Source organism: Sinohyriopsis cumingii, chromosome 6 (assembly GCF_028554795.1).
Source record: "Sinohyriopsis cumingii isolate HCF-2022 chromosome 6, ASM2855479v2, whole genome shotgun sequence".
Lineage (NCBI taxonomy): Eukaryota > Metazoa > Mollusca > Bivalvia > Unionida > Unionidae > Sinohyriopsis > Sinohyriopsis cumingii.
The window spans coordinates 52,763,487-52,824,797 of record NC_142966.1 but is presented as its reverse complement, the minus strand read 5'-3'; the positions used below and the strand labels follow the sequence as shown (position 1 = coordinate 52,824,797).

Sequence of the window (61,311 nt, the reverse complement as noted above, 5' to 3'; positions counted from 1 at the left end):
TAACAAGAGTTTCAGCTTGATTTAATGTAGAGGTCAAAAGACATTAAAAAGCCTTTTATAGCTAATTTGAACCATATATGTTTAGATGGTCCACTAATCATATATTAAGACGGAATGTAACCAAATAGACAAGATTCATTAAAGCTAACCAATAATAGCTTTGACAGGATTCGCTGTATAATACGAACTGATCAAATCACCGCCTTTTTTCTTCAATTTCAATAATTCACCATGAAATCAAGCAGGGTCAGATATGCCGATTTATTTGTCGATCTCTCTAATAAAAAAGAACCTTTATAAAGTAATCTTGGTCACAAAATTTGTGACATTCATTCGTTGACAAAGTACAGTTTAATTAATAGCCATTAGCTGATGACAATACAATTTTAATAACATTCAGAATAACCCCAGACTCTAATTTTGTCATAACATCTCTTTTTTTACATTAAATTTCAATCTAATAAGTATACGCGAACGCTTGATGTCTTTTATCTGAACTGTTTGTATTAAAACGTCTCTCCAGTTAATGGTTTCTCTGGAAGTTTAATTTCCGTGTTGAAACAATTCAACATCAATTTAAGCTCTGCAAAATCCACAACAAATGTTGATTGGCTCCACAAAGAATGAAAAGATAATTCAAGCTCTTCAATTTTATCGATACAAAGTTATTCAATATATCCTAGCTTCATAACTAACAAGATGCAAATGTTGTTGTATAACCTTTATTTCCCATGCACATCTAAGTGAGCATGAATTTTCATGCCGTTTAAGGAGCAAGGAAGATGCAAAGATTATTGTAGACTGTTCACAGTATTGATGTTCGTTTAATATTTTTAAACAATATTGACCAAGCTTCAATTAGTTCAATAGCACGCCAAAAAGCACGATAAAAAGTTATTTTACTGTACAAGCTTATGACAAAAAAAACCAATATATATATATATATATATATATATATATATATATATATATATATATATATATATATATATATATATATATATATATATATATAATGGCATTCCTTCCAAAGACTTCTTAGTAGATGCATCGCGTTATCATATTATCAAAATAGCAGTGCACGAACTTTTGAATATATGTTTTAAACTTTGTTTTTCTAAATAAAAATAGTCAAGGATTGAGTTTATTTTTGCCGCCTCCGGGATTAGCAATAGTGCCATAGTTTAATGATACCAATAAGAGGTACAGTAAAACTTCGCACTATATAGATTGAGAGAATAACACACTCTACGACACCAATACACTATGCTGATTGATTATACACGTTACTAGATCACGCACAATTTTACACTTAAAGTACAACTGACTTGTCTAGCCAACACTAAAGATAGATATCACTTACATTACAAGCATCTTAAATCACTGAGCATTTCCACCAATAACTAACCGAAACCTAACTATTCGACAACGTTTAAGTTTCAATTACATTTTTAGCGTAAGCTTGTATATAAATCAGATTTTTGTTCTTTTCCCATCCAGTACCAGACAAATAAATATGTTAGATCATTTGATCGAGATGGAAAAGTTGGTGTAATCTTAAAGGTCAGTTGATGTCCTTAATCATTTCAGTTCTATCGCAACTGTGATGGATCAAGGGTTAGTTTGCCAGATTCACAGGCCAAAGATTACTAGTTTGAATCTTTCCCAGATCGACTTGGATAGACCGATCCAGTATTGCTCAAAAGACACATCACTCGCATTGCATCCTCGGTTCTCTAGCTTTTGTGTAATGATGCGACATTAAAAGCCAAGATAAATGAAATCCCATATATTCTTTATTCGACAGATTTATTTTTATGTATCTCTTAAATCTATCTTGGTAATCATTATTCTTTGTTCGGAATTAATATCTTCTTTTATTCCAAATTTTACGACCCTGTGCTCTTTAAGTAATTGACATAAAAGAGTCAAAACCAGCAAGTTTTGTCAAATTGTATCAAATATTTATTTCACTAGAATACAAAGTGAGACATTAAAAGTCACTTCAGTATGGTGAATAAAATCCTAAATAGTCCCTAAAGTTATATCACAGGCTCACAAGTAAGGTATCGAGGATTCCAAATGATATCTACTGGTGTGCCAAATGAAGTCCAGTATATTGTGCTGATGTGCCAATAGTCTGAAATAGCTTCATGTGCTAACAGGTAACAATTAGCATTTCAACCTAAAAAACACATTACATAATAGAAAATAACATGTTCGAATGATTCAGATGTTTACAAATTAATAGAATGGATCATGTATAATTTACTTAGGAAATTACAAACCTTTGACCCAAATAAACATATTTCCTACTTGTATTAATAATAATACTGATTTTAAACCCATACACATAGAGAATAATTTAGTTTATATATTAGTTGTTTATAATGAATAAAATAAAAACGTAGATTTAGGTAAACCAGAAATTAACTCAATTTTGGACAAGGTTAAGTCCAACACACAATGTGGCATTACAATAGCATATAATGAAATAAAATAAAATAAAACTAACTAACAAACAAAGCTCATAAGACTAGTAATAACCCATATCACAGGTGTGCAAACGTTCACACTGTCTATGACGTCACAATAACCATGATCTCTTAGATGACTGTAATATTTCTTACGATTTTAATATTGAAAATACTTATTTTGCCTACACACACACAACCATACACACACACACTCATACACACACACACACACACACACACACACACACACATATATATATATATATATATATATATATATATATATATATATATATATATATATATATATATATATATATATATATATATATATATATATATAAGGAAACAAGTTACTAAGTCGACCTGACATAATCTAACTTAACTGAATAAAAAAATGTGATAAGGCATTCTCAACTGGAATATGCAGTCATAGAACAAGTTATGTACCCTACGTTTGAGACAAAAAAAGAACGTTCGTCATGTAAAATAAAAATCAAACTCAATGATTTCTTGATCAATTTGCACTAGCTACATTTTGTCTGTTTAGACTATTCATTTGAAGCGTATTTATATCACCATCGTCTCATATGCGAGAGACGACAGAACTTGTTTGCTTTTAGTATACCGACAGCGAAAAAATATTGAATGTGGATGCATCCAGCCTCTACTGTAGCCTAGGCTACGGAACACGCATAATCATAGCGGTGAAGGTTCCATCAATATCAACAGTCGAGCTGCTAGTGAATCAGTAAGGCCCAAACTCTCGCGGGGTTCACTTGCTTGCGGAAGAAACGATCAGCGCCAGGAAGCAACACTCATATATCGGAGAGCCGTACACAAGTCGATTTCCTTCTGTCGTGCAAGGATTTATTGACAAGATGTGGCACTTTATATGGATATATCTGTTTTACAACCGCTTTATGTATCTCTGCTGAGTGTGATTGTTAGTATTTCTCTATTGCTCAGGACTGATTATATCAAATACAGCAGCCGGTTGGATTTAAAATAGCAAGAAACGAGAATTTAAGGTCAGTAAACGAAAAGCAGTTTCATTTACAATACCGATATTTTGATATTAAAAAGTCAGAATCAAGAAAGGACTCGAAACAGTAAACGTGTCCGTCATATTTGCATGAAAACACTTCTAAAGAACTAAATCATCTAGTCTTATTTTTAAACGGTGTCTAGATAATTAGAAACAATCACTGTTTTGAGTCGGAATGTCATAAGCTTTACAAATTCATATGAAATAAATCAAGATCGACAACAATATACACCATTAAGCATTAATTCAACTGAATCAAACCCGGAAGTTTAACGCGCTACTGCCACATTTAATGTCGGTTGTTAATGACACCAATATCAATAAAAATGTCTGAGAATACCTGCACTGCCGAATTTCCAGAAATCGTGGAACTTAACGTTGGTGGAGTTTTCTACACGACAGCATTGTCAACCTTAACGAAGGAACCAGAGTCACTTTTGGGGCAAATGTTTAAGGGAACGGGTCATGTAAAGATACACAGAGACTCTAAGGGTAAAGTTTTTGTTGACCGGGATGGTGTTCTGTTCCGATATATTTTGGATTATTTAAGAAATATGAAACTTGTGCTACCAGAAAACTTTCACGAAAAAGAAAGACTGCGCCACGAGGCCGAATATTTTCAGATTCCAGGATTGGTAAATGCTTTAAGTGTCATTTCAGGTAAACTGAATCCCATCTCTAATCCAAGACTGTTAACCCCTCTTAACAGTAACTGTGTATCCCCAACCACCGAGGGAAAACAACCTGGATATATTGTCATTGGATACCGGGGCACGTTCGCTTTTGGCAGAGATGGATTAGCCGATGTGAAATTCAGAAAACTTAGCAGGATCATTGTGTGTGGAAGAGTGTCGCTGTGCCGGGAGGTATTCAAGGATACGCTGAACGAAAGTCGAGATCCTGACAGAGGCTGTACTGACCGATACACGAGCCGCTTTTTCCTGAAGCACAGTTTCCTCGAGCAAGCATTTGACATGCTTGCGGAAGAATCTTTCCGACTGGTCGGATCATGCGCATCAGGTACAAATAGCGCGGGAGAAATAAAAGTTGGGATGGACACTGAAGAGGCCAAATGGCAACACTACAACGAGTTTGTATTCGAGAGGCGGTGAAGGAAGATAAGGCTAAATATGCGTCCAACAATGCTGACCGTAAATAATTGGATTTTATTATTTTATTATAATACATTTTATTATGCTAACGTCTAAACTGCGTCATTTCTGTGATCTGATTGTTTGCTAATTTAGTTAATCAAGGATATTTTGGATGACAATGTTCATTAAATAGGCTTATGGGTATAATGCTGTCACTTAAATGATCATATCTGAAATGTATTTAGAAATGGAATGTGTCTAGTTTAGAAATGATGTATATATCATGCTTATTTTAACATATTTCGACTATTTGCACGGAGAGATAAATTGCAGAGAATTATATATATATATATATATATATATATATATATATATATATATATATATATATATATATATATCCTTTTCGTTGTTAATGCTTCTTGGAAGAGGGGACAGCTATAGTGGGTTCTCTTTCTCCATTCAACTCTATTCACCAGTGTTTTTATAGTAGGTCCAAAATTTTACCATTATTAACAAATTTATGTATTACTATGTATATAATAACCAATAAATTCATAGGTGCAGGAAGTAAGAATGTACTTTTTGCTGTGTGGAAATTTTGTTAAAATTTGTGATTGTCGCCTGTCATGGTGGTATGCACATATTTATAACATCAAAACACCAAAAATCGCATTTATCATGAAATATCGTAATAGTTATTATCACATGGTAGGTTATGATATATAATAGTGTACATAATCTTTTTCTTACATAAGTTAGATCCTTTCAAGTCTATTTTATTTCAAGATAACCGGTTTCATGTTTATCTATTGCATGCACATGACATGTAGCAATTTCTTTACAAGCCCTAACTGGGGCAGCTTTAAATTTGTAAGTGATATATGTGCCATGTCGAAAACTGAGGAATCGCTCATGTAATACGTTTTACATTTGCTAACGATATTTGTATGGCTTATGTAACTAGCCACAATTATCGTGGTGAATTGCTACAGCAGCTGTAAGATTTTGCTGTAAGATTTTGCTTTCGTTTTTAATTTTGAAATGTCAGTAAGGATTTAGTTCTCCAAACGGTAATGTTTCGGAACCCATCATTGTCAATATAATGTAAATACAGCATGTTGCACCGGTGCTTCACAAACAAATTTAATTCCTTCGAGTTCGTTAATCTGATTTACCGTAGTACAAACGCCTTAGTGTATCGTAATGGCACAGTCTCCACACACACAAATGCATGCACGCACGCACACACAAAACGCCAAGCGAACGCTTAAGAATAAAATGACACATAAGTAAATCGCATACAGATTATATCAATACAATTAAGAAATAATTGAATATGTTTTGTATTACATTCTGATTTCATGACATACTCATATATCAATTCCTTCTTATCTTAGTCCTGAGTACACGACAGTTTATCTCATTAGTGTTAACATGGGAATTTAGTATATACATATATATAATTTTCCAGCTAGGATTATTAGGTTTAAATATTACATCCTTCGCTGCACAAGATTGAAATAAATAACTTATTAGGATACAATTAAGGATTTATTTTCAGTTGACAACTTCATAATGAATTTTAAAAATTGATTTGTGGAAAAATAAGACAATTAATGAAAGCATCATTATTAGTTTAATGATATCATAAATCCACAAAATCGTTTGCAGTTACTGTTGTATACCGGTTCTACATCCACAACTCGGAGTATGCAGCTAGTCGATATTCTGTAATAAAGTAAATTCATGTCAATCGCATGGATTCTTAGAAACAATTTTAAATCTAAAATATTCACTTTTAGAATTTATTCGGAAACTTTTCTTACGTGTTGAATTTTCACTGTTCAAATTAGCGAGTTCATTTCTTGCATGTCAATAAAGATTTATAGCGTTTTGTGCACCGTGTGATCTGTGAAACAGTTTTTGTTTCAGTTTTTACCAAATTCTTCCAGATCTTTCTAAAGTGTACAAACTTGAAGATCCATGTTTATATTTTGCTTGTGCTAACATCTTTTATTTAATTTATTTTAATTAAGAGAAAACGATTAAATAATCATTAGTAAATTGCTGGTTGTCTGAAAACTAGTATTTTTTATATGCGTTTATCTATTTGTGAATGTGTTTACTTTGTATCTTGTTAGCTTGTTTTTAATTTGTATTTATCTTTCTATCTATCTATCTATCTATCTATCTATCTATCAGTCTGTCTGTATGTCAGTCCGTCTGTCCGTCCGCACATCCATCTATATATCGGTCCGTCCGTCCGACCGTCCATCAGTCTATCTATCTTTATATCTATCTATCTATATATCTATATATCTATCTAATCTATCTATATATGTATATCTATCTATCCATCTAAATATCTATCTATATGTCTGTCTCTATCTATATATCTATCTTTCTATCTATCTATCTATCTATCTATCTATCTATCTATCTATCACCTTTCTCTCTAATGTAATGTAAATAACACATACATAGATACAAAATACTAACGATTAATCTGTCCCAGTGTTGGAAAGATCCGTAGGTAATCTACATGTAGCCTTGCCCTGCCAGGGACAGTTAAGTTATCACTACAAGAACTGGGACACAAAGTTGTTATTGCTTCCTATTGTACTCCCTGGGATAATCAGTTGTTATTGCTTCATGTTTTACTCCCTATGAAAATCACAAACCTTTTCCTCTGAGATTTTCCAAGAGATTTGCTGACCATTGAAAATACCAACTGCACTAAACAAAACAATTGCATTAATATCCAAACAGAAAATAAACTATTCGTTGAATTAAACCTCTTTACGTTCGAGTAATGTATCAAAACAAACAATATATATTCGGCCTCTTTTATGACGGTCATTTGCACTAAAATGTCCCAGCATTTCATTCAAAACCAATCCTTTTATCAACTGCAGCATACCGTGTATATTCGCGTATTAGACGTGTCCATATGCAAACTGTACAGACCCAGATCTGAGCCGGCATATCTAAGCATCAGCAGTTTCGAGGATCAATCAGATGAAAAACAACACAGACCCTGATCGACAGATGTATTATGCTACTGTAGATCAGAATCTATCATGTTTACAGTTTCGCTGATTTATAAACAATTATATACTGTAACTTATGTTGATATGTTGATATGTTTTGTCTATTGTTAGTGGATGTCATAATTAAAGTGGTCGTGGTGTATCCAAACGTATATATAATGTAATGGTTTTGATAAAAATGTGGTAAAATGAATATATTGAATTAACCTAATTAGTTAAGTAATACCTTCATATTAATTTTAATAAAGACTTTATCTGCATCTGACTGCCTATTTATTTTCCTACCTTTCAAGTATGCTCTATAATCTGTTCTGGAATATGTCATTATCCTGTCACAATAACAAAACTATGACCATATGTATTTCTCTTGTCAGCCTAATTTGGTTTCACGTCATGGGCTTTTATACTCAAACAACGGAGGTACGCGCACTTCTTGATTTCTTTGATTTATTTTTAGTTCTCCTTTTTGTCGGTATTTAGGATATAATTCATATTAACTGGTCATGTAAGAATATCTACCCTAAACTATACGGCTTCACTCTTGTGCTCCAATTCTTCCTTGTGCTCTGGGAAACGGTAGCCATCACCAAAAGAAGCATTACTGTATCATATCATATCATATCATATCATATCATATCATATCATATCATGCATGACTGACGTCACAATCCACAAATGACATAGAAAGGGCCATGATTTTCGGAACATGGTTGGAGTGACATTTTACCGTGTGTTTAAGATACAAATTAATAGGATACTACTGAAGTTAAAGCATTATAATACACACAAGTCCACACAAAACAAGATATTGAAGTCATGTGGTACAAGGCAATAATCACGTGACGAAAGAAATATGTTATGCGCCAGTGTTCTACACTGTTCCATACATGAACGTGAGAAGTATAAGTAACTACGTCCGTACAGGAAAATAGCGGGGATTTGTCTTTCTGAATGATAGTGCACGACCCTATGAGTCATAATTTCTTATTTAAATGTCGTAACGTACTTGTTAGGCCTATATATTCCTTTTTCATTATATATTCTAAAATGTACCCTTTGTTCAGCCTGTGCTTATCTCCAACGTCATCACAGAGGCACTGGGACATAATCTGACATTATAACAATGAAAGCAAAATGTATTTCTAGATACATATGTCATTCGGTATGAAGTAGTGCACAATAGGGAAATGCTACACGATTAGGATGATAAATTATTGGATAGGAATACTACGGTATCTAATAAAGTGTAGTTATCAGTGCTACAGTGTCCCAGGGAGAGTTATTATCCAACAAAAGTTCTTCAAAGCTTCTAACAGTATATCGTAGACTGTCTGTCAGCCTCTATCCTAGTCCGACAAATCATACCCTAAATCTGTGCTAACGCTGAAGGTCAGTAGCGTTTTGGGGCTGATTTATCACTCTAAAAAAACACATACACGTAATGATTTATGACTGGCAGGTGTCTGAAGAACAATGCCATGAATAACTAATAATTGCGTCATTCGGTTTGATGAAAAAGTGTTCCATTTAGACTGATTAGCTGGGCAATGATGAATATTTTCGCCGATGGCCACGCTTCTTACTTTACCGATTTGACTAATAGGCTCGTTATTCTATATTTAAAAACCTAATTCTGTTCATTGCGTATCGTGCGATTGTTAATAGTAATATCTGAACGGTCTGAGAATTGTAAGTGTTATATTCAATTATGTGTGCATTATGGATATAAAGGACAAAAAGCGCCGTTGATTCTTCACCACAAAACCAATTGCACGTGCATTTAGTTTTGAGAAAATCGAGTTTGCCTAGAGGAAAACAACTTATGATTCCATGGTAAGTACTGATGATGTACTCCCTTGAGAACTGGACTTTTTAAACCTGATTATACATGAGCAGGAATATACTTATGTTGTAAACTAAATCATGTCTCCTTTACTTAAGAACCTATCACAAGGCCTTCATCAGAGGAATGGCATCTAGAGTGTAGTCACATGATCAACTAAATTTTGGTCACATGATAACATACTTCTATACTAAGGCGTAAGTTCCAATCCCGAATCAGGGTTCAACACTGGCTCCCCTCCATGATTTAAATAGCTTCCTTTAGTTTTCTCCTTAGGGTATTAATCTCTATCGAGTAATCTGATGAAGAAATTGTGATGAGGTCGAAAGTTAAGCAGCCTTTTCCCAATAACAACATTTCATATAATGTTGTAGTTATAAAAAACGTTTTTAAAAATAGAATTAAGCATTGAAAAGAAACTAAAACTGATATAGACGTGAAGGTTAGTAAATTGTCTAATAAACCTACACCTGATTCCTGCTAGGATAAAATCAGAATATAACATAACCAAGCGAAAAACGGTTCGTGTGGTTCTATCTTATAGCGTAAGGCAGTTAAGTTGTTGCGGATAATAATAATGTCTTGAACTGTTGTGCAGTATATGTCCATACAAAGACAAAAAAGTCCTCGCTTTATCCAGACTTTTAGGGGGCATTCTACAGATAGTATGTACTTCTGAGAGTGACAAGTGTTAAGGTGAAGTCTTTTGCATTTGCAACACGCAGAATGGAGAAAATGTTGACATACCTCTATGTTACGTTTTGTGTACTGCGGCTGAAATGTCTTTGGATATTGTAAATTGTACGTAATCTAATAAAAAGAACTAAGCAAGACAGCTTCTACAATGTGCTCGAGAAATCAGCCAGAATTTGTCTAAAGTCCACTACCTTAAATAACTATTAAAATAGGGAAAACAAATTGTGCTATAACTAGATAATATAAGCTTCCGAAAGTGCAATAAATGCATTGCTAAATACGTAAAACGCAAGCGAGGTTGTCAGCTCTTTTTTTACATTTCACCTTTGAAGTCCAAGAAGTGAAAATGATAACCAGACCTAGCAGTTTTACTATAGGTGCACATCTGAAGTAAGTCCATTTTGTATTTTCTATAATTCAAAATACATAGATGAATCATACACAGAAATAAAGATCATTAAAGGTTTAACGAATACCTTAGAAAGCAATGTTCTTTTAATAGTGAGGATAATCAGTGAGGAAATTCTGTGAAATTCTATTTCTTTGAAATCTAATCCTCTGCAAAATATTGTCCCGTAGAGAACTATTTTAGCATACAGGATTGAACCTTGTTTCCGACAGGGGAAAAAAACTACTTGGATCTAATCTGTATTCCTATATTAAATTCCCAGTATATTTTTACTAATCATTGAAAATAAAACTAAGACAATTGGAGAAAATGCCATTATCGGGCACCGCTGTAACCTACAACAAAGTGAAACTCTTTTTCAGGTGCATACGTTATCGATGAAGTTGAAATATGAGTATTCGTCTTTTCAAACGGCTAAATGTCGATTTCTGATTGGTTGGTTCCAGGTACGATGTCGCTTGTGAAACTACGTAAATACACTTTCTACAAACAAATGGTGATATGTAAAATGACGGCAGATAGAGACTGCGAAATTAACTCGTGTCTGGAAGGACGGGCCAGATGGAGGCACAGGAAGTAATTTAGATAGATCACGTAAAGAATAATTTATAAGTGGGTTTATTCTTGTACGTGAAGACCTATCGCAAGCAAAAGCCAATAATCAGTTAAGTTTCAATCGATGGCGTACTTTGTATCTTCCTCTGCAATCCTAATATTTTCATGTAACATGTCTACTTTGGCATATTGATGTTGGTCCTAAAACGAAAGTTAATATTCTCTTGTGAAATCACTTGATTACTCAGGTTAAGACAATGGTAATATTGGCATTCTCTTGTGAAATCACTTGATTACTCAGGTTAAGACAATGGTAATATTGGCATTCTCTTGTGAAATCACTTGATTACTCAGGTTAAGACAATGGTAATATTGGCATTCTCTTGTGAAATCACTTGATTACTCAGGTTAAGACAATGGTAATATTGGCATTCTCTTGTGAAATCACTCGATTACTCGGGTTAAGACAATGGTAATATTGGTATTCTCTTGTGAAATCACTCGATTACTCGGGTTAAGACAATGGTAATATTGGCATTCTCTTGTGAAATCACTTGATTACTCAGGTTAAGACAATGGTAATATTGGCATTCTCTTGTGAAATCACTTGATTACTCAGGTTAAGACAATGGTAATATTGGCATTCTCTTGTGAAATCACTTGATTACTCAGGTTAAGACAATGGTAATATTGGCATTCTCTTGTGAAATCACTTGATTACTCAGGTTAAGACAATGGTAATATTGGCATTCTCTTGTGAAATCACTTGATTACTCAGGTTAAGACAATGGTAATATTGGCATTCTCTTGTGAAATCACTTGATTACTCGGGTTAAGACAATGGTAATATTGGCATTCTCTTGTGAAATCACTCGATTACTCGGGTTAAGACAATGGTAATATTGGCATTCTCTTGTGAAATCACTCGATTACTCGGGTTAAGACAATGGTAATATTGGCATTCTCTTGTGAAATCACTTGATTACTCAGGTTAAGACAATGGTAATATTGGCATTCTCTTGTGAAATCACTTGATTACTCAGGTTAAGACAATGGTAATATTGGCATTCTCTTGTGAAATCACTTGATTACTCAGATTAAGACAATGGTAATATTGGCATTCTCTTGTGAAATCACTTGATTACTCAGATTAAGACAATGGTAATATTGGCATTCTCTTGTGAAATCACTTGATTACTCAGATTAAGACAATGGTAATATTGGCATTCTCTTGTGAAATCACTCGATTACTCAGGTTAAGACAATGGTAATATTGGCATTCTCTTGTGAAATCACTCGATTACTCAGGTTAAGACAATGGTAATATTGGCATTCTCTTGTGAAATCACTTGATTACTCAGATTAAGACAATGGTAATATTGGCATTCTCTTGTGAAAACACTTGATTACTCAGGTTAAGACAATGGTAATATTGGCATTCTCTTGTGAAATCACTTGATTACTCAGGTTAAGACAATGGTAATATTGGCATTCTCTTGTGAAATCACTTGATTACTCAGGTTAAGACAATGGTAATATTGGCATTCTCTTGTGAAATCACTTGATTACTCAGGTTAAGACAATGGTAATATTGGCATTCTCTTGTGAAATCACTCGATTACTCAGATTAAGACAATGGTAATATTGGCATTCTCTTGTGAAATCACTCGATTACTCAGGTTAAGACAATGGTAATATTGGCATTCTCTTGTGAAATCACTCGATTACTCAGGTTAAGACAATGGTAATATTGGCATTCTCTTGTGAAATCACTTGATTACTCAGGTTAAGACAATGGTAATATTGGCATTCTCTTGTGAAATCACTCGATTACTCAGGTTAAGACAATGGTAATATTGGCATTCTCTTGTGAAATCACTCGATTACTCGGGTTAAGACAATGGTAATATTGGCATTCTCTTGTGAAATCACTTGATTACTCAGGTTAAGACAATGGTAATATTGGCATTCTCTTGTGAAATCACTTGATTACTCAGGTTAAGACAATGGTAATATTGGCATTCTCTTGTGAAATCACTTGATTACTCAGATTAAGACAATGGTAATATTGGCATTCTCTTGTGAAATCACTTGATTACTCAGATTAAGACAATGGTAATATTGGCATTCTCTTGTGAAATCACTCGATTACTCAGGTTAAGACAATGGTAATATTGGCATTCTCTTGTGAAATCACTCGATTACTCAGGTTAAGACAATGGTAATATTGGCATTCTCTTGTGAAATCACTCGATTACTCAGGTTAAGACAATGGTAATATTGGCATTCTCTTGTGAAATCACTCGATTACTCAGATTAAGACAATGGTAATATTGGCATTCTCTTGTGAAAACACTTGATTACTCAGGTTAAGACAATGGTAATATTGGCATTCTCTTGTGAAATCACTTGATTACTCAGGTTAAGACAATGGTAATATTGGCATTCTCTTGTGAAATCACTCGATTACTCAGATTAAGACAATGGTAATATTGGCATTCTCTTGTGAAATCACTCGATTACTCAGGTTAAGACAATGGTAATATTGGCATTCTCTTGTGAAATCACTCGATTACTCAGGTTAAGACAATGGTAATATTGGCATTCTCTTGTGAAATCACTCGATTACTCAGGTTAAGACAATGGTAATATTGGCATTCTCTTGTGAAATCACTCGATTACTCAGGTTAAGACAATGGTAATATTGGCATTCTCTTGTGAAATCACTTGATTACTCAGATTAAGACAATGGTAATATTGGCATTCTCTTGTGAAATCACTTGATTACTCAGGTTAAGACAATGGTAATATTGGCATTCTCTTGTGAAATCACTTGATTACTCAGGTTAAGACAATGGTAATATTGGCATTCTCTTGTGAAATCACTCGATTACTCGGGTTAAGACAATGGTAATATTGGCATTCTCTTGTGAAATCACTTGATTACTCAGGTTAAGACAATGGTAATATTGGCATTCTCTTGTGAAATCACTTGATTACTCAGATTAAGACAATGGTAATATTGGCATTCTCTTGTGAAATCACTTGATTACTCAGATTAAGACAATGGTAATATTGGCATTCTCTTGTGAAATCACTTGATTACTCAGATTAAGACAATGGTAATATTGGCATTCTCTTGTGAAATCACTCGATTACTCAGGTTAAGACAATGGTAATATTGGCATTCTCTTGTGAAATCACTCGATTACTCAGGTTAAGACAATGGTAATATTGGCATTCTCTTGTGAAATCACTTGATTACTCAGATTAAGACAATGGTAATATTGGCATTCTCTTGTGAAAACACTTGATTACTCAGGTTAAGACAATGGTAATATTGGCATTCTCTTGTGAAATCACTTGATTACTCAGATTAAGACAATGGTAATATTGGCATTCTCTTGTGAAATCACTCGATTACTCAGGTTAAGACAATGGTAATATTGGCATTCTCTTGTGAAATCACTTGATTACTCAGGTTAAGACAATGGTAATATTGGCATTCTCTTGTGAAATCACTCGATTACTCAGGTTAAGACAATGGTGAGCTAGTAATTAAATTTGCTTGCAATGATTACGATAATTGTTGATACCAGAGAATGGTTCGACTCTCTAAAGACTGTCATTTTTATTCAAATTTAAGACTAATTTTCTAGGACTGAACTTTTAATACAATCCTAATTATAAACCATCCAAAGACGTATACAAGCATGTCGCATCATCGCTATGGTTCATGTTCACAACATATTTCAGGAAGATGCTATAGCTATCTGTCATTATTATCATCCCCTATTATATAAAGCGTATGCTGTGATTTTTTGTATCGTTTATTATATTTTTCTAAACAAAAACAAAACAAAAAGTGATGAATAACATAAAGACTATGTACCCTTGCATTTTTTTTATACAGTCTGTCATCTTACAGTCAATCGTTGCACGAAGACAATAAAATTCCTCTAAATAAAAATGCAGAAAATGTTAGGTGGTGCACGATACGCTCCAAACCGTATTACGATATATTATGATATAACAAATCAATATTCAATACGTATTGCAATACATTAATACTTAGCAAAAACAAAATAAATCTTTATGACATTTACTACTTGAAAAATACAAGATGTCGAAGTGATATTATCTTGTAAAACTTCAAATGAAAGCAGTATTAGCAAATCAAAATCTCACTGCTAGTTCTTGTCTGTCTGTGTTTTAATGTAGGCTTCAAAGGAGTATTTTTAGCTCATTTGAACATTGGTTTAAATGTTTTTTTAGCAAGACGTTAATATGTCATTGTACATCTTTTGTAAGGTAAATTAACATGTTGACATCGTCTGAACTCAAAGCGGCCTTCTGTGTGGAAGTTGCAGGAATGCATAACCCTTTTCCTGGATACTTGTGCAAGGAATGGAAACTTGTATCGTTGAGCTTTCCACAGTTTCAACGGATCCTCATCCAGGCTTATTAGTGATGCATTCCTGAACAAGTCAACCTCATGCTTTACTCGGTGAAGTCATGACTGAGTACTGTTTATTTAGTGTCAGTGGGAACGGGTCATTCAAAAATATGGGGCACGTTGACGTTCATAAATTATTATTATTATCTGTAAAAAAAATATCATCTGGTCTTTACTTGCCTCCTGCCGCTCCTGCTCCCGGTAAACTTTGCCCGAATACTGAATAATAGTATAGTGCATCGCATTTTACATTCTCTTCCAATCTCGTGGTAAACGTGAATCTAGGAGACAAATAAAATAACGCTCTTTAATTGAATTTTACAAATTATGAGGAATACACGTTTGTTCGATGAAATCAAGACCGTGAAAAAATCGCTGTACCGAAAGTCGCAATGAGGCATGTATTGTCATTATAATAAGCCGCAATACTAGTATATCGTTGCAATACTAATGCTCACACATCTACGTATGCATTGACATGAGCAGACATGAACAGCAAAGCTTGCTCAGATCGGTATATAAATAAATTAGTAAACAGTTTCTACTACTTATTCATTTTGGTCCCGATTTTATGTGGAATAATCAAGAAAATATGTGCACTGTGTTTGGTGTTAGCTATTATTCATATCCTGTCAAAGTTGACGTATCGAATACTAATTAGCAATGTAAAAACAGATGTCTGACGATGAGAATGCATGCTAACTATCTACTTCAGGTATTCGTATCGAAAGTAAACTAAGCAGCACTCTCTTTGTAAACCAGTTAATTCATTTTTGGTGATAGGTTTTAAAGTGTAAATTTAAATGTCCACGCCAGTTGTTGGTTCAGCATTCAGTGGAGGATAATTATCAAACGCTTCGCTGTTAACACGTGATTATCAGACCATTGTTAATTTTCCTTAAATACACTGATTTAGAAATTGCCTCATATAAAACCCAAAGTAACATGACATGGTCATTTATTGTGTAAATTAATTTGCAATAACAAGGTAATTATCGTGACTTTTAAGCAGTAAGCTTTCAATCTGACCATGTACAGATGAATATAAAAGCAATTGTATTTAGGGTATATTTTACTTACACCTGCAATAATAACTTTATCTTATCATAGGTACTTAACATTTGTGGAACCTTGATACTCGTTAACCTGTCTAAACCGGTTTTTACATTGTGATATGTGTATAGTGTTTTAGAGAATATAACTTAACCTATGTGTGTCCGTGTGTGCGTGTGTGATTTGACTTTAACAATTTTATCAAGTTATCTCGCTACGATGTCTGCAGTGTAGCAGTGTATATCGATGTCTAGTACTGGGGAATCATGTGGCAGACATGTAGCACGATGTCACACCCAATCACATTATCCTGACACCAGGCCGACCAGTCCTAACACTGACATCTTAATGCGGAGTGCCTAGCGAAGCACCTGCTAGTACCATTTTATAAGTCTTTGGTATAGCTCGGCAGGAGTTCGAACCCGAGACCTCCCGCATCAGCTCTAGCCACTAGGACACCGGAGCGGTCCACTACATTTCAACTGTATGCCTGTCATAAGACCACCTTCATAGTCTTCGACATCAGAAGCAATATTCATGCATCACCTCTAAATACTCTCGCACTAATGAAAATAATTTGATTTTCTACTTAATGTGAGTTTTGTGTAAAGCCCCTTTTGTAACGCCAGAAGTAAAAGTTTTCATTATCATATTGAATTCATGCGGGAGAATGATATAATACTAATCCACTTCTAATTCCCTTTTTGACTTGGGAACGGACGTATGTTAAATGGGTTCGTCTTTAGATTTATTAGAGACTGAATGAAGCCTACGGGAATACTTACTTATTAAATATCGATCAATCCATGGTAATTCGATATCTTTTAGCTTCATATTCATCGCAACAAGAGTGAAAAACCACTTATATTGCGCATAAACTTGTTTGTAATGTCACATTTCCCGGTATAAATGCAAGAATCATTGCCAGATATTTGTTGTAAACAACAACGTCTTATTCCACCACAAAATCCATTATTTTAAAAGTCAGTTTATAATCGACGTAAAATTAAAAAATGCACTTATGCCAAAACTCTCTACCCTCCTCTTGGAGTGCAGTGATTTTGGAAATTTAAGGTCCTGATTAGATATAATATTTGCATGTTCAAACCATGCCACTGAAAACTGGTATGTAGACCGTGTTGATAAGTATGGTTATTTTATTCATACGCCATGCCCGGTTAATTTTCAACAAGAAAATGGCGGAATGAGAACGAGAGCTGCTTCATTGTTTTTTTTTTTTTTTTTTTAGTTGTTGTTGTTTTTGTTGTTGTTAATGCCGCACAGTATCTAGGCACCTTTGTTGACGATCTGTAGACGCTGTAGACTTGTGACATAATAGCCGGCAGCTTCAAGGTACAAATTATCATCATGTTGTCATTCACTTCCTTTAGGATTTAGCAATAAATCTTTGTGACACGGGAATGAAGAAATAAGACAAATACAGTTAAACACTTGTTTGCCCAATATATTTAGTTAAACCTAATTTAGGTTAAGTTCACGTGCTAGTATTTATAGCAAATCAGGTCATTGCCATATTATTAAAAAGAAATATCTTTACAGCGACGGCATTGCTCATTTGACATACAACTACTGAACTGCGAATGCAAAATTTAAAGACGGTTTGGTAGACAATTATTTCTCTAATAACATCTAGCAAATCCCATTTTAATGCTTCTTTCAAACTATATTATAATGTGACCGTTATTTTATTCTTAAAGAAAATAATAATACCTATTCAAAGTCCACTTTCAAGTGGCATCTTAAATAAGTGACATTCCATGCATCTAGCTATTAAGTGAGTGTATGATGATAGTTTAAATGGGAGTTTTCGTTCTCATAGGAGTTTGTGCTTATCACTGTTAAACCATATAATCTGAAATGAATAGAGTTAAGGTCAAAAATCTGCGAAAACACATCCTCCATTTGCATTGTTACATGATTGTGAGTCATCTGAATACGATTCTCGCTGGTCATTCATATGGGTAACGTAAACATCTCCCTATGGAAATATGCTTTGCTTAATGTGGAGCGTGCAAGTAGACTGCTCGGTTAACCATTCTTTAAAATCAGAATATTTCATTCCTGTTTATTTTCCTTTATTTTAGTTGTTATTATATGTTTGCTATTTCTATTCGCATCTTTTACGCCATCCTTTCGAAATTTTTGAAAAGCTCAATAGCTGTTTAATTATACTGGCGTGGTATTTGTGTTTTTTTTTTTAAACAATCTTGCATGTTCATCATTAAGGTTCGTTTTTGCATCTTTTATGATTCTGATTTTTGGACCTTTGATAATTGAGCGTTTGCCACATTTATTCAAATACCATCTCCTCACAGATGGATAACACTGGCGTCCTATTTTACATATGGCATATTTTCCTTTACCTTTTTTTCAACCGCTCTGGTGGCCTAGTGGTTAGAGCGTCCGCCTCAAATGCGGGAGGTCTCGGGTTCGATCCCCGGCCGATTTATGCCAAAGACGTACAAAAATGGGACTAACAGCTTCCTCGCTTGGCGCTCAGCATTAAGAGGTTAGTGTTAGGACTGGTTGGCCTGGTGTCAGGATAATGTGACTGGGTGGGGTGGGACATCATGCTACATGCCTGCGGCATGATGCCCCAGTGCTAGCAATCACTATAACCTGCCACATTGCAGGCGTCTTAGCGATATGACAGAAAAATTGTTACAGCTACGTTAAAAATCCGAATCACACACACGCCTTTACCTTTTGTCCACAGGTAGTAAATATTAAAAGTTGATGTTCATTTAAAAAAAGTGAAAATTTGTGCATTCATGGTCTGATTGTTCGACGCTGTAATTTTTGTGGAATTTATAATTAAGTTTTAGAACTGCTCTGGTGGCCTAGTGGTTAGAGCGGAAGGAAATGGGTTCGATCCCCGGACGAGTCATACCAAAGACTTACAAAAATGGTACTAATAGATGTCTCGCTTGGCGCTCAGCATTAAGAGGTTAGTGTTAGGACTGGTCGGCCTGGTGTCAGGATAATGTGACTGAGTGGGACATCATGCTACATGTCTGTGGTATGATGCCCCGGGGCTTGACGTCACTATAAACTGCCATACTGCAGACATCGTAGCGATATGACTGAAAAATTGTTAAAGCTACGTTAAAAGTCCGAATCACAGGCACACATACTAAGTTGTAGATATTGAGACCAGTTTAGTTCCTGTTGGTAGCATCATGCGAGCAACTTGACTATATTTTAAAAAATAAAAACGTTCACAGTTGCAATGTACGTATTTGATCTAATTAGTTCGTATTTACTTTTTATTGAATAATAACATCTTCCTCAGCCTTCACGCGCAGGATATCCCCTTATTCATACATGAATGTGCACGCAAGATAATATTTTGATCTCGTAATATGCTGGCGTGTTTGAGGTGAATATTAATTAGGCCCTCAACGAAGAATAAATCCAACTCGAAATAGCGCAATCCAAAATAGCGAAATTCAGGAGAAAACGAAAAGGCTTAGAGTACGAATAAACCCTTACTCCAAAAGAGTATGCATACATTCAGTTTATCAAAACACGTATGCAAAGCAGAAACATCAAACATCAGCGACAATGAATACAAAAAAGAGAAAAACAGAATGTTTTCTATGGAGACTAAGCTAGATTAAGCCATTATTTTTATAGTTAAACTAGTGTTTACAAGACGTGAAGTTGATGAATGACGACGATGAATTTGTAAGGATTATGTTAATAAGAGGTTGGATCAGAAAGTAACAAAGATGGTGGAAAATATCTCTGGCTAAATTAACAGAGGATCTCAAGGAGAAAATATTAAAATAAATGAAGCAGAAACGTCAAAGGATGAGTTGTTTGGTTTTTAATTTGAAAATGAAGAGATAAAGCAAAGATTGGAAGCTTTGCAGAGATGAGTTGGATATAAAATTGCAGAAAATAAACACACACTAACAAGCTGTAATAATAAGCTATGGAGCATTACTCTAAAATTAACAACATTTGCATGGGTTGAATGTAATCTAGGACCGTGTACCAATGTGCTTGTTTGTCATTAGTGAGTGGGCGGGTGAGTGATTGATCGCGGTGCATGATTCCCGTGCTTCACGAGTATTACAATAAATTACCCGCCTGACAAAAGCTTCTGACATTCCTACTTGAGACGGACAACACCTCGAGGAGTACGAGTTGTGAAGATGAAGAGCACTTGTCTTTCACGCAATTGAAAGACCAGGAATTGAATATAATTTGGAAAAATTATATCCTTCGAGTCTGGTTTATTTCCTACCATTTCATCTCGTAATAAATCACACAATCGACAAGCGAGTGTTATCATTTCAAACCGAAATAAGAGATAGCTCACATCTGGCGTCCACTTTGGGACGTGGGATGAAGAGAAGATCGCGTATGACGGGAAAACCAAACCGAAGGGCCGCCACCGACGGGATCCCTAAAAGGAGTCCGCATTGGAAAGTGGCAACATACTGAAGGACGCTAACGTGCTCTCCCAAACGATTGATTGTTCTTTTCTGGGCCCGAACAGGAAACTTGTGTACATACGTTGTACGTTAGTAATGTTTCTCGGGAGATGAAAACCGAACTCTAATTACCGGAGGATGACGTCACACAAAGTCGAGACAATTATCTTCACAGCTGGTGAGCGTATATAGGAGGCAGAGTAATGCATGATTTGTGTTATGTGTTATTTGTTAAGTTATAGTTTGAAAAGAATGACGCTTCGATTTGGAAATGCTGTAAGTGATGTTTTCCGTCATTTTCTGTTAGCTTATTCAATATATCATTTGACCCACTTATTAGATGCGACCTAGAACTGAGGTTAAGGTCAAACTGAGGTTAAGGTCATTGGTCTGAGTTTGGCCTGTTGACATATTGGCTATAAAACACGAATGCATAATCTTTAGCAAGTACAATGACTGGCTTGTTACCAAAATATAATTCTGCGTTAACGAAATGAACATTGCAACGACATTTATAGCAATCGCCATGAACATACATGTTTACATTCTGTTTACATTATTGATAGAAATTGGTTTAGCTTAGTTTATTGCGAAATGTACAGGTTCGTGTGAATTATAATTAGATAATATAACCGCCACGTATAAGATGATTGTATAGATCACTGTGTGAGGTGTTGCTGACTTGACAAGACAGTTCTCTAACCTCCTTATGTAACATACCACTATGCCTTAAACCCCACTCACAAACATTTACAGGGGGTCCCGAGTGGCCGAGTAGTCTAAAGCGTTCTCCGGTACTGATCACTGCCATCTCACCTCTGTCTGCGTGGGTTCGAGTCTAGAATTCGGCCATTGTGGGTATGTGAGAAAGCTTGCCAGTAGCTTCTCGAAGGTTGGTGGTTCTTCCCGGGGTTTTCCCGGGTTCTTCCTCCACCATTAATACTGGCCACCATGCATAGCCTATCGTGTGCTGAAAAATGGCGTTAAACCCCACAACAACAACAACTGTCTGCGTGGGTTCGAGTCTCCGATTCGGCCAATGTGGGTATGTGAGAAAGCTTGCCAGTAGCTTCTCGTGGGTCGGTGGGTTTTTTTTGGTGTTTTCTCGGGTTCTTCTTCCACCGTTAATACTGGTCGCCATGTATAGCCTATCGTGTGCTCAAAAATGGCGTTAAACCCAACAACAACAACAACGACAAACATTTACAGCGCTTCAACGCCCGAGTGAAAGTGACAGAAAGCTAGGTGGTAGTAATGTTTACATTTATGTTTTGGGTTATATATTTATACACCATTATGTGTTTATTATATGTATGAGTCTGCGAGACGGTTGCTAGGGAACAATTAGGAATTGCCAGCATACTTCGATACATAAAGCAATTTTGAAGTGATATTGATATCTACTTTTATAGCGTTGTTAAATAGTTTGAATTTCTTCCTGAATCGTAGTTATAAAACCGATCTCTGTCGTACGATTTGTTGGCAGTGGTTAGATATACGCGCGATTTTTAGGTCTCTCTTCATGATGGCTACAGAAGGGAACTTCATGACAGAAAAGTAAATGATGCAGGCATTGAATGCCAATGGGTATGTGGTAATACCCGCGAGGGCACCACTTAAACCCATTGTAACCCTAACCAAATATGATATACCACGTCTACCCCTTCGTCGCAAAGCAATCCTATTGCAGGAATGAAGCCTAAGGTTCGACTAGGTGCTTCGGCACTATTTGGTGGTTCCCACGGTACTTCGTCCGCAGCCAACGCTACCCCCACCCCAACCACTTCCGCCGTAGTACCTAAGATCCCTTTTTTTCGGGGGATGACCCAACACAGAAAAGTGACGTTACATATTACGAGTGGAGATTCGAGGAAAAATGGCTTATACCAGAACATCCTCCAACGATCATGATTCAAGCTCTCAGATGGTCTCTATGGGGCAGGGCGAGACATACCGTAGGCGAGAAAGCATCCATGCTCATATAGCAGAAGTGTTTACAGAGAACTTGGGAACTCTAAACAGGTTACGGTCTGTCCTAAGGTGATCAGGATTGATCAAAATGGGTAATATTCCAAGGTTCAAGTTAGACATTGCAATATGCCCGCCAAATGTGTGACAATAAGACCCAAATCGGATATATGTCTTATAAGTGAAGTCAAAGTTGTTGACAACTGAGCTTCTGATTTTACCCCCGGCATGTCCAAAGACAGTGGACATTCTCCACTGGAAGATTCAGATAGATATTGAAAATCATACCCCAGAGCAACTGGATAGACTCAGGCAAGTATTGAGCAAATGGGATTGCATATTTTCAAAGGGGCCCACAGACTTGGAAAAGACTGGTTTCATCAAACATAAGGTAGTGCTTGATGACAATAAGCCGGGAAGACAGCCATACAGGAGAATAAACCCGGGTATGTATGAAGAGGTGCGTCAGCATATTAGGGAAATGTTAGATGCAGATGCAATCAGGGAATTTGACAGTCCTTACTCCTCTAATATCATGTTTGTCTGGAAACGTGATAACAGCCTACGTTTCTATATAACATACAGGACACTCAATGCAAAGACTCGGAAGGATGCCTATATACTTCCACGGTTCGATTTCTTGCGAGATGCCAAGTTCTTCTCCAAGCTGGACCTAAGGTCAGGCTATTGGCAAGTTGAGATGGAAGAAGGACACAAGCAATATACAGCCTACTCGGTGGGTTCGCTCGGCTTTTATGAGGCGAACCGCATTCGTTTTAGTCTGAGAAACGATGGGCATACTTTCAGCGTCTTATGGAGAAATGCATGGGAGAAATGCATCTTAAAGCGGGCATCATTTTTATAGATAATATTCTCATTTTCTTCAGTACGTTTGACGAGCACATGGAACGTTAAGAGGCAGAGTTCGCAAGCTTACATCAGGACTTTTTTAAGCTGAAACCCTCTAAATGCGAATTGTTCATGTCCTCAGTCGTTTATCTGGGTAATGTAATATCTGAGGTAATAATACCAACCCGGATAAAACCTCTGCGTTTGGAACTTGGCAAAGACCTAAAAACATTAAGGAGCTACGTCAGTTTTTAGGGTTTTCAGGGTACTATCGCCGCTTTGTCGATAGATTCTCGCAGATAGCACAGCCATTAAAGGTTCTGTTAGAGGGCCATGGCACGATCCAGGTGTCTCGAAAGAGTAATTCCAAAAACAAACAATCAGCTCATTGGACTTGAGGCGCTGCCCAAGAAACCGCCTTTACAACTCGTATACAACTCTAATAGACAAGATGACCTATAACCCCATCTTATCATTTGCCGACCATACTAAACTATTTATCGTGCATACGGATGCTAGTGGCTCTGATTTAGGCGCGATCCTATATCAAGAGCAAGAGGATGTGAAAGAGTAATTGCCTACGCCAGTCGTGGATTGAGACCCAGTAAACGACGTTATCCAGCTTACAAGCTTGAGTTTTCGGCGTTGAAATGCGCCATAACGGATAAATTTCACGACTATCTCTTAGGCTTTTCCTTCGAGGTGGTTACGGACAGCAATCCGTTAACACGGTATAGATGGGTTGCGGATATAGCAACCTACACTTTGTCCATCATGTATAGAGCTGACAATTACAACGCGGTCTCATCCGTTTACCACAAATGTCCCCAGACGTGGTGAAATCATTTGCCATGCAGCCACTGTCTCTGTATCCTTAATTGCTGCAGAGCCTTGCACGTACGCAGAAAAACTGAAAGACCGCCTCCGATTTGCTTTCACGGCCGCGGCGAAGGAGTCGAGCAATAGCCATGCCAAGAACATAAACAGTACGATACAAAGGTCCGAGGGTCCAAAACCTGAAGTAGGAGACCGAGTCTTAGTTCGCAAGGTTGGACTGAAAGGGAAGCATAAATTATCCGACATGTGGTCCAAGGGTGTATATCAGGTGACATAAATCCTCAATTTAGACATACCTGTGTACAAGGTAAGGAGGGTCGAGGGTTTTAAATCCACGCGCACATTGTATCGTAATATGCTTTTGCCCTTTGAATACCTTCCTTGTGATCCATTCCCCACGAAACAGGTTCAGAAGTAACCGGGTGTACCATTGGGTACCGCTTTGGAATCGAGCTCTGAATCTTCGAGTTTTGACTAGGACTCCGACTGGTATCTTATACCACAATGTTGCCCCGGTTGGGCCAGGAAGGATAATGTTCAATTCCATGAACACGCTACACGAACTGCCCCTGATAGTAGATCACCATTCATTATCGATCCCCATATTAGCCAGCCTTTTGAAAGCGTAAACGTTCAAACCAGTAGGTCTAGGTAATATGGCAGTAGTTTAAGTGAACATCTGAGTCATTTTTATACTCCCTCTCACGTCTCACATGAGAGTACTCAGTTCGGTCCCCCAGAGATATCTGCCGAAAGGTCAGTTCGGAGCCCGACTATATTAGCGTGAGACCCGGACCGCCAGTCTGTGAGGTTGGTCCTAAGCCCATCGGCGCAAAAGGTGTCACAGACAGACTCAGGCTAGCAGCCACTGAGGCGTCCAACCAGATATCGAAAACCGCCTGACTGGCTAGGCCAGTGGGTGTGTTCGCAAAATGTTTACTACGTGTGAGTTACTGAGATCTATCGATAGGCTTCAGGCCTGTTTCTTTTTTTTTGGCAGTAGATAGTTGGAGCGATGCAGAAAAGCCCCTTTATTGTAAATTAAATGCAGCACGGGTATTTGAGGAAGCCAATCCAATTATTATTACTTTTGAATGATTAGTCTTAGTTCCATAGTCAGGGTTTTATGTATTGTCTGCAGGGAGGTTAAACTTGTTATGCTCTATATTTGTAATGATTTTACAGGTATGATTTATAGTTTATTTTATTTTTTCAAAAGACTTGAAGGATAGTTCCGAATGGTTATTGTTCTTGTACCTTTACGCGGCAAGCACAAATTTGCTAAGTGTCAGGAGACATTTACGCATGGGGAGGGAGTATGTGACCCAGGACTTGAATCGTGTACCAATGTTCGCGTTTGTCTTGAATGAGTGAGAGAGTTTGTGATCGATCGCGGTACTTGATTCCCGTGCTTCACGAGTATTAAAATCAATTTCCCGCGAAACTAATAAAATCTTCTGGCATTACTACTCTAGTTCTTTAAACGGACAACACCTCGAGCAGTATGAGTAGTGAAAATGAAAAGCACTTGTATTTCAAGCAAGTGAAGTACCAGGGATTGAATATAGTTTGGAAACATTATACCCATCGAGTCTGGTTTATTTAGTACCATTTCATCTCGTAATAAATCCCACAATCAACAAACTATTGTTGTCATTTCAACCCGAAATAAGAGACAGTTCACATGAATAAAGCATTGAAACCAGATAAAACTGAGCGAATACTTAAAGAAAGTGAACATTTATTTCCAAAAAGAAACTAGGGTACCAGTCTTAGTCAAATATAGACTTTGTCCATAGAGTAGGTAGATTTTATGTATTTTTTCAGATAGACCCATTAGTTGTATATGTGACATGATGTGAGTAGTGAAGAAAAAGAAGCTGAATTACTCACCCTATATCATGAAAGAAGGCATTGCCATAATAATCATTCCATTTGCCTTGTTTAGATTTAGTTTAAGCATTTGTAACGTTTTGTCATATTCACTATTGGAAAAAAGTACAGAATCCGAGGATCTGGTAATTTTAAGAAGTCAAGGAAAAAGTGCTAAACAACGCTACATAAGGAAATCAAAGAGAGCGATCCATCTCGACCGTCTCGGCTAATATACTATTTTGTCAAACTGTTATATATAATGTCATTTGTAACCAACATATTACATAGCTAACTTTTTCCACGATGTACATTGATACATTATGATAATATTTGTAAACATGTTTACTTCGATTAGTGTTCGGGAGATTAATTTCTTCCCTGTAAACTGCAAGGTTAACATTCTTTTTTGTACTGTTCGTTGCCAAAATTTAAGTAAACATACCTGAAGTTTTTACTAATTTAATGGAAATTTCCACAGAAAATGACCCACGACCTGGTCTTCTTTTATCGTATCTTACATTTTTATAAAAGGTTGCATATATAAAATAGTTTGTGGAATTAATTTCAGTTGTGGTCAGTTAACATTTGAGAGGTTTTATTTGTATATGCTAGTAATTGGAATTTCAAGTTGCACGTTAATATTTGGTCTGCAACACGTTTTGGATTATTGTGAATTCACTCAAAGATATTTTCTATTATATCGTTATGAAATAGCAACTGTTTCTTACTTTGTCTCATTCAAAACCACTGGTACATCAGAACATTCATGATTGTAAATTTTTTTTCAATTTTTGCTTTGTATGTTAGGGATTGTTTTGTTAAATTTAAATACATTTGATGGTTTCTCTTTCTTCCGTTACTTAGTTTAGGACTATAGAGTCGTAACATTACTTTCTTTAGCTAAACATGCATCGTTTAAATAGTGTGTTTCATTTTATGTAAATGTATGGGTTTAATGTGTACCCTTTCCAGCATCTTGATCACCACAACAATGTTGATATGCGATGGATCGAAGAGCGCCCGGCTTTGCCAAAGGCTTTATTGAAATTTTATTACACATGTTCTTTATTTTGATTGGAATGATTAAAGAGACTGGCCAGGTGAAACGTGCAGTGTGTCAGATTGCAGTTTTAATTGTTTTGAATTTGGTGCAGAGATCTGAGGGTTGATATATTATATATTGACAATTTATGTATAATTTTGTTAGATAGATTATGGCGGGAGATAAAGCTTCTAACATCAAACTGTTGGTATTAGAATGTTGGAAATTGAGTGGTGTTTTGTGGGTTTATATTTTGCAGTATAGATGTTCGTATTATCTGTTTCAATCTTTAACTAATTATTATAATAATTTTATCAGTTATTGTGATAAATTTATAAAATGTGGCACATGGATGGTAAAAAAGTGTAGACTACAATAACGGATTAAAAAACTTGCTTCAAGAAAATAAGTGCCTTCATTCGATACTACACAAATGGATTCACTATAATCCTTTTAGGAAGCTTTTTGATAAAGGGATAGGATACAGACAGTAGTCTGAAGCAGAACTATATTGACTTACTCCAGATTTGCAGCTGAACTCCTTCAGTTAATTTAATCCAGATGCTGGCTCTGTGTTGGAGCTGGCTCGAAGGACGAAAATGAGGGGCCAATGGTTCTGGACCAACGGGCCTGTGTGTTCGAGAAAGATCCTTCAGTAGGCTGGATGAATGGTCTAAACGAGTTCATTTCTCGATATATATATATATATATATATATATATATATATATATATATATATATATATATATATATATATATATTTATATATAATTTCCACCAACATTCACTATTGTCACATATAGGGCACTCTGATGGATCTGTCGGATGAATGTGTTTTTATCATATAAGCTGACACTCTCTACATTGATCATATTCACCCACTCGCGTGACATATCTATACATCAATCACATACGTTGATAGCCCCATTTATCGATCAGATCCGTGGACAAAATATACTAGTGACAGTTATTAATTAATGAACTAGGCTTTGGAGGTATTCGCTAAGCAACCATGCCATCTTGTTACATCCGTTCATGACCTTTGAATTCATGTGTTTTATACGATTTTTAGTTGTTTTAAACAAGTGGGCAAAGTACGGAAGTTAATATATGTGCTATGGTGTCCGAGACTCTATTGGAATCGATTGGCGTTATAAATCAATATATCATGCATTTGCTGATCCAATCCACCCTGTTACGTCTTGTTACAAGCGGCCATTGATTTTATTTTTATTGCATGGGAGTTGTGGCTTTGACTGTAGAAGAATGAGAAATACAAATTAACAGTAGTGAGCCAGGATACATACAGTCTTTAAGACTGTCATGTATTGTGAAGCCAAAGGTAAATAATTATCGAATGCTGAGCACAGTGTGATTTTAAAAACTTAACTCTATCATAAGAATAGTATACTGTTCGTCATGAACGCCTAAACTATTTTTTTTTTTTTTTTTTTTTTTTGGAGGGTTCTCTCTCCTTTTTGATCTTCACAGACCAGTTAGGGAGGCCCTCCTGCCCTACATGTTATGATTGCTATTCTGTATGTTTAGCTATTGTGTTATTGCTTTTTGTAAAGTGTAATTTTTTTTTTTTTTTTTTTTTTTTTATTTTTTTTTTTTTTTTTTTATTTAAATTGTTTAAATTCCATACTTTCTTTCAATGTATTCATCGTAGCTGAACATAGGTTTTTCTTCTGTCTCTTTTTGACTTTTTCTCCTTTCTTTTCTTTTCATTTTTGTCTTATTTCGAAGTGCTTTCCTTAAATCTAGGCTTGTTTCCATTGGTTGTAGCAGTTCTGGATCTTCATTTGAATTTTGCTGCGGTATCCTGTTTGTTTGGGGTGTTTCTAATAATCTAGGTGTTTGTGTTTTCTGGATCTGTTGTAATTTGAAAGCTGTAACTTCTGAGTCATTTTCTTGTAATGATGGCTGTATTGGTATCCCTTCTTTTTCTTGTAGACTTCGTTTTGTCTGTTTTGGGTGTAGTTTGCTTTCTAGTTGTTGCCCAGGTTCAATATCTTGTTGGATTAGCTTGACATTTTCTTGTTGACTTTCTTGTATTTGCATTTGTATTTGATGTTGTTGTTGTTTACATCCCTGTGATTCGTTTTCTGGAGGCTGATCTGTTGGCATTGTTGTCGTTGTTGTTGACCCTTGTAGTTCTAAGTTTTCTGGTTGCTGTTGTGATTTTATTTTCTTTTGTTGTTCTTCTTGTCTATTTTCCATCACCTGTTGTTGCTTTGTTTGTTGTTGTTGCTGTTGTTGTTGCCCTCCTGTCTGTTTGGGTTGCTGCAGTTGGACTTTTAGCCCTTTCTTATTGTGTTCAATTTCTTTCTGTAGTACAGTTTCTCTCTCTTGTTGTTGTTGTTGTATTTGTTCTATCCTTTGCTTTTCTCCTACTTGTTTCTGTATTTCCTGTTCTTGTTTTTGTTTTTGTTGTCCTTGTTCTTGTAACTGCTGTTGTTGTTGTTGTTGCTGCTGCTCTTCTCTTTGTTGTTGTATTTGTTCTATCTTTTTTTCTGCTTGTTTCGGTATTTCCTGCTTTTGTATTTGTTGTCCCTGTTTTTGTACCTGCTGCTGTTGTTGTTGCTGTTGCACATCTTGTATTCTTTGTTGTTGTTGTTGTTGTGGTTGCATATTTCCTTTTCCTATTTTGTTGCTGCTTGTTTCCGTAGATGTCATTATTGGTCCTATATTTTCTGAGTTCTGGGGACATTTAAATGGTGTGTGACCTGTATTCCCACATCTATTGCATGTTCTGTCAAAAATGCATCCTTTGTACCACGTCTTTGCTAAGAATCCGAATATGTAAAAAGCTCTCTTCACTTTCTTCATGTTACTGATTTCTATTTCTAAAATCCGTGTTCCGTCTAGAATTGATGTTGTTTCTATCGTTCTATTCCTTGCTGAGCTAACCGGGATATTGAATTTTTCCTCAAAGCGCTTGACTATTTCTTCTATTGGTATTTCCAGCGGGATGTCCGCAACATGTAATTCACCTGTTCTTTTTTTTATCTCCCTTAGCAATGGTTCTGGTTCCTTTATTGTCACTTTTTCTTTCCCAATATGCATTTCTCCATATGGTAAGATTGGTTTCTTCCCTTTCGGTCTTATTATGTAGCCTTTGTATCCATTAGGGTTTATGGAATATACTCTATCCATACATTCCGGGTGGGCTATTTTCATGGCTATCATTACTGTGGTTAGACAAGGTATATTTTCCCTTTGTATGTGCCTCATGTCTATTTCTTGCGTTCCTTCCCTGTATTTACATTGTAGGTAGCTTTTGTCATGCATCACTACTCTTTCCAGCTTGAAGAATTTCTCAAGGTAATTGACTTCTTTTCTCGTCGCCATATTGCCTCGTGTTGCACGAATTCTGTTTTCGATGCCTCGTTTTTCCATGTTGTTTTCTATTTGTTGATTATTTTCGGTTTGATTAATTATTTTGTGTAAGTTGATGATTCTTCTTACTCTTTTTGAGCTTCGGAGTCTGTAGTGGGCAGTATAGATAGTCCTGTGGGGGAATCCAGTACTTCTAAACTGTTTGCTTTGTACGCGCCATTGCTATAACTGACTGTACTTCTCAACAAGGAGTGTAAGAAACGCCTAAACTATGGCCACAACCTACGTGAAGTAAATTATATACACAATTTGAAGATGGCTAAAGGAAAAATACATTATATGACGATAGACATTCTTCACTTTAAATATTGTAAATACATTGTCTGTGCATTCCATTTCAACGTCCATTGAGAATTGTGATTTCAGTGATACAAACGTTTGGCTTCTATTTGTTGGAAAAACAAATCATCTCCACCTAGTATTGCTAACGTTTTCTTTGCAATCAATTTACCTTAAGACTACCCACTCATAACGAAAACAAGACCATTAATTGTTTATAAACAAAGAATTTCGTTTGTTTGCCTTCTGTTTGCACGCTCAGTTAACGGGAAACGCTGCTCTGTTGATAATACAATTTCTTTATTAGCCTTTCGATTCTGGCGCCACGAATGTTAAATTGGAACTGACCCATCTTGAGATATGGAGCACTTTAAACTAAATAACGTTGACGTCAACTTCTGTCATGATTAAAAATAATATTCAACAACAAAGGCAGATATACAAAACAGCATGTGTTATACAACGAAAACTTTCAAACGTAAGCAATGTAAATTGCTCTTTTCTCTCCCCTGTAATTAGAGACCAAATTGGGTCATCGCGTCCATCACACACAGCATCTTCGTGACGTTAAAATAAGGTTTTGTACAACAACAAAATTGCATGTCGTCGACGTATACGTAACTTCAGTATACGTATCTAAAAGATACTATATGTAATATATCCTATGGACTAATGTGAAAACAATGTATTACTCATGAGCTATCATATCAATGTCTTTATTATTGATTTGAAATTCGGATCAGATTAAATGTTGGTGGCTGGAAGGTTCCCAAATTTAAAAAAAGCCCTGAATTGCTTTGAAAGGGCACCAAAGCAAAATTATATGTGTTTATTTACTCAAAATGTGCATGATACCCAAGAAGCGTGCGCAAGAATAAAACAATGGTCAAATTGCAGATGTCCAGTGACTGTATTTTGTGTACGTTTACTTTTAGCCTGGGGTCTGGAAACCCTTCACCCCCACCCCACCCCTGATTCGGTCCTGCAGTACGGAACTTTGCAGTAGTGAAGAGTTCAGTATGTACCGTTGTAACTCGCTTGCCACGTGATTCAGAGCGTTACATGCACACATGTTTTACTATTTGCAGCTACAGTTCTGATACACATATACATTTGGTTGTTGTTGTTGTTGTTCTTTTTGTATGGCTTAACGCCATTTTTCAGCACACGATAGGCTATATATGGCGGCCAGTAATAATGGTGGAGGGAGAACCCGGGAAATCCCCGGAAAGAACCACCGACCCTCTAGAAGCTACTGGCAAGCTTTCTCACATACCCACATTGGCCGAATCGAAGACTCGAACCTACGCAGACAGAGGTGAGATGGCAGTGTTCCGTAACGGAGAGCGCTTTAGACCACTGTGCCACTCTGGGCCCCTATATACATTTGGGCATATTGATATTTTTTGTATAATATATATATGCATGAAACAAATCCTTTAAATTTAAATGTCATTTGGTAAGATGAACAAAACCAGATAAATGCCCATAACTTTTACAAGAGAATGAAAGGCAAAATAAACATGGATGAATCGTGATCAAACTACACAAATTTATACACGCATCGCGCTGCATTTACACCAGGCTGGCATGCTCAGTTATAGGGCTACCCGGACAAATACTTTATTTAAATCATTACTTTAAAAACGTCAAGTTCCGTAATAACACACGGATGCCAGTTAAGCATTTGAGTTTATGTTACCTATAAATTATTTTTATCAGTCTTTGAATATGTATAATTAGGAAAATAATTCTTGTAAAAATAACTTTTAGGAATTGATTTAAAACAAGCAACTACTTAATTTAACATTTGTTGAATTTGAAGTAACAAAAACATTTTAAGGACCCGTTATTTTGTTATTATTTTGTTCGCTTTGTATTTATGCACAACACTGACAACGTTATGCTTTTAGTGCTCTGCATCTCTTTTAGCACACTGCATCTCTTTTAGCACAGGAAAATGTGCATTTTATCTTGAAAATTAAAATAGGTTGCACATGTTTGCTCAATACTAATGAGCAAAAGCGTTGTCTCTTCTTAAAGTAAAAGCGAGAAACAACATATTCACAATACATAAATGTTTGCCAAATGAAAAGAAATCATTGATGCATTTTTTATATTGGTATATCACTGAAACAAACGAGCGTGCTACCATTGGACCAAGAAACATTTTACGTTTGCGTCAAAGGGCTTTGCTGACCGACTCAAGTAATTGATGCTATGATAGATAAATGTATCAAATTATTTGCTTTCAGGCAAGTTGTATGCATGACTTACTAAAATCTCCCCGACCATGGAATGCACTATCATGTAAACAATGCAATGAATTTAGAACTTAGTAAATCGAATAAAATCTGACGGTAGGAAGGATTTAAACATTGTTTACACTTGCCAATAAAGAGCTAATGCATAATTTGTATAGATTTTCAACAACGGTTAAAAAGCTCAATTGTAAATTCGAATGAAAACGTTACAGAGACTTCAACCGTTTCTAGTATCTAATGTCACATTTCAAAATCTTACAATGTCATTGTTCCGAACGGCATACCAATGAAATATAGGATAGATATAGTGACAAAAACGTTTAAAAGATAATGAAAAGTCATCATATAGCCCATAGTCGCACTAGTCATGACATAAAAAATAGCTTGTTATGTGTATGTATATTTTTTAACACCTGTTTCATGATTTTATCTAACTTTGATACCTTTTATTCATAGCTGTTAATTGTACAGAATATCCTTATTTAACTGTTGCCTGCTAAACATAAGTATGTTAAGAGTATAATATTGCATATGATTTATAAATAGATCTTTACTTATGTCTTGATAACAATTAATAATAATATTGATAATAAGACTTAATGACGCCTTTGGGTTAAAATTCTCATTGGCTGATGGGGTTTCAACGTTTCTAGAAGAATAAAATAACTTCACATTAGGTTGGTCTAGGTCACAGAAACAGGCAAGACAAAAGCAAAATGAATAGCGTGATATGTCGCGTGTGCTATATGACACCATGTAACAAATATTGGTTTTGTTCCTGGGTAGTAAGTATTATTTCATAATTACTTATGCCTCAAAAGAATTTAAATTGGCTATTATTCCTCACAAACGTTGCTTTTGTGACCAGGACAGTGATATTTTGAAATTTACCTATCTTCCAGAACATTCCAGATAGATTCAGAGCTGAGTGGAAGCATCTGTTAAGTTGTGTGAGGCCTACAAGGCATATTTCGGCCTGCATGTCGGGGATCAAGACAAAGCCTAGGCACCTCATTTCACCTGCGAGCACAGCAAAAAACTCTGGACAGTAAAATGGACAATTGTTGCTCGGAATTTTATGTTATCAATTATTTTTTTAAATTTAAAATTGTAAACGTTTATAATTTTAAAATGGTATACAATTTTCATTGTTATTGACAAAATATATCATGCATGAAAAATGTTGCGTGAATCTCATACTCATTAGTCATGGATGACAGAAAAAAAATTGTAGGATGGTACAGAGGGGGAAAGAGAGCCAAGAAGTTCGCTATCTAACGAATTTGGCGGGAACACACTGATCACTCAAGCAAATGCTGCTTCTCATGGTCGACTTTTACATACGTCGGACTCGCAAGAATCACCTACTATCACGTATCGGGACCTTTCTTCATCCATCGCCCCGATGCAACTATACCCTGAGCTCCCCGTACCCACTCCTCCGGAGAGAAAGGGTCCGTCTTTAGAAGAAAGCAGCAAGCCGGAGAGCAAAGAAGACGTTGTAGATCCAGATGACAATTTTAGAGGTATAGCTGAGGAGTGAAACCCATACTACCCCAACCAAAAAGACCTCAACGACTTGATCAGGGGTGTTGGTTTCACCAAGTCCGAACTTTTGACGTCTAGGCTCAAGCAGTGGAACTTGTTGGATGAAAGTGTGCAAGTCGCAGACCAGAGGAATCGTCAACAAGCTTTTGCCAGCTTCTTCACCCGTCAAGATGGGCTATGCTTCTGTCACAGAGTGACCATTGTTCGAGGCAACCGGAATCACCTGTAACCGGATTGTGTGGCGCCTCTTCATTGACAGCGTATCCAGAAGCCTCAATGCCGTGCTACTCTATAATGGAAACAAGTATCCGTATCTTCCTTGGCTAACTCCGTGCACATCAAAGAGGATTACAACAGCATCAAGACCTTGCTGTACGCCTTGAAGTATGATGAGTACGGCTTGGGGGTCATCCAAGACTTCAGAATGGTGGCATTCATAATGGGTCTGCAAGGCGGTTTTACCACGTTTCCCTGCTATATTTGCCTTTGAGACAGCACGGACACCAAGGCTCACTGCCACAGGCGGAATTGGCCACAGGGGTCAGGGTTCTCTGTGGGGAGGAAGAACGTCTCGTGGGAACCACTGGTGAACCCCCGGAAAGTGCTGATGCCACCACTGCACATCAAATTGGTCCATATAAAACAGTTTGTCAGAGATCTAGATAAGGAGTCCGCAGCCTTCAAGTTCCTTCAAAACTTCTTCCCTATGTTGTCTAAGGCAAAGGTCAAAGCCGGTGTCTTCATCGAACCACAGATAAAGAGGATCATGGATTGCAATGAATTCCTCAAGAAGCTCGCTAGTAAGGGGAATGTGGTTTAAAACAGCTTTGCTGCAGTGGTTAGGGGCTTCCTGGACAATCACAAGGTCGAATATTATTTAAAGCTTGTGAGAAACTACCGCATAATGGGCCGCAGGATGTCCCTCAAAGTCTATATCCTTGCTGCTCATCTTGATAAATTCAGGGAGAACGTTGGAGCGTACGCGAGCAGCTTCCACCAAGATATATTGGACTTTGAACGCGGCTACCAAGGACAGTTTAACGAGAACACGATGTGAGACTATATTTGGAGGCTGATTCCTGAAAGTTATTTACAGTATAATCGTACATCTCGAAAAACTAGTCCCTTCTAAATCTTTAGATGACATTTGTGTATTACTTTAGTATAAATACATAATTTTGATTCATATGTTGTTTTTTCTGACCTTATGTGAACGAAAAAACAAACATTCGCCCGTTTTCTCATTGGAAATAGGTAAGTTTCAAAATATCACTGTCCTGGTCACAAAAGCAACGTTTGTGGTAAGTAATAGCCATATTCTATACTTTTTAGGCAGAAGCAATTACGAAATAACACTTATTGCCCAGGAAAAACAAAATTGTGTTACAAAGTGTTATACAACAAGAGTCGTGATATCAGGTGTAAATAAAGGCAGAACTGAGCAATCGGATTCATGCCAATATTGGAAGTCATCTTCACTTCTTGTGTTCATGTTGTAAATAGGAAGACGTGTTTTGTGTTGTACTTAGATATTATTCGAGAGGAAAAATATTCGTTTGGACTTTAAACACATACATACATGCATAAATATGTATATATAGATGTATATACATCCACACATATTTGTTTTCATCAAACCTATCTTTGTATTTCTTAAGGATGAATCCAAGGATTTCTTCTGAGACTGGTTTGATGAAAACAACCAAGAACTCAACGAGCTGCTTGCCAAAACGAGATCAGCATCCAACTACATTAAGACCAGCTTGTTCAGGTCAGACACAATAACGACCTGTCACAGACCGTTCCCATTCTAAATGGCGTGAAACCGGGCTGAGGTTTAACCCCAGCACTGTTCTCAATCTTCTTCAGCATGATGCTACAAAAAGCAACAGAAGACTTGCATGACGAATATGGCATCTATATCATATTTCGCACTGATGGCAACATCTTCAACTTAAGGCGACATCAGGCCGACTCCAAGACATTGAAAAAACTGATTAGAGAACTTCTCTCTGCAGATGATGCTGCCTTTGTTGTCCACAAGGAAGCCGCCTTTCAGCGCATAATATCCTGCTTTGGAAGGGCTTGCCAGCTCTTTGGAATTGAGGTCAGCCTAACGAAAACTGAGGTACAACACCAGCCTACTCCCAAGGAAGAGTACCGGCCACCAAGCATCTTCATTGACCAGACATAGCTGAAATTAGTCCGCCAGTTCATCTACCTAGGCTGTGTGATAGCTTCTGATGCCAAGAACGACAAAGAAATAGACAACAGACTGGTCAAGGCAAACAGCGCCTTCGGCATACTCTGTATGTGGTTAAACGCCATTCTCAGGAGATATGCAAAGATCAGTGTCTACAGAGCTGTCGTACTGACCACCCTCCAATAATGCCCCGAATCTTGAATCACCTACAGCCGCCACGTCCGCCTCCTTGAAAGCTTCCGTCAGCACTGCCTCCTCACCATCCTCAACATCCTCTGGAGTGACTTCAGCTCTGACGTCCTCAAGCAAGCAGGGATCATCAGCGCTGAGGCCACGCTCATCAAGATACAGCTACGCTGTGCAAGGCACGTGTTCATGATGAAGGATATCGCCTACCAAAGACTGCACTGTACGGTGAGCTGTCCACTGGCCACGTTGATAGAGGGGCACCTCGAAAGAGATAGAAAGACTCTTTGAAAAAGACCCTCACCACTTGTGGCATCGATCACCACGGGCCTGGTGTCAGGATAATGTGACTGGGTGGGACATCATGCTACATGTCTGTGGTATGATGCCCCAGTGCTAGACATCACTATAAACTGCCACAATGCAGATATTGCAGCGATATGACTGAACTATGTTAAAGCAACGTTAAAAATCCAAATCACATATATTAGGAGCAAATAAGATTTCTCTGGATACATTTCACTAAACGTGCAATATTCTGTAAGAATGTCGCGTTCGCCATCATTCAATTTATGCCTGTGAGATGTGCGTGACCAATAAAATAATACCTTACTTTACAGAGGATGTCTGTTAGTTGGAAAACATGCAACTATGTTCTTGGGGATTTATTTTGGTATTTTAACATATGAACCAAATCAATAGTATTGGTGTCATGCTCTTAAATAAACATCCACTTAGCTCTTTCTTGAAACTGTCCATAGGAAGGACTAAACTCTGTGTAAGTGTGCGTGTGTGTGTGTGTGTGTGTGTGTATTAGGAAGTTTTGATGTCCCTTGATCTGACGCAGGATCGTTCAATCGAGAGATTAATCAATAGAGATATACCTTCGGGTGGGTTTTGTAATCGCTACTAAGTAATATTAATATTATGTAGTCATGTTCTCTGTGAAGTATATAAACATCAGCACGTATAATAATCTATTACTTGCTGATACCTTAACCCATATGAATAAGTTAAAGTAAATTGTTCATATATATTGAGGTGAGTATGCTTGATGGACGAAAAACCCTGGAAAACCAAAGAAAAACACATTTAAGATGATCGTGTAGTCACGTCAATTATTTAAATAGTTTCTTTTCAAATGATAACTTTCAAACAAAAAAAAATGTTTTAAAGTGAATATGAGGTTATACGTTATCGTTGGAAACAAGTTAAATTTTTTTATCTTGGACTGGTTTGCATTTCTCCAACACATTCGTAATTAACAATGAAATTTCGTATGTGATATCAATTTAAATTAATGAACACATCCTGGTGAAGTACGGAGTGAATTTATTTACACACTCTGTACCTCGTCTCATATAGAATATTCTCTCAGTTCGGAGTCTAATCAAAGCTAATATGCACAGAACTAGGTTCCTTTGTTCTACTTATGCGGTTCTGTTCGTGATTGCGTCAAAAGGTAAGTCATTCAATCAAGAATTTAGATTACCGTCTTAAACCTTAAACCACAGGTTTGTGCCTTATGTGGAAAAATCTGTCAGAAATGTGAGAAACGAGTTATATTGTGTACTCACTTAACGGGAACTTAGAAGTTGTCAAATTGGAAATAATACTGAACTAGTGATAATTTCTCAATGCAGAGTTCGGCCACGCGTGTAATATTTTTCTTGACCATTAACCCAAGCTTTACATACACGTTTTGTTTGGTTAGTTCGTTACTATAATATTCCTACGGCTACTCAAGAAACTTGTCTGAATTTGTACTTATCAAATTCCTCGAGAGATTCATTCATTGTTCAACACGGAACTTTAATTATTTACTAAAAAAAAAAAGACACGAATCTATCTGGCAATGTTTCGCTTCAGTGTTTGAAATCATGATGTGTGTCTTTGACTATTCATACAAGGACACAATGTATTGATCTTTTGTACCTCTGAGGAATTTTCTGTGCAGTTATTTAATGAGATTTTTTGTAGACCTGTTTCTTTCATCATAGTCATCAATGTAACTTCAATGTTCTTTTTCCCCCACGGGGTATATTGTACATTTCCTAACCGGGTATATTGTATATTTCCTCAACTGGTATATTGTATATGTCCCTACGGGGTATATTGTATATTTCCCCACGGGGTATATTGTATATTTCCACCCGGGGTATATTATATATTTCCCCACCGGGTATATTGGATATTTTATATTGTATATTTCCCCACGGGGTGTATTGTATATTTCTCCAGTGGGTATATTGTATATTTCCCCACGGGGTATATTGTATAGTTCCACCCGGGGTATACTATATATTTCCCCACCAGGTATATTGTATATTTCCCCACGGGGAGTATTGTATATTTACCCAGTGGGTATATTGTATATTTCCCCACGGGGTATATTTATAGGTTACTGCATTTGTATGGGAAAATAGGAACGAGTTTTCGGAATGAATACTGCACGAACTTGTGAGTGCAGTATATCCTTCCAACAAAACGAGTTCCTATTTTCCCATACAAATGCAGTAACCTTTTTATTATATGCTCATTTTTTTATTCAACCGGAGGTTAAATTATATAAACAAAATACACTACAAGAAACAACGTAAATGAATGAATGCCGTATTCCAAACTAAATACACAAGCGCAGATTTGACATTACAAAATGACATCATTATTAATGCGCACATAGCTCCGCCCAGATAAATTTGAACTTAATCGCGCGGTCGACATAACTTTCGAAAGAAAATGGCGTGTCTAGTTAAAATTGAAATTTGCAGTCATATTGTGAATGAATGCGCATTGCAACGACTTTTCCATTTGATCTGGAGTGAATGTAATTTTGGTATTTTGTTTCGATTCGATGAAAGTTTGTGATTTTGGACTGGATTCATCTGTGCAAATTATACATGAAATTCATCGGATTGAAGTGGCGCGGGAGAAGCGTATTTACGTCTGCAAATGTGTTTCTGTTTCTGTCATTGAATGTTTGAAATCATAATATGGGAAAATATGAAGTCTTTCAATTGCAATTTTCAAAAGAACGCTATGGAATTTAATGTGTATTTCATTTTGAGTGCAGTAAGGAGGATGCAATTGCACTTATAGAAATTACAGCACACTTTTGAAATGTGTAATCCAGATTGAAAACCTATGACGTGGCTCATGTAATTCCGATTTGCAGAATTAAGAAAAAACATTTTGAGGAAATTCAGGATGTAAAACTGTAAGTATATTTTATTTTGCCATTCTTATCACCAGATAAAGAATACAGTATATTCCTTGTCAGTTGTATGTTATTTTAAGGACATGATCGTCCGTCTTTTATATAATGTAGCTAGCCTAAATCCGTAACATTGTATCAACGCGGAATGTGCCAAAACAGCTTGGATTTTTGTGTGTGTACAGTCTACGAAACATGTTTTAGTTCATTCAGAAACAAATTTAAATAACCACAACGTAAAGAGCCTCTTACGCGAGTGTATATGATTTGTTTACAAATCAAAAGTGCTGGTGTCTGCGTCTTTGCTTGTTTACAATAGAAAGTAGTTCCTTTATTCACGTGAATGCTATATGTGTATTGTCGCGCGCATTCAGTATCGGGGAATACTGAACGATTCCGACAATGTAAAGTTAACGGGGGAAAAAATGAGCATATAATAATGTATATTTCCCAACAGGTCATATTTTATATATCCCCACGGGATATTCCTGTTTATTCGGTTGAGAACAGGCGTATATGTATTCTAGTTGCATCTCACATGCTATAATATGTGTTGTTATATCTTCACCATAGGGTTTGCTTCTTTTGCTTCGATGGTGTGTATTATACAATTTGAATTGAATATCACTATTACACTTGAAATGAACTTTAATAATTTTATTTATTTTGACTGCATAATACTGACAATAGTATAAATAGAAAAGAACTAAAATAAAAATGTATATTACATTCTAAAATTATTTTCTTGTTACTTATTTATTAAAAATATCATTAAAAATATTTTATGACATTTTACAAATTTGTATTTATATTAATTAATTATTTTAATTGTAATCGATGCATTTAAGCAATGATGTAATTTTTTGTTATGGACTGTTAAAGGAGCTGTAATTCAAATTTCAGTCTTTATCAACGCATAGTTTAAAGAATGTAATCTATACTGAATTTACTAAATTGATTCTAGCAGACACGTAAAACAGTCTTAAGTCTAAAGATAATATACAATCATTGTTTATTTATCAATTCAAAATATAATTTTAAATGAGTGATTCTTTATACATATTTAAAAAAAGTAATAAACATTTATTCCGATCTATTCATAAATGTTCTAATGAACTGAATGTGTGACTCCTCATCCTTACAGTCTATGTGTTGAATTTATTATTTTTCTTTCATAGTGTACCTGTATAGAATGCGTGGCTTTTCTTGCTTGGCGTACAGGTATTGAATGTATCATTTTTCTTTCATAGTGTACATGTATAGAATGCGTGGCTTTTCTTGCTTGGCGTACAGGTATTGAATGTATCATTTTTCTTTCATAGTGTACATGTATTGAATGCATGACTCTTCTTGCTTGGTGTACAGGTATTGAATGTATCATTTTTCTTTCATAGTGTACCTGTATAGAATGCGTGGCTTTTCTTGCTTGGCGTACAGGTATTGAATGTATCATTTTTCTTTCATAGTGTATATGTATTGAATGCATGACTCTTCTTGCTTGGCGTACGTGTATTGAATGTATCACTTTTCTTCCCTTGTGTAAATGTATTGAATGCTTGCCTTTTCTTGCCTAGTTAGTGTACATGAATTGAATGTATCACTATTCATGCTTAGTGTACATGTATGGAATGCATGCCTTTTATTGCCTAGTTAGTGTATACGAATTGAAAGTATCACTTTTCATGCTTAGTGTACATGTATTGAATGCTTGCCTTTTCTTGCCTAGTTAGTGTACATGAATTGAATGTATCACTTTTCATGCTTAGTGTACATGTATTGAATGCATGCCTTTTCTTGCCTAGATATTGTACATGAAGTAAATGTTTGAAAGAACATTATTAGATAACAATATTCTAACATTATGCAAACATTATTTGGTATGCCTGAAAATATATTTATATTTGCCACATAGATCCATATTCACAAACGACTATATATCTAATTCGTTTTACTGTTGTGTAGATATCTTACATAACGAACAAGGAAAATAAATACAAAATCCACGGTAATGTCTAATACAGGATATTACAATTAAAACCCGCTGATGGAATCAAAACAGTAATTAACTGAATTGTTACCGCCAACGCCCAATCATATAATAATCAGGTTAAATGAAACATAACGCTTTAGCAAGATATGTATTTCTACGCGCCTCGAGACCTTGAGGGTCAAACATGAAAAGCTACTGATCCCACCAGGAACGTAAGTGTATATAAAACGCTCATAAGTAACTCGTCATACTGACAGATCGGCGATAATTTATCTAACGACGGGTCCTCAGCTGGTTTTGTCCGTGAGGAATTACAGGTAGTACGTAGACAATCATTTACAACCTAGTAAAATTTTAACAGAGCTGCGCTCACCAGCGTCGCTGCAGAGGTAACATTACCACCTTGATTACTTCATTGGTTATTAATGCGTTCCACGGTGAACTGTCTGGAAACTAATATATTTGTCACCCGATTAACACCAAACGTGGAATGTGTGCCTATAGCATCACAAACTCAATAATGTGATAGATCCAAGTATATTAATGAGCTTATCTTGCGTTCGAAGAGATGAAATTGTTTTCTTAATTTCCTTTAATTTAATTGTTTCTTTTGTGGGGGCGGGGGTATTTTATATTTGTGTGGACACACCTAGACCTCGAGATATGACTTAACTAACTGCTCTATGGGGTGAAGAACCTACCCCTGACCCCGGCCGTAAGTTAAAATTGTATGCATCTTTACTATACCCCTCTCGATATGTATGGCATGCATATTTGTTTTTCAAAATGAAAATAATTTTGAATATATCTTTTAATGGTGTTCTTACTTCTAGACAGCAACGTACTAGTTTGGATTACAGTATGTATGCAAAAGCTACATTTGCAATACGGGTAACTTTGGAATTAGTGTGAATGCACCATATAAACAAGCAGATACAGGGTTCATCCTTTCATTAATTCTTTTATAAAAAAATTTTGAGAGAGTTGTCTTAACGTGCACTTTCAGTTGGTAACATTTTGAGATGACCTTCATCTTCCCATTTTACACAACCAATTACTTGCTTGCTCCAATACTCTAAAACCACACATAGAAAATTGTTTCTGTCAGAGTACATTAATATGATTAAAACTATTTCATCCCGTCGGCGACAGCAGTCATTTTATTATCAAATGAATTAATCCAGAATCATCAAAACCCACTCACATGCCATTTACGCTGTAGGGTACTATGTTGATTTCTCAAGTGAACAAATTACGTGTAGTCAAATTCTGTTCTTAGACGAGGAAAGCTCAACGTACTGCTATGTTTGGTTGTCTTTGAATGCGACTTTCAGTCTTATTAATATGAATACGTGCTTAATTTCTATTTCTATTTCTTGATTGTACATTAAGTAGGTAGAAAATAGGCTAAGATATACAGTTTAACAGGAAATATTGCGAATCTCAGCACCCAGTCAAGAATAAAAATAGACATCTTTGAGGTTCTTTTTGTCCAAGATCGTGGAAACTCCAAATGAAGGTTATCAAATGGTGTAACAGTTCACGTTGAGTCTGAGAGGTAATCAATAATGAACGTCTAGTACAGCAAAAACGAATATTGTCGTTTTGAATGTTAATACAGACTAAAAAATACGGTGTCAGTAATTTCGATACAGCAGACGTGATGATGGTTGTATCTGAGATCGATTGAGAAGTTTGCAGTTCCAGTATAGCTCAAGAATTAGATTATTTTAAAACTGAACATTTTGCACTCTAGTAGTTTAAATCGTTTCATTTGTTCAAGATTGACCGTAGGTTAGGTTAAGGGTTCGTGAGTCAAAAAGACTATGATATCAAATTGGTGACAAACGCATGCCTTAGCATTATATCAAATTACTGGACACCTGTAATAAGGAGCAAATTGAGGTATCTCTTGCTCTGCAATCTAAGTCAAAGGCGACAACCTTTCCAATTAACCTAAGAAAATACTACAACATCTGATCCTGGAACCACCAAGTGCTCGACATCACAATACAAGGCTGACATAAGGATCGACAAACAAGGGAGATGCTGTAAAAATGTGTGATTCAATTAAATATAGTATTTCTGTCAAATATCAAAATAGATAGATATGGTCATAGGCAAACACATATAAGGTTATATGGTTAAAGGCTGCAGATCGAAAACGTTTCCAAGATATGACCTAGAGGCAAATGCTACCCCTGCCTACACACACACACACACACACACGCGCACACACACACACCGACTCAAGTGAAGTGACCCAAACTGCGTTGTGTTTGTGTGTATATATATCTTATTGTGGCTCCTTACGTTCTTCAAATTTATATATGGTTGTAGTGTCGGGATTTCAGTAGTTTCCAGGTTCTCACCCATATGCAGGGTGTAATCCAAAGACCTTTAATTTTGACGATGACATTCGCTAACCTTCAGGCCCCACATTCATAAAGCTGTTCTCAATATTTAGAACAATAAATGTTACACCTTGTTACACCTAATTAACATTATCTTCTAGAAAATGAACAACTACAGCCTGTTGATTCGTTCTGATATTTTAAGAAAGATTTGGAGTCGATAAAAGACGGACAGCCATGACTTTTATATAGAATACTTGAACAATTAATTGAAATTTCCCATGGGCATCTCATAATTTCAAAACGAAATCTACAAAACATTTCCAGTTATATCACAATGTTTCAAGTCTGTATATTCAACTGTGTAGGAGGTACACTGCATTACGCACAAACGGACTGGTAGACTGACTAAACGATAGATGCGCAGATAGACAGGACGACATGAATCTTTGCCTTTTTCTAAATAATCACGGTGATGATAATTGTTCACAACTAGAGTAATGTCGGACATATCGATAGGTCAGTTGTAGTGTTGAATAAGCGACAATATCTAATCAATCAAAGATCATGGGTGCGTTTTATATTAGTGTATTTTTTACATGGGCTCTAAAATTAGTTGATTTGCGTGCATTCTAGCATCAGTGTATCTCCGTCGACTCCAAAATTTGTTCAACGGAAAGTACATTTCCTGGATTCTATAGGAGATTGTATGACAATACTAAACAAAATTAATATTTAATGCAAATGATACCAGTATACAGGTTAAAGAATATTTAATTCGTAATCTATCTAGATTCGAACCCCTAGTCCGCGGGTAAATGGTACCTATCGCCTTGTCTCACGCACCAGTCGATACGTCATCACGACAAATCCCACAATTACTAGGCCGACATGCGAGTGTGTCTGCTATGCAAGTGTGCATATCCTACCGTCTTTTTGGTGACGTGGGCTTAATCAAAGGCATGAAAAGTATACTATGCTCGCTTCACATTTTGTTGACAGTACAAACAAATATACCAGGTCCAATCCAAACCTACTTTTACAAATGGCTTCAATTTCCCATTAATTAGAAAGGAACTCTCATCTCTTACACTGTGCGTTTATCGAATAGCTCAAAACAACTTCTCGAGTTTCCATATATTGAGCTAACGTTCGAAACATTCGTAAATATACAATTGAAAAAAAGTTGAACTCAACCAACCTTTGTAGCTATCACGAAAATGTGTTAAATTAATTCCGAATTCTTAATACTAACAATAATGATGATGATGATGATGATGATGATGATGATGATGATGATGATGGTTGTATAGTGTATGTTACTTATTACCGAGTATACTAAAAATTTCATTTCATCATTCTATTTTTGTTAAAGATGTTGGCATCGAGTATAGAGAAAAATTGGTTTTGTTAGGCGTTGCTTGTTCGCTGCAAGGAATATAAAAACAGAATGTCATTAATGCGCATTTTGGAATGAGAATACATCCTATATTCGTTTATACATATGCTTTACATATATATTACAGGCTTCTGTAGCCGTAGTCTGCCCATTCAAATTATCATTTGGTCTGCATCCAGAGATAAATATTGTATATTTCCTTCAGGAGAATCTGTGTCTACCATGCATCAAAGTTCTGGAGACGCATAATGAAACTAATTTAGCAGCAGACAAAATCAATAGGAACAAATTCTAATCTCCAGCAGTTTAATTTAAAAAGAATGTTCTATGATATTATGGATCTCTTTGATCCAGAACTTATAATTGTACAGCGCGAATGAGAAACAAAAGCTTACGGTGGACAATTTGGAAGCCGTAAGATAGAGGATTTAAGCAGATGTCATTCTGATCAAGGTGCTAGGTTGATTCAGAAGTTATTAACTTCATTCAGAAGATTACCAACATTTTATGGATGGAAATGGAAACATTGAAATGTGTATAGCCATGAGAAATACGTGCAGCCATGAAAAACATGTTTAGCCACGAGAAACACGTGCAGCCATGAGAAACATGTTTAGCCGTGAAAAACACGTACAGCCATGAGAAACATGTTTAGCCACGAGAAACACGTGCAGCCATGAGAAACATGTTTAGCCATGAGAAACACGTGCAGCTATGAGAAACATGTGTAGGCACGAGAATCATAAGCAGCCTCGAGAAAAACAAAACGTGTAGCCATGAGAAACATCTGAATATAGTTATACCTGTGAAGGAAATGTCCTTGAGATTAAGGGAATTAGTAATTCTTAAACTGCATATGTGCTTTATATTATTATTTCTTTTTATTTCTTACGTTGTCGGTGGTTGTTACAACGTTAAAGCCATGTAAAACTGTAACATTTGTAATCTCTGCCTGGACCATCCTTTATTACTAAATACTTAGTGTAAACGCCTTGATATGGATTCAATATATGTACAGTTGGGATTGCCACTGTATGTGTGGAATATCCTTTGAATGAATACCATTACTATTTAACGAAAAATTAAATACAGATCAACAATTCCTGTCAGATGAAAAAGGTTTATAATAATCTGAGTGATATATATTACATACGTAAAAGAAAACAATGGTGAAAGAGGTCGGCTACTAAATGCAAATGTCGACTCGTTGAGCTTTAAAAATGCAAATGTCGACCAGTTAATCTAAAAGCAAGACTTGTACAAATGGTTTTTAATTAATCGACAAAATTCAAGGAATAACATTAATTTTCATACATGCATGCTGCGTCAGTGCATTTTAGTATTAAGTGGACAATATCTCACAGTTTATTACCACTGGCAACTAGTTTCAACTTGCAATAGATGTTTCTGGATTTTGTTAAAAATATATCACATGTGCAATAGATTATTGTCAAATAACATTGTTCATGTTATAATCCTACCTAGTTAACAGGACACAAATTGTGACTGTAAATGGGAAATATTTCATCCCCTTTAATTTATGTTTTGGTGCTGTATCATGTTCTGTTCTCGGCCCCATTCTCTTGATTATATACATTCAGCCGCTCCCAAGTGTCACAGATCGACATCCGGTGTCTCTCTCACCAATTGTACGCTGATGACGCTCAAATATATAAATATAGTTGCCAAGTTGAAGTTGAAGCTACCATCCAAGTCGGAGAGAGAGAGAGAGAGAGAGAGAGAGGTGTATTTCTGGCATGAAGTCGTGGAAGATATATAACAAGCTGCAGATGAATGATGATACATATGAACCCTGTCTGATCAACACAAAAAGACTTTAAATAGCATATCCTTTATATCAAGCAATAAGAATCAGCAACGCCAAAATTTTAAATTTACAAAGTCAGTACAAATCTTAGATGTCACTCTGGGCAGCACACTCTCATTAAATAAACATGCATAAAGCTGCATGTCTGGAGCTGCGACGCATGAGTTCCACTCCCAATTTTCTTTCTTTTTATGCCATACAAACACTTGTGTGATCCTTAGTACTTTTAAGACTATGCTATTGCAATTCACTTCTATCTAGTTCATCTCAATTTCGTTGTTTCAGAAACTTCAAAAAGTTCAAAACATGGCGACTTGAAAGATTCTTAGAGTAAGAAGAACTGAGCACACTTACCCCCTGCTCTGCAAACTTCAAAAACTACCCGTTCGATCCAGAATCAAACACCAAACCTGTTCAATATGCTACATTTCGTTGGATGGCTAGGGTCCAATATACCTGACTGACCTCACTCACGTGGACACTCCATCAAGAAACTCAAGCTTCTAATCCGACACTATCATTATCATTGTTCCCACTGCTAAAACGAAGCCATATGGACAACGTTCGATTGCGTACCAGACCCAATCTGCGTGGAGAGAAATGCCCACAGACCTGAGGCACAACGACACTGTGATCTCATTCAAGAATATTCTTAAAACTCACCAATTTCGACTGCAAGAATATACTTAAAGAATTAATAATATTTACTTCCTTAATTAATGTCAGCATGTTTTTGATCTGTAATTTTATGTATTTGTTTTTGTAGTCATATCGTTGTATATGCTTTTATGTGTTATCTGATATTGTCAAGTACTTTGAGCATCTAAAGATTAGGTTACGTTATTATTATTACTGTTATTGTTATTATTATTATTAAACATCATTAACATTTGAAATATAAAGTATTCATGTTTTTATTTATAGACACTCATTGCTTTATGTATAGGCTTGCACAGTATGATTCTATGATAGATCTTTATACAATATCACTGTATGCTGGTGTACATGTTCTCGACTCATTAACGAAATTAGAGGTTCGAATATAGCAACCGTATGACACAAGCTTTCGATTTCTGACCCGGCCATGCCAATTGCGTTTTAATCAATCAGGCCAAGCTATATTTTTGATCTCTTTTATTCGGTAACATACGCAGAAGTACCACTTTTCATCATTACTACGTGGCAACCTGACAGTCAGCAGGAAACTAAATAGCATAGATTATCGAAAGTAATTTTTACACTGTATGAGACAAAGGCAAATATTTTCAATAAGGATGTTACCACTTAATAGTGCAATCTAAGGGGTTATTTCTTATATCCTGCAGCGGAAGATTACATTTAAGGGGGAGTGATAGGCTGCTGAGTGCATAATGACAAGGTTTCTATCCTGGACAAAAAGATGATAGTTTGCAAACGAAGTGGGTGACATGGCTTTAACACAATCTTCGGAAATTAAGTCAATCCTTTTGTTCGAGGGAGCCCACAATTAACATCTATAGCTGCATCTATAACGCTTTAATAATATATATAAACTAGTACCATTTATCTGTGTCTGGCTATGTTAGACAATCTTTTAATCTGTATGTATCTATGTACGGATGCGGATATATATATACATGCATGCATGCATGCATACTTACATAGATAGATACATGCAGATTAAAAGATTGTCTAACATAGCCAGACACAGATAAATGGTACTATATATATATATATATATATATATATATATATATATATATATATATATATATATATATATATATATATATATATATATATTGTTATGTATATTTGATTTAATTTAATTGTTTGTAAGTTTTAAAATATTTTCATTTTTAATTTCATTACATGTCATAGCAATGTAATTTTGTTTCCTAGGAATTTGATATTTTCCAGAAATTAGTTTGACCTGACTATTGGTCATAAACACCGAACATTGTATCTTTTGCTGACTTAGTTCCTAGCCTTGATCGAGAATCAAGTAAACAGCTTCTTTTTTAATCCATTCTTAATGTGTGAATGATAATAGTGAAATCGAGGCTGACTGGGACTATGTGACTTTAGACGTAAATACGTTCTCGAAATTTTAGAGAGTTAACCCTCATTCGAGAATCTGTTTTGCGTCTCAAGTTACTATATCACCTTTGTCTATAGAGAAATTAGTCAGTCGGGCTTCCAAACACTGGGAAGTAAGGAGTTCGTTTTGTTTGTAACCAGTTTTGAGTTATATTTTTATTCAAATAATTTTGATTCTAAAGATACATTCTATTTCCTGGAAATATGTGAGTGCTCATACAGAATTCTTGGACAAAGACATTTCTTTAATTTTTATTTGGAAATTCAAACACCGGAATATTGTTTGTAAATCGCCAAAGAACATTAGACACGTCGGTATTATAAAAGATGTAGCATACGTCATCACCTTCCATTTTGGAATTTTTGTCGGGACTCGAACTTGAATTCATTAGAACATTTTATTACCGGGACTTCTAAAATTTTATTCGGGATTATTCTCTGAGTATATTTGGATTTGATTCTGAAAAACCGTAAGTTCTCATGTTTTCATCTTTTACATTATTTTCCCAGGGAAATAAATTATTTGTTAAATTTTTCAAAGCTTGTTGCTTTCACTCTTTCTTTTGTTACTGTTTATTAGAGACTAAAGATGTAACATAAGAATATATATATATATATATATATATATATATATATATATATATATATATATATATATATATATATATATAGAGAGAGAGAGAGAGAGAGAGAGAGAGAGAGGTATGTATGTATATATATATATATATTATATATATATGTGTGTGTGTGTGTGTGTGTGTGTTTGCGTGTGTGTTTCTTTTTCTTGCACTTCTTTTTTATATCAGATTGTAAACGTAAGATCGTCAGTCATTTTCACTCGTCCACCCACTCATCTTTTATAACGTAACTATACAGATATCACTTAAAGAATGATTCACAAAATATAATATTAATCATTTATAATGGACGTCATTCCAATCGCTTTTAGTTGTGTGTTGTGTTTTTTTTCTATAGAAATACTCCTACGCTTGTTAAACAAACTACTTTACATTAATGTAAATTGACTCAACTATTCACACATGATGTTTATGCCAGTGATATAACTGGGGAAATATATACAAATAAAATGAATATGTAAACCTAAAATGCGCGTATTATGTAGTGTTTTAACCAGCCATCCATTGGCCGTGACGAAAAGTTCCCGTTTAGGTTATTATGGGATATTAATTATTCTCTCTATCTCTCTTTCTCTCTCTCTCTCTCTTTTAAGAAACATCCAACTTAAATAAATTATCCCCAAAAAAGGACAATCAATACGATGCTATCTACAATTATTGTGATGTTAATTCAGAGTAAGATTATTTGTTTAACGTGCATGGAAACGCATATTTATATCATTCCTTGTTATACCATTCCGACTTAATTCGAAGTAATAAATGATTAAATGATTCAATCTCAGTCCTGAAACTCATTGATCTTGTATGTTTTCATTTACGTTTCAGCCACGCAGACAGAGGTGAGATGGCAGTGATCCTGAACGGTGATCGCTTTAGACCACTCGGCCACTCTGGGCCACATGGGCTTGGAAAGGTTCATGCCGTAATAGAATATTACAGACGTGTAAGTAAATTTTAAACCAGATAGAAACATTGTAAACGTAAACTACAAATATACAAAAAATACAAAATATCCAGCATCACTAAATGCATGGATGTGTAGGACGAATTAACCTCAAAACAACTTAAAGAAATCAAACAGCAAATCATAGATGCCAAATATTACAGAAATAAGAACGCAGCAGTATTACTAAATAAAACACAAAACGTAATAACATTGATAAAAGCGAGTATAAAATATCCAAGGTCAGCACACGATAAGGCCTATATCCAGACCGACTGGGGTAAATCAGAACTGACAAACTAGTACACACTGATGTAACTTACGATGAGCCTCATATAGATCATAATCGATTTCGTCATGCTCCTTCCCACCGAAAAGACCCTAATTACAGGATTACTTATTCAAAAAAGAATCGACACAAGATGACTTTCGCGTAATGAATATCCACATCCCCTTCTCCCTTGCTAGTATCAGACGATGAAGCAGTCCCATATTATACGATAGCACTACATGAAATAGGAAGATGATTAATGTGATTAATTTGAACCCCGAGGACGAAGAATCCAACAGTGAGAAGGAAGCCATTGATACTGAACTTTACGTGGTAGTCAAACGCAAATAGTCAGAGGTCAGTTTAGGAACAATAGGCGATTTATCAGTACGGTTTGCGGTTGCCGAGACAATTGTATTGCCATTCAGAACCAAAATGACATTTATGACTGCATATTTAACACGAGATAATTGCAAAATGATAAGAAAGAAGCACTATTCAATCGCAGATGTGATGGAGATATTACCTGGCATGGATAGGCTGAAAGGAATGTTGCCCAATTATTCAAGTCCATGCAAACCATACTGTTGTGTTCTTCAAGGTTGTTGACATCTTTGTGGAGAAAACCTCGAATCACAAGATCTCAATCAATATTATGAAGATCCCGAAACAAATGTTCGAGACCGATAAACATCCAGACCTGATGAAAAGTGCAGGACTAGGTAGAACTCAGTGATGTCTGTTTAAGGCTGTGAGGGAATTTGTCAGGCCCTACTATTAAGACATGACGTATCCATGATTCTCCGGGGCTTTGGTCATGTCCTGCTATCACGATATCACGTGACCAAAACACATAGTGGAGCGAGGAGCTTCATATAATTCTATAAAACACAATCCGTGAGACTAAGTAATGATGGGAAAATATTATTTTGGCAACACTATATAGTTATTGCCGTCATTTGATTATGTTAATTTGAAAACAAAAGCATGCTTCCCAGAATAATATCTCTAAATTCCGTTATCATATTTATTCCTCGATTTAATACATTTAAAAGATACTATTGCCATAATAAAAGCTGCATATTAAATATGGAACCCAATTAACTAAAAATGTTCAATATTACATAAATAAGCACAATTACAAGCCTTGAGATATGTTTTACTGGGAAATTACAAACTGCTCTATTTATGTCACCAGTTTAACTATTACGTAAGTAGCTTCCTCTATGTACGTTACAGCTTCCTCTATGTACGTCTGCATTGTGAAAGCGATATTGCTTTTATCTCTAGTATCTCAAACCCGTAAACCAAAACGAATGATATATATTAGGTTGTTAAAGCTAGGAATTCGCCATCCTAAAAATGACATGTTCTATTTTCTATTAAACCAATACAATAATGACTTCTCAGTATCGGTTTATTAAGATTCCTCCAAAGATGCATGATTGTTGTTCGGAGATTGCAGTTTCTCTGCTGAGGTCTACTATCGGCGAAAATTGATTAATCAAAAATATATGGGGTTAAACTTGGGCCAACCACCGCATATTGTGAATAACCATGGTGCTATTAGCTGTTATATTCACACGGGAACGTAATTTCAGACGCACAAGAGGAGGCTTTCTTGATACGTATTTCTTGACGAATAAAAGTTCAAAATCTTACAAAATCCAGATTTACATGAAGGATCGTGTTGCTTTCTTCGAAACACTATCAAATTTGGTGAAGGCATAAAATATAAGACGATTTCTATTTCCCTGAGTCTGACAACATTTCTTGTTTCTATTTACATAACACAAGGCTGGAAAATGTTGATTTTGTATGGAGAAATCTTTTAACCGTGGTACGTACCCGAGATTCATTTTCAATAGAGGACTTTGTTCATTTCCGTGCATCACAATGCTATCTACTTTGTCATCTTTTCCTGGTCAAAGCATGGAATTTCGGTTATACAAATTTAGTCTACGACACCTGCTGAAAATAAATGTTTGCATAGTAGCTCTTATTCATGTTCCATACGTTAGCTAAATCCTTATGACAGCCTGACATATTTGACAAGCAGTTGTCAAAGGATTTTGTCCTGAGTCCATACGTCCTTTTGCTCGAAAACCAGCTGGATTTCTTAATTTGACTTGAACAAAGTAATCTCAGCTGAACTAAATCAACTTCCCAAAAATTAAAATTAAAGTCTTAATTTCTCTTTATATTGCTCATAATTTTGAACTGGTAACGTTGTTCTTCAAACATTACTAGCTTTTCATTGTAATTAAGTTAGGTCGTGTTCAACATATATGAAGTACGAATGATACTGTTTTGAAACATCGTTCTCGAATCTGTCTATTGAATTAATTAGATACTAAGTACCCCACTATGGGCAGATCGATTCCACTGCAAATCATACTGGATAGATTTTATTTTGCTAACAAGAGATCGTTTGTCGATGAGTGTTCTGGAAAAAACAGGAGCTATTCTTCCCAGTGGAAAAGGAGGAGGCTCTTAAAGTATAGGCATGAGATCAAGGTTTCTACACACACCATTAACATTTTTATTCATTGTTGTTTATCTCTTTTACAAACTTAGGATACATTGAGAGAGAGAGAGAGAGAGAGAGAGAGAGAGGATTTGCTTGGGATTAGAAATAAAAATTTTAAATATGACTTTAAACTTCAACATGAGATAATTCAATTCAATTCGTTTTACTTTAACAGAGGTACCAGTTCCAAACATCTAAAATAGCTTCAAGATCATCAAAAAAAAAATAACTGACAAATAAGTAGATAATTATGGAACAAAACGATATCAATATTCATGACTAATGCTAACAAAATAAAAAAGTAGGCGATATAATGAATGATTACAACTCAAAAGCATGTCATATTAAGTACATGTACATTTACGCCAGTCATTTTCTGAAGTTTTCAAACTGTTCATATGGTGCATATATTTGCATTTTCGCTAATATAATTTGATGGCTTTATATATATATATATATATATATATATATATATATATATATATATATATATATATATATATATATATATATATATATATATATATCATAACTGAATTTTTGTTTAGTCCAGACATATTATTTGTTACGATCAACTTCTTGGTTATTTGTCGGCGAAGAAACTATGTGATAAAAGTTGTTCCCCTCCATTTGTATGTATGGAAGTCGCCATTATTTTTTATGTGTAAATGTCGAAACTTTAACCTTCAAAGGAAATTTTGTATTTTAAATTTGCCATGGCATTGATATTATATTTGATTACTTGGCGAACTAATCAAAACTACCACAATTATCGCTATAAATTTAGTGACAATATATTTTGATCATCTGGAAAGTAATTACATATTCATTTGATTTTAATTCATTATTGCCAATATATGACCTCTCTATAATAGTTTTTCATTTTATTAACATAGTTTGTTTTAATATAGTCTGGCATTAATTAATAAACTAATGAATCCTGACTTTATACTCTTGGTAAAAGACAAAACAGTAAACATTAACGTTGACTGTATATGTTCAATGTCAGGTAATTGATATTTCAATAAAGCAATTTAAATCTTTCGGAAAGCTTTCGTAGATTTCCATTATCAGAAGCTCTTTTCGCAAAAATATTAGTAACCTTTTGGAATGGCTATCTATCTTGCTTGGTCTGTCTTGGCTGTTGGCTTGTTTTGATTACTGTCATACCGTGTCCTTCTGACAAAACATTTACGTGTTTTCTTATAGTTCTTCATTTTGTATTTGTGTTTGCTTTGACATTTTAGCTTGTAAATGTATTTATTTATTTATTTATTTATTTGCACTCTGTGGAATCGAATGGAATATGATGGAATAAGGAGTACTTGTTTAAGAAAAGAGCATATCTAGCATTACATAAACTGTGCCCTGGAGTGCTCTTAAAGCACAAATAAGTCCATATATTTTCCAGGATTTATGCGTATATTGTCTAGCATGTCCTGACGTTAATTGGTAATCTACGCGTGGAGATTAACATTAAAATAGCTCGGATTTATTCTTTATCTAGCGAGCCATGAATAAAAAGTATTTACAATGAAATTCCTTTCCTTCAAATCTTAATGCGGTTTAAGACATTATTAGTTATTAATATGTTTGTCAAATATTGTTGTTTATTATACTTAATATGGAATAACACAATGCGATCATAACATCATCGCCAACACGTCTCTTGATTCCATCGGTTTTACAGTCCATAATAACGTTGGTAATGCCTATTAATTTCAGCTATTGACGTGTATAATTGCTACTGAGATAAAACTATTTTAAATATTTATGTCGATGTGAAATTGTTTGCATATATACCATAATTATGTTAGGCAAAGTACTATAAATTAGAGAACGTCTAATAAAAAGTACTTAGAAGCTCTACGTGTACATATCTATACAAAAACGCTTCAGATATTGTCTGCCATAATTGGAAAAGATCAGACAGCCACACTTATGGCACATTTATTGTTGTGTGCAGCAATACTTATGGCTCATTTATTGTTATTGTGACAAGTTATGCTTTTGTATGGTAGCATTTCATTGGCGGTTTGCTTAGATAGTTAGCGATGAAGCAACTAGTGCTCGTCTTCTTCCAATTTTGATTGTGTCAAAGAGGTAATAAAAACTATTTTGGTCAAAAAAGCATGACAACACTTTAGGTATCTTTGAAGAGGTAATTCATCTCATATTTGCTACTCGTTAACAAGGTCTTAACTATTTTCAGCGATTGTACAAAGATGCATAGCTGTTGCTGTTGTGGATGCATACAGTATGATTGCTGCAGTTACGATTTACTTTTTCCTTATTGTGGGAAACAGCTGCAGATTTTACTAATGAAATACACTTGAGCCATTACAATTTGTTTATGGAGTATGTTCATTGCACAAAAAGTGCCTATTAAAATGACAAAATGATTTATGCCATATTGTATGCCTTTCAAATTTAGTACGATTTCGGTGGTCTAAGTGTCTGGAGCGTCCTCCTTAGATGCAGTAGGTCGCGGGTTTGAATCCCTGCCCACTCATACCAAAGACTTGTAAAAATGATACTAGCAGCTGCCTCGTTAGGCGCTCAGCGTTAAGAGGTTAATGTTAGGACTGGTTGGCCTGGTTTTCAGGATAATGTGACTGGTTGGGACATGATGGTACAAGTCTGCATCATGATACCAACAGCGTTAGACATCACTGTAAACTGCCACACTATAATTGGAAAATTGTTAAGGCTAAGTTAAAACTCAAAATTACACACACACACACACACACACACACACACACACACACACACGCAGCACAATCTCACTCTTAGTATAAATGCACGTACAATATAATTGATGTAATTTCAAGTATTCCGAATAATTAGTCAAACATATTCATTATACACTAATTATTGAACCTTACAGACACACACGGTGCGAAAGTGTAATAGGACTTAGTATCAAGACCTAGGAGCAGATGAATACACTTCCCGAAACTTGCGTACTGAATAATGGTCAACACATGCAAAGTATGTCAGGAGCAAACAAACACTGTTATAGTTATGCGGATATATTTTAACTGAGATCGATTTGCTATATCTCTAATCTGGAAGAGTACCTGTTGACATATATCTGCCCGCTTGCCTACTGCCTTATCTTATAATTAAAGACAAATGTTAAATACTCAGACACGGACACGTACACGCACAACCACTGTGTCTGTGATCGAAGTCACATATGATTTGGTTCTGTATACCATATGGTGTGGCATTAATAAATTAAATATTAATTATAGTTTAGCTCCGATCATATTCTGTTTTTCTCAACCATTTACTACATACAGTTGCACAAGAAAATGGTACTTTCTTACAGCGCGATGAATGGTCTGGAAGCTGGATTCGGGAATAAGTACGATTACTAAAGTAGTATGGAGTATTTGGACACTATTTTGAAAATCAATAATAACGTATTGTAACATTATTCCATATTGTGTTGCGTGTGTTGAGTATTAGCATCAAGGAGCCGTGGTGCAATTACTCATTAAAAGGCGCTATCACTTACAACGCGAGTCACTTTAAATATAACAACACGAAAAGCATTCATGCAGGTAATTTATTGCGAAAAGTTAAAGGGAGTTAACTACGGAAGATGATGAACTTGTAAAACCAATATAGTTGATACTTTACAAATCTCAGCAATCAAGTTCATGTGGGCTAAAATTGTAAAAGGTGATAGCAGCGTGCACATTTCCGTCATTACAACGAATATTATATCTGAATCTTGTCTTAAAACGGTCTTACTTTGATGTACGAATATCAAAATTTCGACCGCCTAGTATTTCATTACGAGACATTGACCGTTATGTATTCTGAATGATTACCTTAGCTTCCAATATTTTATTATTTTCACACGCAACGAAAAATACTGTATCGCTTTCCTTTTTTATAGGATCCTGATTCCGATACAACGCACAAGTAGCCCAATTCAATAATAATGTCCGCACTGCATTCAGCTGACCATACACCATCGTTATTCTTACATTATAAATAAGTAATTGCGATATCAAATATTAATAAAGCAGGCATCTTTAACAGAAAACTGTGATTAAACATCACGTGCTGTTAGGAAATTTTACCAGTGTTGAATGTTTTAAAAACTACATGCGTCAAACCAGTCAGAAAGGGTCTGATCATGTAACATCAGCTCTTCACGAAATACATCTAAACTTTGACTAACTCACAGGGTGATGCATTGGACATTAATCATGATTTTAAAGCACCGATGTGCAAAAGAGTTAGGAGAAAAATGTGCTCCACCTTCATTTCATTATTTCCGTGATTTTTATATTTTACATGCCTGCCTTAATAGGTTAAATGATTGTAATTTTATGACGATGTTCATGACGATGATGACGATGATGATCATCGTCGTCATCATCATCACCATCATCATCATCATCATCATCATCATCATGAAATATTGAAATAATTTTGTTCAGGATATACGAAAATAACTCAATATAAAGTTAATTTTCATCGTTATTAGTTAACTACGCAGAAAATACATGAAGCTAATTTTTCGAGAGAATTTCTTTACTACAAATATCTAAGACTCCGGATCGTTACTAAAGTATTTCCTTTCATTTATCATGGATTTTAGAAGTCAATAGAGGGCCCCTGCCTTATGTGACTCTGATGAATTCCTAAAGAATCGCTTCATACTAGATTTGGAAAGAAAACCATTAACAATGGTGTGGCATTATACACGTCACACAAATATATCACAAACTGCGAACCATAAAAGTATTTCGACTAGAGTTTTTATACAATACAAAAAGAACGATGTTTATCTCTTCGTATTATCTGATTAAATGCAATACACCTGTGAATCTTTGATCAACTAGACACTATATCATCCTCTTGCCACTATACACCATATTCCTCTCATTTCTGTTGTACGTTCTAAAATACCGTTATATCGTGTGATGAAATTCAATATCTCAAGGCTGTAGTACATATGGAATATTATTCAACTTTTTTAACGTTTTAACGTTTTGTTTTTCATTATAATCTCTTAATTAATTTAGGCTTGCTGTTAAGGTAAAAACAATGGTAATTACAAAAAATTTAATTAAGATTGTTGCTTTCATTGTGAGTTTCTATTTCTTGTCGATCAAAATCAAACTATTTGTGTTGTGAAGATGATATGAATAGATTTATATTTTCATTTGTACATGGCACTAGACAACAATGCGACAAGGAAGTTATATAAGCATATATTTATATTTTTGACTCATTTTTCTTATTTGCACATGCCGCTTGACAATGATACAACAAATAAAGATTTATATTTCTGACTCCATATGCTCCTCCATACATGCCTGCTGACAAGGATGCTTTAAGAAAGTTAACTAAGGATCGGTGTCAAGTGCTTTCATTATCGCAGCATATGCATTTTCGATTTCGCAAAGAAGCACTTCTGATTACCAACCTACATTTCCGTTGGCATGTCAGACACTATTATGTTTAGTAACAGCAAACTTCTTTTTATTCTCTTTGTGGCTAGCAAATGTCTGATATCGGCGTTCTCTGTGTATGAGGGAAACCATCATATGTGGCTCATTATTAAAAGATTTTAAGAGTTTTATTCACAGATATTTTCCTGAAAATAAGCAAATACTGTCCATCGATTTCTACTCATCGAATATTTTGTACAAAATACAAATTATTGCCAAACATATTCATTCTTTCCACTTAAGACACAATTATACCTTTACTTGCCCCTAATTCATATTACCTAAGAATATTTTATACACGGTAACATATAAGTTATATGTGTATACATGATATTTGTTTCAAGAACTTTATCTTAAATTCCCAAAGCATCAAGAGCTATGTAATTTAGCAGACATAGTAACGTTATATGTGTTTACATCGACTGGGACAGTAGCAGACATAGTAACGTTATATTTGTTTACATCAACTGGGACAGTAGCAGACATAGTAACGTTATATTTGTTTACATCGACTGGGACATATATATATAATGGGCGATTACGATCATCCGAAAGGATGTTATTATTGAAAACATCATTAAAACACGACACAGACATTTTTTCTCCATCCAAAATAACAAATGCGTAAATCGTGCAAGTGCCTTTAAGGGATCGAACGTAATAGAATATTCTACAGTTTTCAGTTGTCCTCCAAACACTTAGGAACATGTATACATATTGGTTCAAAGTCAAAATCATCTGATAACTACCTCACAATTATTACGGTGACCTACTTATCGAAGGGATTTGAGTTCCCATAGTGAGGTATTTTTGGAATTTCCAGTTAGAAATATCGAATTATGTAGCTTGTCTGAGGACAAACATATTCAAGTTTTTGTTCATGGCCATTATCATCAAAATTAAAATTCTTTTATTCTATAACTCACCCACATCATTAAGTTCAAACCCATTACGGATTAAATTGCAGCGTTTTACATATGCAGAAAAT

At 35.5% G+C, this 61,311-nt stretch overlaps 1 protein-coding gene across 1 annotated transcript; it reads left to right on the top strand.

The window, feature by feature from the left end:
* Positions 1–3,208: 3,208 nt before the first annotated feature.
* Positions 3,209–6,754, top strand: LOC149796939 (BTB/POZ domain-containing protein KCTD12-like). The gene has a single exon (XM_089961620.1). The coding sequence runs from the start codon at positions 3,831–3,833 to the stop codon at positions 4,635–4,637; it is 807 nt and encodes a 268-aa protein (XP_089817746.1). The 5' UTR covers positions 3,209–3,830; the 3' UTR covers positions 4,638–6,754.
* The last annotated feature ends 54,557 nt before the right edge of the window (positions 6,755–61,311 follow it).

What these genes read in the sequence shown, in the direction of transcription:
- LOC149796939 (XM_089961620.1), top strand. Translation starts at nt 3,831, where the DNA reads ATGACACCAATATCAATAAAAATGTCTGAGAATACCTGCACTGCCGAA.